The sequence below is a fragment of the Trachypithecus francoisi genome, unplaced genomic scaffold (assembly GCF_009764315.1).
Source record: "Trachypithecus francoisi isolate TF-2019V2 unplaced genomic scaffold, Tfra_2.0 Lachesis_group4, whole genome shotgun sequence".
Taxonomy (NCBI): Eukaryota; Metazoa; Chordata; class Mammalia; order Primates; family Cercopithecidae; genus Trachypithecus; species Trachypithecus francoisi.
In genome coordinates, this window is record NW_022681469.1 from 3374371 (window position 1) to 3446459 (window position 72089).

The 72089-nt window shown below is 50.6% G+C and overlaps 1 long non-coding RNA gene across 1 annotated transcript; it reads right to left on the reverse strand.

Annotated features, from left to right (window-relative positions):
- Positions 1-274: 274 nt before the first annotated feature.
- Positions 275-38799, reverse strand: LOC117073033. The gene is made up of 2 exons (XR_004433072.1): positions 38714-38799; positions 275-862 (listed from the first exon to the last, which is right to left on the reverse strand). It is a non-coding gene; the product is annotated as an uncharacterized LOC117073033 (long non-coding RNA).
- Between the last annotated feature and the right edge of the window lie 33290 nt (positions 38800-72089).

Consider the following 72089-nt stretch of genomic DNA (forward strand, 5'->3'; position numbering starts at 1 on the left):
ATCATGGTTTTGCCATCTTGGTGACTGCCGTTCTCTGTGTACATGTCTAGAAATGTGCTAGTCACACTATTTATTTAACTCCGAGAACTTTAACAAACTCCGTTGTCAAGTTAAAGTAACTGTTCATTTTCTAAGAGACTCACTCAGGGCTGGACAGAGACGCCTGAGGGGAAGGTCAGCTAGAACCCTGAGTCCTTGCAGGACATACTGTTACTGAGATGGAGACCCCTTCCCCAGCCCACAGCCAGTAATAAACCAAGCACGACTAGAAGACTATGGATGTCACTGTGTTTGGGGTGGAGGGAGGAGCATCCAGCTAGTGGTCCACAAGGAAACAGCATCTCTCCAAAACCAGGGGCACAGCAGTAGGTCCAACATGACCTCCACAACCTCGGCCACAGCAGGTGGTGGTCAGAGGCCTCTGCAGCGTGCTTAGCAACTTCGTGGTGGCAGGAAGACTGGACCCCCGATCGCTTTGCTTCTGGACATCCTGGTGGCTAATGAGTTCGGTAGCAGTTCCTCCACTGGTAAGCACCAGCAGCAGGGGCGCTGTTGAGAGGGTGATGGTCCTTCCACGCTGGCTTCATGCTCCCCTGTGGACTCCCTACACCTTCATCCACTGACAGCCTCAGAATGGTCATACGTGTGCATGCTAGACAAGCAAAAGCTACCTCACATGGGTAAGACGGCGGACGCTGACGTCGAATCCAGGTTCAAATCCCTGCCCACTGTGTCCCTGCTGTGACGGGGAAGTTGGTCTCTCCGTCTTTGCCATGAGAGCACTGTCATGCTGACCCCACTGTGCCGATGTGGTAAGTGCTAGGATAACACCGAGTGGAGGGCATGGCCGAGCATCTGGTGCCTGGAAGAGCCAGAAAGACAGTGGACATCATCATCATCACTATCATCGTCCTGCCCCCACCCCACCATCCATTTGCCCTTCCGACAGGCGCCCGCTCCTCTCCCGAGAGGTGCAGTCACTAAACAGCCCTGGCAGGAGGTGGAGGGCAGGAGGAAGGAGTGCCAAGGGCATTCTCCTCCCAGGCCACCCCCAACTCAGGGGCACAGCCAGTCCCAACATGGGACACCTCCTCTGGCTGAGCTCCCGTGGGACAGCCTCACAGTCCTGCTCCGACCAGGGACATCTCTGCACCCCACTGTAGCACTTGCTGGTCTCTATGTGATCACCCCACCCGCTTCGAGTTCTTAGTTCTTCCACTCACGTGAGAAAATGCTCCGGATTAATCTCTTCCTGCTGTGAGCACTCAGAATGGCTTTCTGATTGGACCCAAATCAGTACTGGGCGTAGTCTTCTCTCTAGAAAACAAAGGTCCTGCAGCCTTGAAGGTCTCCGTCCTCCCCTGAGAGTGAGGTGAGGCTCAGTGATAGAAGGTGCCCTAGGAGGGGTGGCCATGGTAGGTCTGCAGTCTCTGCCAAAGTACAGGGTCGGCAATCAGGCCTCGGAGCCCTGGGAGTCCTCAGGGCCCTTGGCCACCAGGAGGCCCTGACCAGGCAGATGGAGTCTTTGTTACAGAGCTGGGCCCAAGGGGAGGGGCAGATGTGTGCCGGGGACTGAGGGCTGCGGAACCACCCTGGAAGCAAATATTTGTTTCTGCAACAATCTCCATTCCCCAGAGTGCAGATAAGATTAGTGTGGCACTGCAGATAAAGAAAAATCGAATTTCACCTGTTGCCCTTGGCCCCACCTAGGCTCAGCACCTACCCGTCTCAGCCGCAGGAGCAGCCCTTGTGCAGGTGAGCCCAATCGCCTCCCCCACTGCCCCAACAGAGCTGCTCGTGCAGCCATCAGCAACGCAGCTCCCACCTCTGAGAACAGCCGCCTGCTAAGACCTCGGACAAACCAGAGGAAAAATGCAGGCAGACAGGAGCCAAGGCAGCCGGGCAGCTGGGCAGACCTGGGCAGGGTGGGCAACGATGCTGCAGTGGCACAGGAGGGCTGCTTGTGTGTCCCCCCCAACCATCCACCGTGCTCTGCTGGTTGCCCCTGTGGACAGGACAGGACCTTCTTGGGCCCCACTCATGCACAGCAGGCTCTTCCTTGGAGCCATCCTCCCCCGGCTCTCGGGAGCTCCTCCCAGCCTTCCTGGGAGCTCCTTCCAGCTCCTTGGTGGCTTCTCTGTCACACTGGCAAGCACCGCATCCCCCAGCCCTGGCCGGGCTCCCTTTTCTCCTCTCTCCCTGACACCTACCTACCAGCCACTACCATGGCTTCAGTCTCCACTCATTGCCTTCTTCTCCCAAACTTATGTCCTTTTCTTTACTTTTCTTTCTTTTTTTTTTTTTTGACAGAGTTTCGCTCTTGTCACCGAGGCTGGAGAACAGTAGCGTGATCTCGGCTCTCTGCAACCTCCCACTCCCAGATTCAAGCGATTCTCCTGCCTCTGTGGCCTGTGTAGCTGGGATTACAGGTGCCCACCACCACTCCCAGCTAATTTTTGTATTTTTGGTAGAGAAGGCGTTTCACCATGTTGGCCAGACTGGTCTCAAACTCCTGACCTCAGGTGATTCACCTGTCTTGGCCTCCCAAAGTGCTGGGATTATAGGCATGAGCCACCGCACCCAGCCTAAACTTATTTTCAACCCAAATCTTTCCCCCGGGCCCCACTGTGTATTCCCAGGTATCTTCCTATTGAATATCTCCAACGAGTTACCCCTTAGACTCATCCAACTTAGTCTACCCGAGATGGAGCTCACCTGCTCTATGTACCCTCACCTGACATGGCTCTCTCTCCGCTGCCTTCCACAGGTGACGCCTGCCCATCCCAAGCCGCTCATGCAGACAGGGTGTCCTCTCACCACTTTCTCTCACATGGCCTCACATCCAAGCCCTGTCCCACTCCCACCAGCCCACATCTGCAGCAAACCTACTTCTCTGCAACATGGTGTTCCAGCCCCAGCCATATCCTGGCTTCCTGCCAGGCCACACCTGCTGCCTCCCCACTGTCTTGCCACTGCCGGACTCCCCTGCACCCATGTTATAATTAATACATGAGCTGGGTGTTCTTTCAAAAACCCAAACCAGGTGAGTTTACTGGATGAGCCCTTCCTGGTCTGTCAAAGACGTGGTCCAGGGCCCCCTCCCCACTGTGTTTCTCTCCTCCTGGGCCCCTTACTCACTAAGCACCCCCACCTGGCCCAGGGCAGGCACCATTAGCAGAGCTGAAGGCTCAACTTGTGGGCTTGGGGGCTGACTCAGAAAAGGCAACGTGAGCACACCCGCATCTTCGCCTATTTCAGAAGAGGAATTCAGGGATCTGCAGCCTAAAGCCATCAGACCCAAGGGGACATCCGTGGCCATTCTCATCCTTGAAGACACAGAAGCCCCCACCCCACCACTCGAGGCAGCGACGAGGAAACCCACCTGCCAGGCACCTGCAGGCCTCCGCTGGCCCCTCACTCCCCTCTCTATCCAGTAGTCTTGAGTTCTAAGGACCGTCACAGGTCATAGTCCCAAGCACTCAAGAGAATGGAGGTGTGGGGGTCCCAGGCAAAGAAACCACCTGGTGTCACCGAGAGAAGCGGAGGAGAAGATCAGGGGCCCGGAGTCCTAGACGAACAGACAACCATGAGGATGTGGGGTCTGAATGCTCTCCTCATGACCAAACACACTAAACTGTCACCAGAAGACTCCATTCCTAGGCCTGGCTGTGTCACCAACCAGCCAGGTCACTAGACAGGTCTCCCTGCCCCTCTGGACACAGCTGCCTCTCCTGGCAGAGCCGTGGGTCGAGTTGGAAGCTCACGTGGCCCCTTTTGGCTCTGACACTCCACTGTCTGTGAGTCACTCCGGCTTCCGGTGGTTTGTCACTGAGGCTCACAGGGAAACCAAAGAAAGAACAACCGCAGCCCAGGGTAGCGAGTTCATGGGCGCCGGGTCCAGGACTTGCGTAAGGAGGCCCGGCGACCTTCAGCACCGCGGTGACTCAAGGTGGTACTTTTCCACCGACGGTGGGCACAAGCCCTCTGACGCGTGGCACCGGCACCTGCATTAAAACGATGTTTTGATGATGTTGCAGGACTTAGATCCACCCTCAAACATGAAAACAAATAAGAGCCCTGGCCTGGTGTTGCTGGAGCAATTCCCTGGATTCCGTGTCGAGTCAAGTCCTGCACGGAGGGATAGTCAGGGCTCGCTGGTTACCTGGCCTTGAGTCACCACCAGCCTTCTCCCAGAGCCTCTGACTCACGGGCATGTTATTTGGGGAAAGAGTCACAAAACCATCACCAGCTCCTTCCTCTCGCTCCTTCCAGCTCCACACTTGGCCATCACGGAGTGATTTTGTTTCACTGCAGTAATCCAGATGAGCCCTAATTGTGTTTGTATATCCCAAATGGGAGGCGTCACACAATCAGAATTCTCTGCATCCGATTTGTAGGACTAAATGGCAATTCCTTACAGAATGGGTTTAGGTTCCAGATTCATCTGAAAGCAAAACACTTCTAGCTCTGACCTCTGCGGAACAATAAATTCATGTTTTCAGTGTTCCCCTAAGGCCTGGCCAGATCCTCAGGAATCCTCAGTGAATCCATCCTCCACATCATTTCTGCTCCCGAAGTCAGGACAGACGGGTTCACCAGCAAACATCCTCTACCGAATCCTGGTTGACCAGCACCTTTTCCTCCCAGTGTTTGTAGGTGGAATTTTCCTAAGCCACACGCACCCTGCCGGCCATGGGCCGTGCTCTGATGGGAAGGGCAGTCTCGTGGGAGTGACGCACGGGGCCTCTGCCATCAGACACCCCTGTTCCAATCCTGGTGCCCCCACTCGGCCTGAGGTCAGCAAAATGGGGCACTCACAAATCCTACTTTAGAGGGTTTTCTTCTGAGTACTCAGTGAGTATTCATGTAGAGAAATTAGCCCAGCTCCTTCCCCACAAGGACTTCAACAATCCTGTCCATGTCCTGGATTGTCATCCAGGATGAACTGCTGCTTACTTATAACCAGAAGAGTTAGAACTCGTTCTGAACCTCCTGAGGCCAAACTGCCACAAAATTCCAAACAAATAAAATGTGAATGAATATTTGAAGACAGGGTCTTGGAAGCCTGACTCTTTAAGAGCTTGCTTTTAAGTGAAATATGTACACACACACACACACACAAAGCAGAGAGAGGGGGCAAAGCAAAGATGTCCTTGAAACTTAAATCATGCGGCTTTTCCGTCCAAGAAAAACACAGGTCTTCCCTTGATATTTGGAGGCAATTCCTTGTCTCTATTCCCCCACCCTCTTCTCTGGCATTTCTTTGAGAACAGGCTGAAGAAAGGGGCTGTAATGCAGCTAAAAATCCAGGCTGCATGCATTAGTAGTATTTGGGGTAGGGGGAACTTGAGAGAAAGAATCCTGCAGAACCACGAGTCCAGACGAATCAAAATGTCTTTCTAACTATTTGGCTACCAAACCAAACAGAAATTAAATGTTCACCCTCCCAGATCTTCCACTTCAAGAAGCTCTTTGTTGCTTCTGTTTTGGAGCCCACCACATTACATACAAATGGTACACAAGGGGGTCCCACTCATCGAATACCGTGACCCCCTGTGTTCGCTGAAGGTCAGCTTCACGTAACTCCGAAATAGCAACACCGAAAATCTGAAATTACAGCATCTGAGACATTTTATATCAAAAGTTACACTTCTTCTTGGAATTGAAGGGGAAAACGTCAATAGATTCAACATAAAAGCATAACATTTGGTACATCAACCAAACGTAACATTTTAAAAAATTAAATAGGAATCTTGAGAAGTGCTTGTAATACATGTCATAAAGAAAGGTGATATGCCAAACTACAAAAGTTACAGAAAAAAACCACTAAGATGCAGACAGAAAAATAGAAAAGGCAGTTAAATGGACAGAAAAGGAAATAAAAATCGCTAATAAAAAATTAACTGCATTAGTATAAAAGAAGTATAGTTAAAATAGCAAGGTGGTGTTTTTGCCTATCAAATTAGCCAGGGCATGTTAGGGATGTGTACACAGCCCTACAGAGGGTTGGTAAGGTATGCTGGCGGGAACATAAATTTATTTAACCTTTCTGCAAAATAATGGACTCACATTAATCATACACCTTGAAACAACACCCTTGCACTTTGGTACACTAGCTGTAGTGCGAGTAATCTATCTGAATGAACCAATGAAAAATTGCTAACAAAAACATAGTATTTTGTTGACAAAGACAGGTATCAAAACCTCATTTGTAATAGCAAGCATGTTAAATCAAAAACGCATACCCAAATCATGAAATATTATTCAACCGCTTTAAAACCCTGCTTACAAAGAATCTTTAAGAGTGGAGGAAAATTATATGACAATACCAGAAGTAAAAATAAAAAGGAAGAATATTAAATTTTAATAGTCCATAAGCTCAACCATTTAAAAATGGGAATAGGGAAAAGTCTGAGGGGATACACTCATATTTTGGAGTAGTCATTGCTATGATCCTCCTTTTATTTCTTTGTCTCATTTAAAAAGGTTGCTGTATTTTTTAAACGTTCAATTATAAGCATAGATTCTTTTCCAAATAACTAAAAGGCTTTTGAAGCTATTCTATTCTACAGGAATTCTGAATGTAGTAAAACACCGGTGTTAGGTGCATCCAAAGAGTTGCAAGAAACAAGCGCTGCTTCCAGAGGCGCACAGGTGAATCCAACATGCGTGCACTTCTAACCTCGCGCACGATTCAGCAGCTGCCTGTCACCGTGGGGCCTGCCAGCCTTCACCTCGCACACCTCCGTGACACGGTGCACTCAACCACATGCATCTGTCTCCTGCACTAGACACATGGCTCTCAGGGAATATGCCTTATCTCTCCTTGTATCTCCAGTGCCGAGCAGGGTTTGTGCAATGCAGTAAACACTCAATAAATATTTATTGAATAAATCAATGGCATACACCAGGCATTAAATAACTTCTTGTTGAATAACTCGAAACAAGAACTGTCAGGACCATGACCAGAGCAGCTCCACGGAGCTGATGGAGAATTGTGATCTTCGGCTGGGCCATTTCTGAGTCAGGGGTTCAGAACACACCCCATGGACTGGACACACCCCATGGACTGGACAGGTGTCCGGTGGGCACCTCCCTCCCAGCCTACTCCTCCCTCTTGACTCCACACTTGCTCACGGAGCCAGTGGGCCCCCCAGCCAATCACAGGGCAGACTTCATGCCAGCCAGAAAGTTAAAGACTTCCCACAGGATGACGTCTCCGGCCTCCCTGGGATGACAGAGGATGACTAGCCCCACAGCATGCCCCAGGCTGCTCCACAAAGCTGGTTTGGAGAGAGGCTTGTGAGGAAGAAGCACAGTTTGGTGACTGCAGCTGTACAGCAGTGTTCTCCAGCATGCCACATCCCCATGGTCCCTTGCTGGCTCAGGAAACCCCTGCACCTCCCTTTCTGAGGCAACACGATGCCAAGAGTCCAGGAACATCAGCCTTAGCTGTGAATTTCCGCAGTTTGAGTGAGTTTCCAAAAATATCACTGACAAGAGCTCGAGTGCTTGAGAAAGTTGGATCATGAAAGATGGGGAAAAGCCTTTATTTTCTCCCTTTGGTGATTCCCGAATCCTCCTTTGAATCTTTGGAAAATAGTTTTGCAGATGACCTGAGGAACATGATGCGGATACTTTTCTAAACAATCTCTGGGCAACTTTATGCCGATAAAAGAAGGAAACCACCAGCTCTTACAAAGGAACATTGCTGGCATCACCAGCAGCCGCGCGAGCTTATGCGCTGTATATGAACTAGCTGGTTCCACAGAACAGACAAGAACAGAAAATGACACAGTACTCATGCCCTCAGAAATCTGACCACAGGCCGGGCGCAGTGGCTCATGCCTGTAATCCCAGCACTTTGGGAGGCCAAGGCAGGTGAATCATTTGAGGTCAGGAGCTTGAGACCAGCCTGGCCAACATGGTGAAACCCCATCTCTACTGCAAATACAAAAAATATATATATAGTTTAGCGTGGTGGCATGTGTCTGTAGTCCCAGCTACTTGGGAGGCTGATGCAGGAGAATTGTTTGAACCCGACAGGCAGAGGTTGTAGTAAGCAGAGATCGCACCACTGTACTCCAGCCTGGATGACAGAGCAAGACTCTGTCTCAAGAAAAAAAAAGAAATAAAAGAAAAGAAAGAAATTTGCCCAGAGTATAGAATAACTGGAATAGAGAATTTTAGGAAGGACTTAGTCCTTATGAAGGATCAAGGAGGTGATTGGACTCGTCAAGTTCTATACAACGAACAGCTCTGCCTCCTCCTGCCGCCAAGTGGCACCCAGCACTGAGATACCCAAAAGCACCCCTTTCCTCGTCCTGCTCAGCATCCTTCCTACAGCACCAAGATGCGCCTCGACCTACAACACAATATTTATAGCTGACAGGGGCTTTGCAGGAAACGATACAATTTGGAGTAATCTTTTCAGGAAGATCAAAGTTGCCCACTTTAGCAGAAGAGCATTTCGATCAGAACCACGAGTTTGGAATCATGTTGGCAACTAGCATTCTTGCTGTGCGTCAGCTGATGCTGAAAAACAGAGGGAGGTTTATCAACGGTAGCCAGGTAGAGTGGGGACATGTAAGGGCTTTAGGGAGAGACCTCCTTGGAGTCCTGGCATCACTAAGGATATGGCAAACTGCGTCATCTTAGACCAGTGCCTTGAACCCTTGAGCTTCTGTCTCTGCATCCGATGATGAGGTTAATAATGATAATCCACCTCTCAGAGTTGTGAGGATTAAACAAAGCAGTGTGTGGGGAAAGCCTTGTTAACATGTCCTCAGGATGTCCCCATGGTGAATGGCTTCGTCTTAACACCTAGGGCAGCAGTAGAACTGAGTGAATCACAGCGGCCGAAACGCACAGGGAAAAGTCCCTGCTCAGGCTCCTGGGTGACCCAAAGGGATGAGAGTACAGAAGGGAACCTGGAGACACGCCTTCTGAATGAAGCAGAATAAAAGTTGTTGACAGCGGCATCGCGGAGCCAGCACTCCACTCCCCCTGGAAAGAGTCAAGGCTGAAGTGTCACTGGTAGAGGGTTGTGACTGGTACTTGTCCAGTTTCTTGGTGTTCTGAACAAAGAATTGGACAAGGCCAGGTGCGGTGGCTCACTCCTGTAATCCCAGCACTTTGGGAGGCTGAGGTGGGTGGATCACCTGAGATCAGGAGTTCAAGACCAGCCTGGCCAATATGGTAAAACCCTATCTCTACTAAAAACACTAAAATTAGCCGGGCGTGGTGGCAGGCGCCTGTAGTCCCAGCTAGTCGGGAGGCTGAGACACGAGAATCACCTGAACCCAGGAGGCAGAGGTTGCAGTGAGCTGCGATCACACCACTGCACTCCAGCCGGGACGACAGAGTGAGACTCTGTCTTAAAAAAAAAAAGTCGACAAAACACCCAGCAAAGCAAAGAAAGAATGAGGCAACAAAAGAACAAAAGCAAGGGATTTGTTGAAAACGACAGTATGCTCCACAGTGCAGTGGCTCCAGAGCCCAGACACAGAATCTTCCTGGGTCCAAATACCCTCTAGAGATTTCCCATTGGCCCCTTCCTGCTCCCCTCATGTAAATGAGGTGGTAACCAGCCATCAGTCTGACAGGCTGTGGATAGCAACCATTCAGAGGCTAGAGTGAAGTTACAGAGTTGCAAACAAAGACTGGACCAGCAATCCGCCTGATTTGTTGTGGACAGCCAGTTTCCCATCTGCCCCACAGAAAAGGTCAAAGGGAGTAGCCTCTGGTCCTTTTGTTACTTAGCATGCAGTTAGGCTTTTCCTTTCAGTTTAGTTCTAGGAAGTTGCTGTGAAACAGCCTCAGGTCCCCTGCCTCCAGACCCTATTCTCCTGCCCCAGAAGGACTGTTCCCACACCATCTTGATAGGTTTTCACCTACTGCAGGTTCCTGCAGAAGCGGCCCTGGATGGAAGTAAACACTAGCAGCACCCAGTTCTCAAGCTCCATGAAGACCACACCTGGGCCCCTTCTGCTCCGACAAGCTCTTACCAGTAAAATGGCACCATCCAGCACCCCAGGCTCAGATGGGATGCTGGTGTCCAGGGAGAGGTGAGCACACATCTACTTTACTTTAGGAGAAAGAACAAGAATAATCTACTAAGCAAAACTGCTTCACCTGATGTCAGGCCTCACATGGCCCTTGCATGTTCTGTGATCCCACACGTCTCTCTAAAACACCTGCTGTGTGCCCAGGGCTACACCGGGTGCTGGATACCACAATGAAACCCAAAACACGGCCCCTGCATCCCAGGCAGACGGACAAGAATGGCAGCGTGGTAACAGGAGGGGCGTGTTCACAGCCTTGGAAATACTGCAGCTACTTCCACAGCAGAACCGTGGGCTTACTGCCTACTGGCATGTCAACTCCATGAGGGAGGGATTCTTTTACTGATGGATCTCAGAGTGTAGACGAGTATCTCGCGCACAGTAGGATCTTTGCAAATGTGTGTTGAGTGGATACCTGTATCGTCTTTTGCAAATTATCAAGCTACCTGGGAAATATTTTGGACCAGGAGTTCATGATCATAACAAAGAAATTTCTAAAACACTTCTGTGCTTAAATGGGGGGAAACAAGTAAAAATTATCAACATATATTCTATTGAATGTAGGGTCATTATTACATACATTTTAGGTGAGAATGTCCACAGCCTCTTGCACCCTAATTCCACCACCATCACCGTGATAACTTTCGATAGCCTTTTTGCATTTATCCTGATTGAAAGGACCCATACCTGGTATCAGACTGAACCGCTGAGGTATCTTCACTCTATGTATTAACTCATAAAGGAAACCTCCCCTGCTCCCTGCCCATCGTCATTTAATAAATCAACAGGTCTGTTTCAGTGGCCTGATGTGTAATGGCATTTATGAGCACTGGCGAAGTTATGAACACTTAACTGAAGCAATTAAGCCGTGCCTTGCTCTTATGATTGTAAGAGATTGACTGGTGGTAATTTATTTTTTCCAGTGCAGCTGACAAAAAGAGGTAATATTCATACTTACAGGTCATGCGGGATATGGGCATCAAAAAACCGCTTCCTGTCATTGCTCATCACTGCGTTCTCTTTTTCCTCTGAAAGGGATGGTGAAATATTCTCTTAATACAGATTTGGGTATATTTAGTGAGGCTTTCCTCGGGACCAGGTGCTGCCACAGAATCTCAGAATTCTTCTAGAAACCAGAGCTGGGGCTTTAGGGCCAGTCTCAGCTGAGCCTGTCACTTACGGAGGAGAACACCAAGACCCACATAAAGGAAGTGGCTATCCCAGTTCACCCAGAGCCAGCAAAACAACCCAATTAGACAGTCACTTCCCTCCAGCCTTCCCAGGGATTCCCCTGGGTGGGTGAGGATGAGTGCAACCCTACGCTTCCCAGGTGGAAGGAGGCAAATTGAGCGGAGCCATAATATGCCTTCTGGAGTTGGGGTTGCCAGATCAAAAGCCATAAGCATTTTTAAAATAAGTAATTTAAATACATTAAATATTATACGTTGTTTTAAATTAAAACGTTAACGTTTTAAAATAAATATACAGACCATCCCCCAAAGGGGTGAACTGATTTATATTCCCCTCTACTAATATGCCCTTATTAAAATAACGTGTTAGCATTAAAAAATCTCTGCTGGTTTAATGGGCAAAAATTATCTCGTTATTACTTTGAGTGGTGTTTGTTTACTAGTGAAGTTGAGCATTTTCTTACGTTCCAATAGCTTATTGCATTTTTCATTTTGTAAATTGCTAATTTATGTGCCAAGTATAGTTTTAATACACATCATGAATGGGCTGTGTGGCCTTGGAAAAGTTGCTCAAGATCTGTGAGTCTCAGCTTCGGAACCTGTCTCTCAGGGTGGCCGTGCGACCTGAACATAGCACGATAGAGACCAGAGTGGGTGCTGAACTCCTGAGCCCCACTCTCTCCCCCAGCATTTCTGTCCATCCAGCTCCGCTGACACCATTGAGAAGAGGAAAGAGAGGACCGAGCCCCTGTGATGGCCCCTCCCCATGGCAGGGGCAGCCACCAGGGCACTGGGGCTCCGGGCAGAGGACACATGCCTGCTGGGTGTTCCTTCATCCCGAGTCTCCAGAAGTGAGTCCCTTTTCTGACCCCCTTGTCCCTCAATGATGCATGAACAACACAGCATCTTTCCTTTTGTGCTATTCGGGGGGAAACCCAAAGTCTACATCAGGGAGATGGCACCCTCCCTATTTCACAGCCTTCTCTCTTACGTCTCAGAGGGGGCTTGAAAGATGGCACAAGGAAGAGGAGCAGAATGGGGCACATACACCGTGAGCAATTGGTTGAATCAGTTTCTTGCCTGGGCGACACTGTTCTTTCCTTGGTGAGTGTGAGTTGCATGTGTGCACATGAGTGTGCCCGTGTGCATATGTGAGTGTGTGAGGATGCATGTGTGGCCATGTGTGCATGTGTGAGCTTGTGTGTGAGTGAGTGTGTGTGTGTGAGTGTGAGTGTGCATGCATGAGTATGTGTGCGTGAGACAGTGTTTAATCTAAATACTTGTAAATGCTGCCGAGTGGTTTCCTTACAGACGCAAACAAATGCCATTTCCTCAGGAGCCAAGCATGAGGTTCTTTTTTTTTTTTGAGACGGAGTCTCGCTCTGTCGCCCAGGCTGGAGTGCAGTGGCCGGATCTCAGCTCACTGCAAGCTCCGCCTCCCGGGTTTACGCCATTCTCCCGCCTCAGCCTCCCGAGTAGCTGGGACTACAGGCGCCCGCCACCACGCCCGGCTAGTTTTTTGTATTTTTTTTAGTAGAGACGGGGTTTCACCGTGTTAGCCAGGATGGTCTCGATCTCCTGACCTCGTGATCCGCCCGTCTCGGCCTCCCAAAGTGCTGGGATTACAGGCTTGAGCCACCGCACCCGGCCGAGGTTCTCTTTTCAAACTTTCTGTGCTCCAAAGAGCTGTGCTTAGATGCACGATGCTGCTTCAAAGTTCTCAGGCAAGATCGTAAGATCCTGCAGCCCCACAAGCTCACTTACAAAGCATCACTGTAATGCATCCCAGCAAGAAGCTCTGTTTCATTGTAGCTTGTAGCACAAGATTGCCCACAAGATTGCCTTGTAAGTAGGAAACGATGATGGATGGAAGACAGCAGAGGCTTGTGGAATTTCAACCCTGATGGTAAGGCTGCAGCTAAGAATAACCCGCTGTGCTTCAGACCAGGGCAGCTGAGCAGAAAACCCTCTTTTTTCATTGCCCCACCTGCCTCTTCTGGACACAGTCAGCCAAGGAGTGAACAGACTTGTGGATCCCTTGTCTGCATAGCCTCAGTGCACTCTTGAGCCTGCCTTTTCATCTTTCCCAGGCCTCCCAGATGAAACTGAGCAGCCCTTGATGCCTGCAGACAGTCTCCGCTGAGCTTTCCCAGTTCATCTTTAGGTCCTGTCCCAAGAGATTTGTCAATCTCTGTCAAATAAGACACGTTGCTCACACTGAGACCTTGTTCTTCTCCAGGTACAAATAAACTGCTATTTTCCATGATGCTTGGACTTCACTCTTGTTAACTTATTAAAGGCCCTAAAGGCCCAGAGGGACAGGTGCTATTGTCATCTGTATTTAGTGAATGGAGTGTGTGGATGTCACATGGCAGAGCCAAGACCCATTGCCATCTTCAGGCTACATCACCCTGCTCACCACATGGCTCATGGCAGGTGGCAGGTGGCAGGTGAGGGTGACAGTGGAGGCACACTTTCCCTAGGATGCTGTTAACAGAGCTCGGGGGATGTGGAAAGGCATCACTTTGGAAGTGTTCCCCACACATTAAAGTTACCTGTTCCTGAAGGTTCTTACAGATGTTCAACCACTTTGGAGGGATGTATGCATTGCCTCTTATAAAGTAGGTTTTTAAATTTTCCTAAATCCCCTTCCTCTCAAGTCTTCTCTTTAGAGAACTCCAGGATTTGAGCAGACATAGCCACATGTTCGTTTTCAAGGTCCTTCATGATATCAGAGACCTGGAGTCATATTCACTGACTGTCACCAGCCACACCCATCTCACCTGCAGCCTCTCCAGAAGCAAGAAAGGCAAAGCTTCACCTGCCCATGCGTTGAAGCTGCCTTTACCCTTCTTGATTTGCATTCTAGTGTTTCATTCACAAAGTCTTCTCCTACCAGGGATCTTTTTTTAAATGTATACTTTCTTTTTAAAGTCTTAAAGTTTTGCTTCACATAATGAGAAATGCCCCTGAAAGTTTTTCTAGTCAATGTGAGGTCGGTATGTAATTTTGTTGTTTTTCTTTTGGAAAGCAAATTGTCCCAGCTCTATTGTTTGGCTACTCCATCTTTTTTCCCACTTCCCCGCTAGTTTTTAATGGTCACTCTTTCATATAATCACTTATTTATTTAATCTTTTGGATGCCTCTAGTATGGCAGGCACTGTTCTAAATGCTGCTGCTATGACACAAAGCCAGAAAACAGCCTTGCCCTCATGGAGCACAGATTTTAATGGACCTGGAGGATTTTCCAGGCTGAGAAAACACCAAGTATAGGGACAAGAAGCAGAAGTTGTGTGTTTGAGGCACACTTGAAAAGGCAGGGTGCTGGGAAAATAAATAAGGTAGGACAAGGGTAGAAGACAAGACCAGAAAGGTAGCAGCTAGAGCCCAAGCTAAAAAGTTCGGGATGCATTTAAGTGTGATGAAAATCCACCAAGAGTGAAATCAGGGAGGCCGATAGAAAGCTGTTTACACAGTTTAGACAGCAGATGACGATAGTGGCTTCGATGCATGTGCAAAGTATGTTGTGCCCTAGGAAGAATGATTGGATTTTAGATATAACCTGAAGGTCAAGCTGATGAATTTGTGTATAGTCAGAGGGAAAGGGAGAGGGTTTTTTTTTTTTTTATCGGAGCAATTATGTAAAATAGTGGTTCCGTTTTGTTGAAATAGAAATCTTGCAGAAGCAGGTTCAAGGGCAGCAGTAGAAAGTGAAGACAAGAGTTCCATTTCTAAAATGTAAGCTTTACACGCTTGTTAGACATGGAGATGTCTTGCAGACAGTTACGAATGCATTCCAGCAGCCCTGGAGTTAGGGTTGTAGATATAAATGTGGTTGTCTACACTGAATTTATAAATTAATTCAAAACAAATTGACATGACATTGTGCTTGTTTTTCTATGAATAAGGTTTACCTTTACTTTCTCTTTTTCTTATCTTATTGCATTGGCTAGAAATGTCAGTGTCTTTTTGGGGGCTTTGCTGAGGGTATTTGGTGGAGATATGCTCATTAAGTTTAATGTTTGTTACAAATTTCAGGTTAGGAAAATTCATTCTATTCTTGGTTTGCTAAGAACTTTTTATAATGTGTTAACATTGAATTGTAATAAATGCTTTTCTTCATTTAATGACATGGTCATATTTTCCCCTTTACTCTATAATCTTTTCATAGGAATATATTTTCTGATCCTGAACTGTGTTTGTCTCCCAAAAATAACCTCTACTTAGGCATTGCAATATTATTACTTTTATAAATTGCTAAGTTTATTTTATTAACATTTTATACTTAATTTTTGCATCTATGTTTATAAGTGAGGTTGAAATTTTAACCTATAGATTTATTTTGAGTTGAAGATTCTCTCTCTGTCTCTCTCTCCCCTTCTTTTTCTCTCTCTCCAGTACCCCTCTCTGTGTGACAATAATACAGCTGCTTCTGCCCAGCTCCCCACTCTCATATTCTGTAGCCAAGTTTTCTAATGATGTTGGGGGGGCTTCTATTCATCACTACTACAGAGGAGATATCAGTTATAGCCAATAAAGAGCTTGGCTCAGTTAACAAGTTTGAGGCTGTGTATTCGCCATTTCGCTTCCTTAGTCACACATACTTTCATAAAAGACATACCTGGGTCAACAGCACTTCTTGTTTCCAGCCTCCCTCATTGAGCTAACTGGGCTCATGCCCTTCCCTGACTCCACACAGCAGGCTTGGCTGGTGCTCCCAGCCCCAGCTCAGTCCAGCAGGAGGGACACCCTCCTCCACTGCCTGCGGGAGGTGGGTTCCTAGCCTTCACTGGCTTCTGCACCTGGACTCAGCAGGCCAGCTCACCACAAGAGTGTCAAGTCCATTGCTGATCCATAAAGATGTCTGTCTTGCTTTTCAGCCAGACTATTTCTTTTTAACTTCCTCTTCTTTGTGTTTTATATATCATTGCTCTGTGTAATGCAGAAAGGATGTATCAAAGTGTAAACTCGTAGCACTCTCTTTGCCTAAATGGCACAACACACTCTTTAGAGGGAAAACTATGTAAAGCTTTGTTCAAGACAAAGCTTGCCTGAATTCATTAGTCAATGCATTCATTGCCTACTCTATCCACAGTATAACTGTAGGATGTGAACAGGAAATGTTTCATCTTTAACTTGCCTAATATCTTCCCAAGAGAAATTTCTTAGTGTCTTACATTTCTATATTGGGTGGAAACTTTTCTGTGAAGTTCAGTCTCATTGGCAAGTCATGATTACAGAAATTTGTAGACAACCCATAATTTCAGATAAACATGGAAAATCCCAGAAAGTTAAGTGACTTACCCACGGTGTATCAATGAGTTAATGGCAAAGATCAACCTAGATGAAGGCTCCCTGGCTGTGCTTGCAGCTTCCATGAACCCTGGTTTGTAGACCTTAGCTTGGAGAAGAAAAGGCTGGGGAGGACCAATGAAACTAGAAAGTGAAGGACCTGTTGCAGAAACCCACCTGGTTGTCACACCTCCATCGTATCAGCCCTCATCACACCCCTGTCCTTCAGATTTGCCCTTGACCCCACTTGGCCCTGGAGCTCTGGTCCCTGTTAAGCTCTCCCACCTGGACTGACCCCAGTCTTGACCACATGCACCTCTGGACCCATGTTTCATTGAACTCTCAACCTTGGCTCCTAGGGCACAGTCCTACTTTCTCATCACACAGTTTATACCACAAAATCTTTGTTGCAACTTTAGCAACAAAAGGAGGGGGATTTTCTTCCTTCTCCCTAGAAGGGAGATTTTCTCTTATGCTCCAGTTTGGTTTCAATACATATTTATCCAAATTTGATAACCATTTATCTAGAAAGCTAGAAATAATCACAGCAGATTTCCACCCAGCCCCTTACCCCTGACTTCCTTTCCCTGGGGTTATCCTGCCTTCCAGCTGCTGACTTTTCACTTATTGCTTTTGACTTATCCTCTGATAACTCTGTGATAAGCTGTTCAGAGTCAGCACCCCACTGTCTCTGATCTTAAACCATCCCCATCCCTACATCTTCTGAAACCCCAGTCTAAATAAAATTCTAAAAACAAATGGAAATCCAGCAGTGTAGTGTGACTATGCATAGGAGCTCTCACCCCCTAACACTTTCCTGACAGCTCTAACCTCAGACCTCATGGTTATTTTTCCCTCCAGAAGATGGTGAGACTCACTGCACGTGGACCTGTGTTCAGATCTTTTTCCGTTCCCCCCGGGAAGGATGAGAGGAAGGAACGAACATTCCCGTGCATCTACCATATGCCCAGCACTGCTCTCCGAGCATAATGACTGCAGTCTGTTTGTTGGCCTCATTGCATAGATCAGGCACATCAATCTTTGAGGAGCTGCCATTCAGCTACTGAGTGACAGACCCACGATCTGAACCCAGGTCTGTTGGATGCAAAGGCTAGGCTGTCTCAGAACAGAACAGGATGGTCTTCACTCTGTGTGAGAATATGTGTCTTGCTTGGAGACAGTAACAACAGAGAAACTGCAAAGCAATGCTCTATAGCGGCTCGACTGGCAAGTGCAAATGGGAGGGCTGTGGAGGAGTCCACTCAGCTCTCCCACTTCCCATCTGTGAACTCACAGCCACCTCCTGTCTTCTCCAGTCTGCAGTCTCCTAGTATCAGTTTCTGTTGCTCCCAAAGAAAAGGACAGGACCAGAGGGCAGAAATCACAGCATACCAGGCTGTGCTTCTCAGAGTGGAAGCTGCTGGCAGCCTAGTGGGCAAACTTTGGATGAGGTGATGCCCAAGTGGAGACAGGATGACCACTGGGCAGAGGGAGGTCGAGCATCCTTTCAGAGGTGGGACCAGCCCAGGCCTCCCAAAGCCTGGGCTCCACACTGGAGGCAGTCTACAGGGCCTAGGGTCACCATGGAGCCCTGCACAGACCTTGGATGGCTACCTCAGTCCACCTTCAGTCAGCTCATCCTAGCTCCAGTGCGATGTGCAAGTCTTGTTTTCTCTGCGTGCCATGATGTGAAAGAAACAAAGAAGCAGCAGGCCAGACACCATTGAGACTGTCCCCAAGCTAAGTGTTGATGGTTCTCTCACACTCACGGGTTGGGGCTCTTGTGAGACCCAGTGAGATGACTTACTCACAATTCCCCTGAAAAGCCTGGGAGAGGCAAATCCATCTCAGTTCCCATTCCATCTCCAAGCTATGCCAAGTGCTGTCTGGAGCTCTGCAAAACCTGCAGGTCAGCCAATCTCCACTCTCCTATGCTGACCCCACACATGCCCACATTAACTGCTGCCTGTGGCCTCAGGCCACCTCCCTTGCCGCCTAGGGTCCTCTCTTGTAACTACCCAAGGAGCATCCGGTATCTGTGGATTTCAGTCGACTTTTCTTGCCGTGGCCCTGCTCCACCACGGCCCCTCTCTCTGCAGCCCCTGGCCTGCTGTAATCGCTGGAGCACAGAGATGAAGCATCATCTGGCTCTGCCCCTCTCCGACAGCACTGGCACTTTGCTGTGGGCATTTCAGGCACCTCAGCCAGAGAGGGAGACTTTGCTAAGTCTGCCGGTGCCACTGCAGGCCCCGCAGAGCCCTGTCTACCAATCATTCTTCCAGGACTTGGGAATCCCTCACCTTAAGCCCAGCAGGCTCTTTCCTTCTGTATCTGAACCTCTATTTGCTTCAGGCTGACTTTGTGCCTGGCAGCCTCTCATCCATTATCTGCTCTAGTCCTCCAGTCCTCACACCACAGCTCTAGAGGAAAATATTATGCCCGTTTTACTGATGAGGGAATGGAGGACCACAGCATTCCATGGCTGGCGGCAGGCAGCCACTTCAGTCCTAGGGCAGGAGTGCTGGATGTGGCCCACATCCCAGTTCCACAGCTTCTGGATGGAGAGCTTGAGCACTCCTTCCTCACCTGTAACAGGATGATAATAATAACAGTGCCCTCCTTCCTGGGTAGCTGTGAGGATGAAATGAGTCAATACACACTAAGTGTTTAGAAAGCACTGCACACATGGTACTCAAGCGATGATGACAATGAGGGCAATGATGAGGATCACTCCATAAGTGAGGAAGAGGAGGAGAAGGGGTAGGACGCTGCTGCTGATGACAATGATTAATGATGATGATGAGCACTCCATAAGAGAGAAAGAGGAGGAGGAGTACCAGGCTGCTGCTGATGACAACAGCAGGGATGATGACGAGGAGAACTATGCAAGTCCTCATGATGAGGAGAAGGAGGAAGAGGTGTAGGAGCACTACACAACTGATGAGGAGGAGGAGGACTACACAGTGATTATGATGAGGAGGAGGAGGAGGACTACACAGTGATCATGAGGAGGAGGACTACACAGTGATGATGGTGAGGAGGAGGCAAAATGATGGTGATAGTGATGGATGATGGTGGTGATGATGGTGATGATGACAATGGCAATTAGCACTACACCAGTAGTCACAGCAATGATCATCACCATCATTTGCCTGGATCAAATAAAGAGGAAGTGGCAATACCAAGAGTTTAGCTCAACCCTTCTGGATTCTCATCCAAGGCATCACGGGAAAAGCTGCTGGGCATTTTAGTAAAAGGAAACCATCTGGTATTGGCTTGTTGCCTTTTATAATTGTCTGAAAATATTAAGGGTGGTAATTCATAGGCCTTGAACAGATTCTGACATGGGCCACTCACTTGAGTTCAGCTTCTAAAGCCAAATACACTGGATGTGGTGGCCTCATTTCCAATAAACTCTTCCAAAAGGGAAAGCCCAAAGTCATCGAGCCTGAATGATCTTGAAATCCACATGAAGAAAAGCCCCCTGAATGGAGATCTTGCCCTCCTTTTTCTCCCCTCCCCTGACAAGTCACTTTGCCATGTTGTTGGGAAAGTTCAAAGTGGCATTTTCCTGGCATTTTCCAGGACAGGCTGTAGCCCCTGACACCTAAGATGCCTAAGGGAGGACAAAGCCTTTTCCACACCACCCACAAGAGGTGGTGCTAAAGTGCAAACTCCAGAGACCCACATGCACACATGTGCACATTTGTGCACATGTACACACATACACACATGCACCCACATACACACACATACACATACATGCACAAACATACATGCACACATACACACACATACACACATGCACACACATACACATGCACACATACACACGCACGTACACGCATGCACACACGCACACATGTGTACATTCACACACACATGTGCACACGCGCACACACATACACATATACACGTGCACATATATACACACATGGACACATGCACACACATGCACACATATGCACGCATACACACATGCACACACGTACACACATGCACACACATACACACATGCACACACGTACACACATGCACACACATGCACACACATACACACACATGCACACATACACACATGTACACACATAAATGCATGCACACACATAAACGCATGCATGCACACACATGCACACACATACATGCACATGCACACACATGCACACACATACTCATATGCACACACATACGCATATGCATGCCCACACACACACATTCTTCCTAAAGATTCAATGATTGGCCGGGCACGGTGGCTCACGCCTGTAATCCCAGCACTCAGGGAGGCCAAGGCAGGCGGATTACCTGAGGTCAGGAGTTTGAGACCATCCTGGCTAACATGGTGAAACCCCATCTCTACTAAAAATACAAAAAATTAGCTGGGCAAGGTGGCAGACGCCTGTAATCCCAGCTACTCAGGAGACTGAGGCAGGAGAATTGCTTGGAACCCGGGGTCAGAGGTTGCAGTGAGCCTAGATAGTGCCATTGCACTCCAGCCTGGGTGACAGAGCAAGAGTCTGTCTCAAAAAATAAAAAAGACTCATTGACTCATCGACTGAATCCTCAGGCTTCCTGGGAATAGGGTTTAGGGTAGGAAGCATGCACTGAAGATGGAGAGGTCCCCTCAGGCAGGAGGCATGGAAAGAGGGTGCAGGGACACAACCCCAAAACTGAATGCTTTGCAGCTGACTACCACTTGCTGTGCTAGTAATGCACGCAGCATGACACTCACATTTGCTAAGCCTCTGAGGCAGATGGACCACGCCACCATTTCCTTCTAAGAGGATGTCTTCATTGTGGCAGGACAGGGGACACTGCTTCAGCACAGGAGCACCTGGGGGCGAAACCCTCAGTCCTGCTTTCCCACCTTGATCCTCTGATTTTCTTTGGCTGCCAGAGCACAGAGCATCAGGTGGTTTTCCAGCTCCACTGCTCCCTCTATATGTTCCGGGGCCGCAGTCACAGCCATCACATTCTGATCCAGCCCCTCAGACCCCAAAGACAAAATCGAGAGCTGGCAGAGGACTCCTGGCTGCCCTCCAAGGCTGACAGACGGGTCAGACTTCTGAAAAAAGTTTCAGGCTGCCATGTGTCCAGCCAGATTCTCCCCGGGATCTGCAACTCGCTTGGATCAGAAATTGGGGAAGGAAAAGCAGCCAAGGTCCAGCCAATGCGCAAGAGAAGGGGAGACAGAGTGTCAGTGTAGGCTGACCTGCGCTCAGCGGCAGTGTGACTGTGGTTTGTTTGAAGACTTCATTTTTCATTGCCCTGATTTACTCATCTGCAAAATGGGGTTATTAATAGCATGATCATCACAGGTTATTTATAATGATTAAGTGAAATAATACATGTAAGTAAAATGTGTTTTGTGGTGTTTGCTTGTAGGAGGAACTCCACAAGGGTCAGCTATTGTTATTATGGACTTTAATAATATTAAATAATTAATTGTAATCATTTTAACAAACCCTGCCCTTCTGACCATCTAATCTTTTCTGTATTAAGTACCGCATGCTAGCCGATCGTGCCACGGGAGCTCCAGACCATCTAATCTTTTCTGTTCTAGGAATGGATGAATTGTAGAGATGGAAGAATTCCAGAGATGACCACAGAAGTTTTAACAGGGGTACAGCAAAGAAACAGCACGGCGTGAGCCGGAAGGATGCTGGGCTCAGGGGTGCGTGTGAGACACAGATGGGGAGGACGAGGGGAGAGAGGCGGTCGGTGACAGTGCCAATGTTGGCTGGAGCCACCTGGCCTGGGAGGCAGGTCTTCATGGCTGGTGAGCAGGACCACAGGATCCTCAACTGTAAAGAGAGGGGCAGAGTAATTCCCACTTCACAGAGTCCCTGTGGGGATGGAAGGAGTTCTCGTGTGCATGGCATGTTGAGAAGAGTGAGGGACACGTGGCAGCTGTCCATCCAAGGCTGGCTCTCCTTCCAGCGGGGTTGACATGCCTGATGGACAGTTCTAGTCAGTTACTCAAAAGCACTCTGCATTTTTCTTTCAAATAAATCTTTCCTGTGACTACGGTAACCAGATAAAATTCAAGATGCCAGGTAATTTCAGAGAAACAACAAACATTTTTTAGTATAAGTAGTCCCATGCAATGTTTAAGAGGTGCTTATACCAAAAAAAAAAGTTGTATATCTGAAATTTGAATTTAACTGGGCATCTTGTATTTTTCATTTTTTGGTTTTGCCAAATATGGCAATCTTATCTATGATAGGAATTGGTGTGTGCTGTCAACAGTAGAAATGTGCCACAAGAAACGGAACCTGATGGAAACCAACAGCCAGCAGCAAGGACCTTTAATGGAAGTGGTCACTGCAACTTGTTCTGGTTCTCAGAAACTTCAGCTGTGTGAGGCAGATGTGCCATCCTCCTTCCTGAACGTGATTGCATGAAGCACACAAGCCTGCCGGCACTGTGACTGGGGGACACATCCGCTTTCAGAGGCAGAACCTAAGGAAATGATTGTGAGTATGTGCAAAGAGTTTGCCAAAATGTTAGTCCTAGTAATATTTTTATAACAATGAAGAAGCATAAACAATTTAATTATCCAATAATAGGAGACAGGTTCCATTCACTGCTGGGCGTTCTACAAAGGAATGAGAGAGAGTCATTGACACCCACGGCAATCCTACTTAGTGGTAGAGAAAGATGCTCCTGATTAAAAAAAAAAAAAAAGAGGTTATAAAACAGAATGTCTTGTGTGGTTCAAGTGGTTGGCAGATTAGAAGAGTCTGGAAAGATTAAACCAAATGTTAGTGGTGATTTCTTAGGCAGGTACAATTATGAGTGTTTTTGTTTTCTTTTTCTGTCACTCTGTATTTTCTGATGTTTTTACATCAGGAAGGTTGAAAAGGCATCTATACTTAGTGTAACAAGGGGAAAGTGGATTGACAAATGAAGTCCTCCGCTCAGCTCTGCCTTCTCAGGTTAGAGCCCTGAGGCTGCTCCGTGCTGTGTGAAGCTCACCTTCCCCTCCCTCCCTCCTCATCCAGTGTTGTGGACATCAACAGCCTTCTGCAGCTTAACCCACTCCTGCTTCTCCAGGCTGTGTTTCTCATAGTTCCCAGCATGGCACTTCACAAAAGGAAAAAATCATGATAATATGTAAGTTCTCCAATTATTTTGCAGAAATAAAAGGGTGAATGCGTATGTGCCAGGCACTAAGCTCAGTGCTTTCATGTGCAATGTCTTGCTCTTTAGCCATGGAAAAGAATCCCGGCACAAAGCTTGTGGTCAGCTTGCAGGGATGGATCTTCGTAAGTTTTGCACGAGTTCACACGAAGCTTCTTGAAGATGGAGACCAAATCTCTTCTTGCGCAGTGATGTATTTAGTCACTCGCTACTTCAACAAGTGCCTACTGAGGCCGTCCTTCATGCCAAACCCGCACTGTGTCTTGGAGATCCAAGAAGCAGGGAACAGGAGCAAAAGGTCCTGTTCTCACTGAGGGTATCACTCCACGGGAGAGACAAGTAGGCAAGTCAGGAAATGTCGCAGTGGCAGAATTGTGGATGTGCAGACTCTCCACACCCCTGAGCACACAGGAGGCAGCCTTGGACGCCGTGCCCCCATGCCTTCACTGAGTCCTTATGTAGTAAGGATTGCCTGAAGCCAGGCTCCTCTCCAGGTCCAAGGCAAGCAAAAGTGACTATGCATGAGATGGCTAGGTGACAGCTCGGCTGAGAGGGGACACTGGAGCTGAGGCAATGACAACTGAGCTAAGACTTGGATGATGGAATGGAGTCTGTCCAGGTGAGAGCTGGAGGATGAAGGATGTGGACAAAGGTGAGCACATGTGCAAAGGCCCCCCAGGTGGGACTTGGGTGTGGCTTGCTTGTGAAACAGAAGGAAGACAACAGAGCAGGGGCAGAGCAAGACAAGAGCAGCGCAAGATGCAGAAACTGGATCCCCTGGAGCTCAGCAGGTCACGAACTCGCCTTGTAGCCTAAGCACAAGGAAATGCCAGGGGAAGGCTTGGCCAAGTGGGTGGCATGACTCCATTCGTGTTTTCACTGGGTCGCTCTCTCTGCTGGTGAGAAAAATACATCACGTGGGAAGAGGGACCAGAATGAAAACAAAAGACCAATCGGGAAGCATTAGAATAACCAGGAAGGGAAAACAGAGAATGTGGACTAGAGTAGTAGTGGTTGAGGGAGGGAGAGGTGTGACCAGCTTCAAGGTGTCATTTAGAAGTAGCCAGGCGAGACGGGTGGATCACGAGGTCAGGAGATCGAGACCATCCTGGCTAACATGGTGAAACCCCATCTCTACTAAAAAATACAAAAAACTAGCCAGGCGAGGTGGCGAGCGCCTGTAGTCCCAGCTGCTCGGGAGGCTGAGGCAGGAGAATGGCGTAAACCTGGGAGGCGGAGCTTGCAGTGAGCTGAGATCCGGCCACTGCACTCCAGCCTGGGCGACAGAGCGAGACTCCATCTCGGGCCGGGCGCGGTGGCTCAAGCCTGTAATCCCAGCACTTTGGGAGGCCGAGACGGGCGGATCACAAGGTCAGGAGATCGAGACCACCCTGGCTAATACGGTGAAACCCCGTCTCTACTAAAAAAAATACAAAAAACTAGCTGGGCGAGGTGGCGGGCGCCTGTAGTCCCAGCTACCCGGGAGGCTGAGGCAGGAGAATGGCGTGAACCCGGGAGGTGGAGCTTGCCATGAGCTGAGATCCGGCCACTGCACTCCAGCCTGGGTGACAGAGCCAGACTCCATCTCAAAAAAAAAAAAAAAAAAAAAGACTCCATCTCAGAAAAAAAAAAAAAAAAAAAAAAAGAAGTAGCCAGGAAGAGTGACAGACAGCTCCCGTGACGTGGAGCTCCCAGGGATCCCAATGCTTCATGCATGCTAACCCCATGGAAGCCGCATGACCCTGTGAGTCAGGCATACTTGCATCTCCATTCTACAGAGGACATGGAGGTCTGAGATTATGTTTGTGGTGCTCACTAACAAATTTGCTGTGAGAATTAAGAAAAATATTGGACAGGGAATGGGGAGATACTGGTCAAAGGGTACCAAGTTTTAGTTATACATGAGAAATAAGGTCTGGGGATCTATTGCATAGAATAATGACTGTAGTTAATAATAGTGTATCACACACTTGAAAATTGCTAAGATAGTAGATTTTAAATGTTCTCACCACAAAAAATGATAAGGACATGAGGCAATAGATATGCTAATTAGCTTAATGTAATCATTCCACAATAAATACATGTATCAACATGTCACATTGCACACCATAAATGTATATGCTTTTCCACTTTTCAATTTTAAAACAAATACATTACAAAATAAAATGATAAAAATAAATCAATAAACATTTTTAAAAAAAGAAAAAGGCTTGATATTACAGGTTGACCATCACATCAGTCAGGATGGTCCAGATTGTGCTGCATAACAAACAGGCCCCACATCTCACTGACTTAAGACATTTCATTTCCTCCTTGCACTATGTCCGTCATAGGTCCGTGTGGCCACAGGGAGCAGGAGTAAGAGTCAGCCAGGTCATAATGCTGCCCAGATAGTCACCACCTCAAATGTCAAGGGCCCTGGACCAGAGGGAGAGAGAACTTTTGATTTTCCTAAATTTGCAAGTAAATGATTTGGCCCCCAAATGACACCAGTGATATCCACTTACGACACATCAGCCAGAGCTAATTTCATGAGAAAGGGGTCTGGAAAGCATAACCTAGCAATGAGTATGGCACTAGCAAATGTCACTGCTGCATCAGTTAAAGATATTTGGTTGCAAGCAACTGAAATTAGCTCTTCTTGATATAAAACATCAAAGGAGGGGAGAGTTCAGAGGAACACAAGCTAACATCTGTGCCTCAGAGAGGACAAGAATCTAGGCAGCTCCCAGGGTCCCCGCAGGAGGAACCAACAGACAGCTCAGGACAAGTACCACCAGGAAAAACAGCTCCATGGCCTTCATCCTTGACTAGCTCTTCCCATGGAGAGAAAGCATAGTCAGCTCAGCTCAGATCACACACTACCTCTGCGGCCAGAGAGGGCATGGCACCTTGACGAACCCACCGATGGCAGCGCTAAAGGAAATGCACAAAAAAGGGAGTGTAGTGCTGAGATGCAGAAACAACAAATATGCCCCCTTGGTGGCCTGAATGTCCTCGTCCGTCACATCTGTGTGGTCTGTGATCTTCATCAGGGCTGCCTTCGTTTATCAGTGGGTTTGATCAGCAAGCATTTAATGTGTGCCTCCAAAGCCACGCACACCCACAGCCACTCCGTGCACCCTCGGATCTTCCCACACATCACGTGTCCACCTTCATGATGCTGGGCGTTACTGTAGAGCACAGGTGCCCCACGTAAGATGCCACCTTTCTCATCTGTGTCCCAGAAGCCACATGCTTGCATGTGGAGGAGGCTGCTCTGGGAGGAATCCTGTCTGCATGCTTGAGTGAGAGAGTCCTCAGGTCAGAAGCTATCCAGCCAGGGCTGCCCACGACTGACCCCCAGACACAGAGGACTTGCCAGTGGGTGACTGAGGGCCCCACAGGATCGGCTGGGCCAGGGGTTCCCAAACAGTCGTCCTTGGACTAGGTCAGGATTTCACGGAGGAAATGGGCACAGTAAGTACAATAGAGGAGAATGTTTCCATAAACCCAAATTTATTAAAGGACTGCCTTCATTCTGAAGGTTTCCTTTTTGATACTAAAATGTTCTATTGTTTATAAAGCAACGAAGCTGTCCAGGCATGGTGCCTCATGCCTGTAATCCCAGGACTTTGGGGGGCCAAGGCAGGTGGATCACCTGAGATCAGGAGTTCAAGACCACCCTGGCCAAAATGGTGAAACCCTGTCTCTACTAAAAATGCAATAATTAGCTGGGTGTGGCGACAGGCACCTGTAATCCCAGCTACTCGGGAGGCTGAGGCATGAGAATCGCTTGAACCTGGGAGGCAGAGGTTGCAGTGACCTGAGATCATACCACTGCACTTCAGCGTGGGTGAAAAGAGTGAAACTCAGTCTCAAAAAAACAAACAAACAAACAACAACAAAAACAATTAAGCTAAAAAAAAAAAAAAAAAAAAACAGAAAACAACAGATCTTTCTAATGTCCTGGGCAATGAGAGAAAGAGCCCAGCTTGGTAGTCAGCAAGCTCATTTGTTCATTTGTTTTGAACATCCCGGTAGATGGTATCCAAGCCTCGGAATCACTAGCATAATCTAACTGCTTACTGATTCCACAAGGAAATCGAAGCCTAGTAGGTGCAGATGCCTAGGCTCACACACTCCCCACGGGCCTGGCTCTTCCACTCAGCGGGTATGTCGCCCTCTCCCAGGTCTCCTCCTGCCCACATCTTTGCCACCTCCTGTGGGTCCTTCTTTGACCCGAAACTCACAGGAGGAGCACTCCCAGCTGGCCCCTGCACGTTCCTGTCCCCAGACAGAAGAGAACAGACCACCACCTGCCACCTTGTCCGGTCATCCCAGCACAGGGAGCCGCTCTGCCCTGGCCACCAGATGCCTCCTTCTAATCCAACATGGTTTTCAGTGGAAGGTTGAATTATAGGTGCTGCCTTCTTAATGTTATCAAAAGTAACTATAGTCATTTAAAAAGCCAAGAAGTCAAACTTCCACCAATTAGTTAGGTAATTTGTTTCTTTAAGAGCCCCCACCATGAATTACCCATTAAATAAATATCTGATGCATTTACTGTTTCCTGCACCATCAAGCTGAAAAGGCAAATGAATGATAATTACACATAAATACACTCCAGTTCCATAGTACTCGTTCCCAGGATCGGATGCAATTTACAAATCCCACTGAGATTAACTCAGTAACGCAAGGCTCTCACCCATTTTCATGACAGGAAAGCTGAAGAAAATCAACAAGAAATATTTAGGTAGAAAACATGACTTTTGGACTACTAAGAATCCCCAGATATCTCATTTATTTATTTTGAATTGTTAATGCATGCTTACCATGCACCTGGGTTTAGGTTCGCAGCCCAGGGTTTTGACTTTCGATTACCATTTTTCCTGGGCTATTGGGTTTACAGAGGATGAGGCTGTTCACACAGGAAAATAACTTGGGAAATGCTTGGTTAGATACCAAAGACCCTTCTGAACTTCTATGACATGAGTGTTCACCAAGAGCCACTTTAGGATGTTGTATTAGGCCATTCTTGCATTGTTATAAAACAATACCTGGGCCAGGTGTGATGGCTCATGCCTGTAATTCCAGCACTTTGGGAAGCTGAGGCAGGTGGATCATGAGGTCAAGAGATCGAGACCATCCTGGACAATATGGAAACCACATCTCTACTAAAAATACAAATATTATCTGGGTGTGGTGGCGTGCCTGTAGTCCCAGCTACTTGGGAGGCTGAAGCAAGAGAATTGCTTGAACCCAGGAGGCGGAGGTTGCAGTGAGCAGAAATTGCACCACTGTACTCACTCCAGCCTAGTGACAGAGCGAGACTCCAGGGCGGGGGGGGAACCTGAGACTGAGTGATTTATAAGAAAAAAGGTTTAATTGTCTCACAATTCTGCAGGTTGTGTGGGAACCATGGAGGCTTCTGCTTCTAGACAGGCCTCAGGGAGCTCTTATTCATGGCAGAGGGGAAGGGGGAGCAGGCATCTTACGTGGCAAATGCAGGAGCAAGCGAGAAGCGGGGAGAGTGCTACGCACTTTTAAACAACCAGATCTCATGCAAACCCACTATCACAAGAACTGCACCAAGAAGGAAATCCATCCCCATGACCCACTCAGCCCCACCAGGCCCACCTCCAACACTGGAGATTACAATTTGACATGACACTTGGGGAGGGAACACAGATTCAAACCACATCAGTTGTGGAAAGTTGACGGTGTGTGTCTGTGGTCCCAGCCACTCAGGAGGTTGAGACAGGAGGATTGCTTGAGCCCAGGAGGTCAAGACTATAGTGAGCCATAATCATGCAGCTACACTCCAGCCTGGGCAACAAAGCAAAAAAAAAAAAAAAAAAAAAAGTGGAATAAATTCAAGAATATTGCCAAGAACAAAGATCCTAGTAATTTTTTTAACCAAGCTGGAATGTTTCATGAAAATGAAAACCTTTATTCTGCCTAGTATCCTATCTTATTAACTTGACAGAAAATGTTTCACTTTTTCAGAAGAAAAAGCTCTTTTCTACATGAGTCGATGTTTGCATGTTTTCTAGTGAATTTAAACCTCAGAGCCCTTCTCTTTTCAGAGGCTGCCTGGGACTTGGGTTCCGCCAGACGAGCATGGCCCTCATCGCTCCACTGCCTGCCCGTGGTGCGACTTTTTCAGCAAATCACCTCGTGTTTCCAGCCTGTGCTCTCTGATCTGTAGAATGGGGAACATTGCAGCTGCCCCGCGGGGCTTGTTATGAGGAATGAAGATGGTGAGTATGAAGCACACAAACCCTCAAGAAATCAGGCCCAAACCCTCCCAATGATACTCATCTCCAGGAGGAGCTCAGGGATCGGTCTCGATGTCCGTGAGCACCAGCCTGCCCGGGCATCACACCCGCAGCCGCCATCCACAAACACGAGCACAGCACAGACGCACAGCAAATGTGCTTGTGAGTGATCCAAGCCCACAGTGCCCATCTCCCACCACTAGATTAGGACATTTAAAGAATGGCTTCTGTTTGGAACTGTAGTTTTCTCTTAGAACTCAAATGCAAAGAAAAACCTCTCAGCATGGGGGCCACAAAAAATCTGCAACTCTGATTATTCTGCGATGTACAGTTTTATTTCTGCTGATGTTCATGTGAGCTTGGGAAACAAGCTTTTAGCTTCGGTTCTGGAATAATTAGAAGATGTCAGCCAGGCACGGTGGCTCACGCCTGTAATCCCAACACTTTGGGAGCCCAAGGCGGACGGATCACCTGAGGTCAGGAATTTAACACCAGTCTGGCCAACATGGCGAAGCCCCATCTCTACTAAAACTACAAAGATTTGCTGGGCATGGTGGTACCTGCTTGTAATCCCAGCTACTCCGGAGGCTGAGGCAGGAGAATCACTTGAACCCCTACGAGGCAGAGGTTGCAGTGAGTGGAGATCACTCCACCGCACTCCCGCCTGGGTGACAAGAGCAAGACTCCATCTCAAACAAGAAAAGGAAAACAGATGTCCTCTCCAAGTGGAAATGGCAATGAGCCTGCCTTCTTGCCTTTGTAGCATAGTGAAGAATGGGATGTTCAACTTGTCACTTAATCACTTCAGGTTGCGGCTTTTAATCTATTAAATAGGGATATTCACAAAACTGTTGCAAAGGATTAATGAGATAATATTTGTGAAGTGATTGGAGATAATATGATGAAAAGCACATATAAATACAGAGTATTACTATTAAGTCTCTAAGGAATAATAAAATGCGTAATGACACGTCTGTGGTAATCTATACTTAATTATGTAATTTTCTAATACCCAGAAGGTATGCACAAGCCTAGATGAGTAAATGGCATTGCATGGCATTCATTTCATGAGGTCACTGGCCATTAAAGTTTAATCATGTCCCATTAAAAAATAAAGACTTCTGTTTTTACTCTTTCCCAATACTTACTAATACGTGCATGTGGTGAGGTATGAAGTCATATCGATTTTTTAAAGAGAGAGAGGTTTCATATCAGGCTTAGCCAACTCTCTCCACCCATTCCCCATAAGCACCTGCCAGGCCATCACAAATGCCAGAGGTGTGGTCCCCGTCTTCCCTGGCTGGTGCTCTGGCTGGGCAGCGAAGACCAGCCTATGTGAAGGATGGTGACAGACAGGTGCTGCACGATGCCCTGCCGGGCTGCAGAGCACATCTTTCAGAGCTGGGATCAGGAAACAAGAGAAGCAGCCTCGTGAGGTCAGAGACTTGATTCCTGTCTTGTGCCCAGAGCCTCAACGCTGGTGCGTAGGGAGCACCCCACAGGCATTTTTGGTCACACAGCTGAGTGACCGGATGAATGAGGCCCCGCTGAACCCAGGAATGCTCCTGGAGGAAAGCGCCCTGGGAGCCCCTGCAGTAGGACTGAGCTGGCCAGGGAGGGCCCCGTCACCAGGAGCAAGGCCCAGAGGGAGTCAGAGTGGTGTGGCTAGGGAAGAAAACCGGTTTGGCTGCTTCACACAGGGCCAGGGAGACGCTGGTGAATCACAGAGGGGGGCCCACCCAGCGGCCTTGCAAGTCTGGCGGTTCTTAGCTCAAACACCTGGAAGAGTTCTTTTGCCCAAATTTCAGACCCAAGAAAGAACAAAACTGCGTAGACCCCACCTCACCGTATCTTCTGCTTCCATGGCTTCTGGCCACTGCAGTGCACACAGACACAAGGTGTCAGGTCCCAAAAACACCAAGTGCTTCCAAATGGAGCCCATGGGGCCTGCAGGACCCCAGATGGCAGCCGCGGCGACCACGGGCGCACTCACCATGAGACAAACAGCCCCAGGCAGCAAAACAACCGGAGGAGGCCTCCCTGAGCACTCCAATGACCACAGGCTTTCTGGATTTCTCCGGAGGACCTCTGGGTGCAGCTGAGGGTACCCGATGCCCCTTAGCTAGCTGGTGAATTCAACAGGTGGTGACCAGACCCTCTGGAGTCAGACCCTGAGTCTGACCCTCACCCACCGGGGACCTGAGACAAATCATGAAACGGGCAAGGCCTCTAAACACCAGCTTCATCTATTCAATGGCCTCCCGCAATGCCCAGGCCATGCACGTGGAAATTCAAAGCTGCCCCAAGCGGCACTGGCCACAGGGATTAAGGGGCAGTGGACAGAGCACACACAGGGCAGGCAGTATTTGGGGGCACAGCTTTGGACAAATCACTCAACTGCTCCAAGCCTCAGTTTCTCCACACATGAGATGAGATTGTTGGATGAGTTTCATGGCTCCTCAAGCCCCAGTCTGTGAACCAGCTGCATCACAATTGCCTGGGACTCCCGTTTCTAATGCTGATGGGCAGGCCCCACTTCAGACTGGCAGGGCTCAGAGTCAGCGGCTGGAATGCTGTTCCCAGTTCCTGGTGACAGATGCACAGGCAGCTGGGTTTGGAAGCCAATGGGCCAGGTCCTTCCCTGCTCTGAATCCAGGGCTTCATTCACCTTAGCAAGTGCAGCTGAGGTGTAGAGCTCACTGAGGGCTGGCTACAGGCAGGTACCCACTACCCTCAAAGCTGCAGCTGGCTCGGTGGGTCCCCATCACCCTAAAAACTGCCCCTTCCAGGGCTATCTATCTGTTAGCTTCTTCCTTGACACGATGGGCTGTTGTTACCATCCATGCTGTTCATGCCACGCTGCACACAGGGTCCCTCAGGGGCTGCAAGTCCAAGCTGCTGTGGGGCCACTGCAGCCTCAGATCCCAGGAAGAAGTGCGGGGCCTGCCCCCACTCAGCATCGGCTCCTTCTGTGCACCACTATCCTCTTGGGTTTGTGCTCTGGAAGGAAGTCCAGCGACCGGAATGAGGCCTGGTCTGTTCTCCGAGAACGTGCCCCTCTTCCCAGCCTCCTCAACTTCCCCCTACCCCCGCCCCACCAAAGCTCTGCTCACCCTTCTTTCCAGACCTCGTCGTTGATGCCCCACTGTATGCAAGGCCCAGGCAGGCATGGGGGCAGGTACCAAAGCTCCATGAAGCTGAGTGAATTGCATCTCCACATATCCTGGTTTCTAAAACGCTGATGTGATTGAAGCACGCAAATGTACATGCTTGGCTCTCCTAAAGAATACAGCAGAGCTTCTGGAGCTTCCCAGGTGGAGGGAGCACCTGCTGACATGACCAGGGCATCTTTCGACCATGGGGGCATCCTATGTGATATGACCTGGTGATAGGGGGCACCTGCTGACATGACCAGGGCATCTTTCCACCATGGGGTCATCCTATGTGATATGACCTGGTGATGGGGGGCACCTGCTGACATGACCAGGGCATCTTTCTACCACAGGGGCATCCTATGTGAACAATGCCCCTGGGGAGGGCAGCTTCTCCACATGCACTGAAGCAGGATCACACTGGGCCATCAGGGCACCGGGTCCCCCCCAGCAGCCCTGGCCCACACCGCAGCTCCCCCGGCTGAACCCCGATGGCCACACGTCTCTGTGGCCCCTCAGTCCTGAACAACCAAAGCATCCCTCAGCTCCGCCTGGGCGTTTGTCTTCTCTCAGGCAGGTGGAGCGCACCGCGGACAGCATAGTGCAGCCTTCACAAGATGAAGCGCAATTTTGAAGAGAAAGGAAAACTAGGTCTGGACGACAACCCACCAGGAAATGTTTCTCTCAAGGGTCTCAGATCCTCAGACAAAAATAAGCAATGTGACATCAAAGTTAGGGGAGTTCTTCCACCCCCACCTCAGGCCTGGATTCATGATGTTTTGTTACATTCAGGTTCATTTTTATTGCAATGCATCCCTGGAAAATCACCACTAAATAAAGAATGACGCAGACCCCACACCCACGGACGGAGCAGGATGGCAGGGGGAGGCCTGAGCAACGCTTCTGGGACCGTCTCAGGTTCCAGGAATCCTTTTCCAGGGGGTTTTAACCAAAGCCCTGATGCCCACCCGTGCCACCACCTCCTGGCTGGGAGCTGCTGCCCCCTCTACGGTGCTACCCCAGTCTGCAGGGGCGAGGCTGGCTCTCCCAGCCCCACTTGCCCTGAGCCTGCACCCAGGCCCTCCAGTTGCTGTGTGGGGCTGGCCACTGGGGACACAGGCAGGAAGCTGGGGGTGGAGAGGCCACAATCACGGTGGCCCCGTGGTGGTAGCTGCAGCCCTCAGCAGCACAGCCCCACGTCCATCGCTGCCCTCACCAGGCCCTATGACCCTGATAACCCCATCCAGGCTTGGCTCCTGCACTAGACCCTGCTGCTTCTGCATCCCACAGGGGCTTGGAGGGTCCCATGCTGGCCTCTGCAGGGACCCACTTCCTAAACTTTCAGCCCTGAGTGACACTCCATCTCCCATAGGACGCTGCCCAAGGCAGTCAGTGGTCACTGGTGCCTTTGACTCCCTCCCACAAAGCTTTCCTGGAACAGGCCAAGCCGTGGCGATCTTTCTCCTCTAAAGCCTCGTGTGTTTGTCTTGGAACTCAGAGCCACCACATGCTGCTGTCTGGTGCATGACTGCACACCCCAGGCCCAGTGATCTCACCAACTCCTCTGAGATCATGTTTGCATCCTCAATGCATAGTTCAGTATCCAGCATGGCCAGTGCTACACACAAACACACACATGCACACGCACACCAAAAAATCACACAATACACACACAAACACACACACCACACACAATGCATACACAAACACACACCACACACCATGCACACACAAACATACACACAAAGACACCACAAATACACATGCAAAATGCACACACAAACACACTACACGCTGACACATACAAAATGCACACACACACACTACACGCTGACACACACAAAATGCACACACAAACACACAAAATACACCACATATATACACACACCACGCACAAAAATGTACAAACACACACACCACACACAATGCATACACAAACACACACCACACACCATGCACACACAAACATACACACAAAGACACCACAAATACACATGCAAAATGCACACACAAACACACTACACGCTGACACATACAAAATGCACACACACACACACTACACGCTGACACACACAAAATGCACACACAAACACACAAAATACACCACATATATACACACACCACGCACAAAAATGTACAAACACACCACACACACATACACACATGCACACAAAATACACATATACAAACACACCACCCCAAAACATACCACATACACATATTCACAGACATCAAACATACATATACACACACAAACCACACACGTATACATACAACACATAGGTGCACAAAATGTGCACACAACACACCACACACACATACACAAACACAGATATAAGCTCCACACGCACAATTACACACACACACAAACACACGTGCTGGTCATATTTATTTAGTTCTGCAGTGGTTCTGAAAGATGTCCATGAACAATTCTCCATTGAGGAGGGGAAGCTTAGACCCTCCTGTTGAATGTGGGCACGACTTAATGGCTGCCCTCTAACAGACAGAAGCAATGGAAATCATCCTGGGCCACTTCCAAAGCCAGGTCACAAAGGCACTGCAGCTGTCTCCTCACCCTCTCTGATCCCTCACTCTGGGGAAGCCAGCTGCCTTATCAAGGGCACCGGGCATCCTGTCACGGACGCCTGCGGGGAGGAGCTGAGCCTTCCCCGACAACAGCCCTGACAGTGAGACTCAAAAATGGGTCTTCTGGCCTCGGTCAAGCCTTCAGGTGAGCACGGCCCTGGTCTGCGTTCTTGACTGCGATCTCCTGAGGCCCAGAACAAAACTACCAGCTAAGCTGTTTCTGAATTCCTGGCTCACAGAAATAGTGCGAGGTGTTAAACGTTTGTTGTTTTAAGCTGCTGGGTTTTGAGTTAATCTGTTACGCAGAAATTGATCACAATTACAGGTTCCGACACATCAAAGCTATACAGAAAATCCATATTTTCTCTGATAACTGGAAATAGCAAAAAAGAAATAACCTCTGATTGCAAAATCAGTTGCCTCCTGGAGCACCTCTCCCCACTGGTGCCACAGTTGTGTATGAGGGACGCTTTTTAGAGCAAAAGTTGAGATCCGCCTGCCTATCTGCCACTACCCATGTGCTGGGCTGGGAGAAAGTGATGTGACCCAAATTAGGAAAACTGGGGATATGAACAGAGATGAAGAGAAACGGAGAAGAGACTGTCTGCCTGGGGCCATGGAGAGTGGCCGTACTGCACCTCCTGCTTCTGCCTCTCTGGTACACAGAGATCTGCCCTCAAATAGGCATCTGTGCCTTCACCAAAGGCTGCACCCACAAGCACCTTCCACAAAGGCCTCACCAAACACACAATCAAGATAAGTGTTCACGACGGATCACTGAAGGCTCCTCACTTGGTCACCTTCCAGATCAGGGTGAGCAAATGCTTTCTGTAAACAATCAGAGAATAAATACTTCCAGCTTTGCAGGCTATGTGGCTTGGGCCTCAAACTACTCAACACTTGGAGGTATTGCAAAGTGATATTTAGGTGGCAAGCGGTATTGTGGTATTACTGGTAAAGAAAGAAGAAAAGGCATAGAAGACTACGGAGACAGAAGTGTCTCCCCTGAGCTGAGCCTGGAGGGCTGCAAGGAGCCAGGCAGATGGAGGGGGCAGTGAGAGAGGGGAAAGGACACTAGGAAGGTGGAGGTGAGAGCAGTGGCACTGACAGAGGATGGTGTTGAGGGGCCCCCAGAGTGGTGAGGAGATGGATCCAGTTGGAACCAGAGGTCCCACAGAGGAGCAGTGGGCACCAGGGTTCTGGAGCTGGGAGGACATCGGCTGCTGTGGGCCAGAGAGGGCAGGAGGAAGTGTGGAGTTAGCTCTTAAGAAAATGAGGGGCCCACTGAAGGTCTAAATGGAGGGACAGAATGTTCAAATCTGCACTGGATTGAGAAAGGAGATGAAAGGGACCTTGGCGGTCAGCAGAGAGTGGGATGAGCTGTTGACAGAGGATACTGCTGAAGGCTTTCCATGAGCCCCAAGAAAATGGAGTAGGTGACTACGGGCCAGAACTTCCTGTGGAGCTCCCGGGCAAGCTTTGTGGATATTAACGTCCAGAAGGCCACCGATCTCTGCCAGAAATGCCACAGCCTTGCATTCAGGGTCCCCAGCCTGCATCTTCCAGGGGAAGGTGGCATTCTTACAAGAAGACTGGTGATCTTGGCGTGCCATCCCACTTAATCCTCACAGCCACGAGGCTAAGTGAGCATCACTATCCCCACCAGATCTGTGGGTAATGGTGGGAGGACACAGCCAGGATCACATACCTCCCTGGGACAGTATCATCTTTCCATCCTTCATTGGACGAGCATTTGCTAAGCCTCTTAGGCCAGCCGGGCAGTGGGCTGGGCACCAGGCACTCCTCAATGAGCCAAGACCCTCTCCAAGGTCAGCCCCATTCTTGTGGGAGAAATCAATTGAATAAATAAGCAGATGGTGGTGGCCGCCATAGGGGAAGAGCAGGGAGAACTGATGGGATGGAGTGGGGACTCTGAGAAAAGACCGCAGGTAAGTGAAGGAATAGCCACTTGAAGGTGTCTGGGGAAGAACATTCCAAGCAGATGAGCCAGCCAGCCAATCCCACCTACATGTTCAAGGGAGATAAAGAATGTCAGCGGGGCTGGAGAAGGGTGGGAGGGTGGGGAGAGGGTAGTGGAAAGTGATAACAAGGCAACAAGCCAACGGGACCCTGTAATCTGTCAGCTCAGGCCCAGGATGGGAGGGATGGGGAGTGGGGCTTAAACAACAGAGGCTTATGTCTCCCAGATCTGGAAACTGGGCCTCTAAGATCAAGGTGCCAGCAGGGCTGCCTCCTCCCCAGCCCTCTCTCCGAGGGTCCTCGCATGGTCATCCTCTGTGTGTCTGTGTCTTCATCTCTTCTTCTTACGAGGATACCAGGCAAGTTGAATTAGAACCAACCCTACTGACTTCGGTTTGACTTAATGACCTCTTTTAAGACCCCATCTCTAAATAAAGTCACATTCTAAGGCACTGGGGGTGTAGAACTTCAACTTATGAATTTGGAAGAGACACAGTTCAGCCCATCATGGATTTATAAGCATCACAAGCCTTTTACCAGAAATGAGGCACCTGCAGGTCACTTTCCCTCACCGAGCTTCACATCATGCTCCTCACACTTCCATACAGGGAACGATGTCTGCTTGGCAGAGCCATTATCCCAGAAACCAGCTGCTACCAAGAACAGCCAAGAGCGGGACAGGGGTAGTGCCAGGAACACAAAGCCCTTTACCAGGTAAGACACCTCACGCGATCCATTTCAGTGGGTCCGTGCTGGAGGCTGGGACAGGCAGAATTCTTTGCACCATGGGGCAGGTGCATCTCTTCTTCATTGCTGTCTCCTGGTGTGGGACACAGTCGGGGCTCCAACATCTGCTGTGTAAATTGCACCTCTTACACACACACACACACACACACACACACACAGCAGCTTAGCCTTAGGAGCCAGAGGCAGACCCCTTCGCAGCCCTTCCTGTTGAACGATGGTATCTACAGCATCAATGAATATGCTAAAGATGCTCATTATAAATGAGCAAGTACTAGTCATCAGCCAGTTCATTAATAACTGACCTGCGACGGGTGACAACTCGCTGGGGCTTTTCGTGCAGTTTAGAAACTCCAGCCTGTTGAGGCAGACAGTAAGTTCAGAAGCCCCAGGGGCCTTCGTGCAGTTTAGAAACTCCAGCCTGTTGAGGCAGACAGTAAGTTCAGAAGCCTCAACAGGTAAGTGTGATGGCGACCTCCTCACACTTCCCTTTCACATACAGCGAGTGACGCAGGCTTCCTCCGGCGTAACCTGCTCCAAGATCCCACTTGGTAGGATTCCAGAAGCAGACGTGGTTCCCCATTTAAACCACTGGTTATTCATATATACCATGAGGCACGACTGACCAAAAATACCAGGTGGATCTCTGTTGGGGAAACTAGATGTTTTGGTTACTTGGAAGAGCCAGCAAATGTAATCTACTTGAACCAGCACAGTGGGTTTACAGATTACAGTCAGCCGCATGCGGTCACAACAGACCTCTCGATACGTATGGGGCCAAACACACTGGAAGCTCACTTCTTGCTCAAGCAGGAGTGCATGGAGGGCAGTTCCTGCCGCAGAAGGTGGCGACTCTGGGGCCTGAGTGAATCCCATCATCTGCGCCATGCGGTGGACTCACTCGTGTGCTTCCAGTGCAATAAAGGGGGAAAAGAGTGGGGAGGCCCAGTGCTTCTTAAGGATTTAGTCCCCAAAGCAAAACACGTCCACTCTGCCCATTTTCCATGATGCAGCACGTCTAACCATAAAGGAGCTGGGACATGTGGCCCAGCAGTGTGCCGGGGAGAGGGGTCCATGCGTGAGTGACCAGCTCCATGTAGCCAGCAGTGTGCCAGGGAGAGGGGTCCATGCGTGAGTGACCAGCTCACACCCCTGCACGCGAAGCTCCCTGGGCAATGTGGCCTCTCTCCAGCCTTCACCTGAAGGACCCAGAAGGGAAGTGATTTGTCGAACCTGAGTTATTATTGTCAGCGTTCCCCCAGCTCAGGACAGGAGGCAGAGGCAAAGGTGGAGGGACCGAAGCTGCCTCTATGCTGGCTCTAGGGAAGCCCCTCTCACTCACGTCATTCTGACTGGATGGGAAGCCCCATGCTCACAGAGCCCCCGCTCCAGGCCCTGCCCATGCATGACCAAGGCAGAGGCACCCCTCAAACTGCGGCCTCCCCTTCGTGGACCAGCCCTGCCCTCACAGGCACCTGCCCCAGTCAGACAGTGCAGACTCCGCATGTGGGCTGCAGGGCACCCTGCAGGTGTCGGGGCTCCCACCCTTTCAAGCATCACATGGGGAGGGAATCTACTGAGCTATGAAAAACAAACTTCTGAAAGACTTTGGTGCCCTTTTGGTAAGGTGTCCTCCTCTTGCAATTCACCACCTAAGTCCCCTCCAAATGTAAAAGCCCTGCTCAGGTGCCCCAGAGCCCTGTCAACATGGGCACTGTGGAAATAGGCCACTTTCTCTACCCTCTCTCCCAGATTCCTCCGCCCTCTTCCAATCCCCTTTCAAAGATGACAGTTACATAAGTGAATTCCTTCTAGCAAATAACAGCTGGTGTTGTGCTGCCAAGGAAAGTCCAGAAATAAAATTTCAGCTGAAAAGAATGCTGCGAAGTTCCAGCTGATGAGCCGGGAAAGGAAGTGTTTGGGATAAGAGGGACTGCCGATGTTACTGGCGCTGCTTCTTCTCCCCGTGAGGGTGCCCTTGGTGATTCTCCTGTCTCGGGCTGGGACTTGGCATCTCCTGCTCCTCCCCATCCCTCCCCATCAGATGCTAAGAGCTGGGGCTTGTTGAGCCCTGTCCCTGTGCCAGGCATAATGTTCAGTCGTTTGTACTCATTAGCTCATTTAATTCCGCACAATGACCATGTAAGCAAGGTGTGCCCATCCACAACTAAGAAGGGTGAGCACAGATAAATTGAGGAGCCTCCCCACAGGGAACGGGAAGTGTCACCTTGGTACTTGAACCCAGGCAACCTGGCTGCTGTGGGACACACAGCCAGTGAGCCCAATCCTGTACTGCTAGTCTGTGTCCTGTCAGTTCCCCAAATAGTAACTCACAGCTGAGCCTTCCTTTCTAGCCTCACCTCTCCACTCGCGGACTGTCATAAAGATCTCACAACTGAGGGTTCTGTCTCCAGCCTCCACGCACTGTCATCCATAGACCATGTGCTTGTCCAGCCACTGGAAAGATTGGAATAAGCACTCATGTAATTATCAGTGCAGAATGTGGAATGTCATAAAGAAAGCTGGTCCAAACCAAGCCCAGTACAAACCGAGCCCAGTCCAAATGCTCATCATCCACAGTAGTTATGCCATAAACAGAAAATCAGCAGCTGAACCTCAGTTCCTAGGAGAAATACAAGGCTAGGTTCCTATAGGCCTCTGGTCACATTCTCATCAACAATCAGTACATGACCTTGTTTCATCTGTGTTTCTTTTTAGAGATGCCTTGTTTAATACATACTATTAATTACATTATGTCTACTATTGATAACACTCATAGCCAGCAGCGCCAGAACAAGGCCTGCTTGAAGCTTCTCTGAGAAACATATTTTCTCTTTTTTTTTATTAATTTTTATTTTAAAATTGACATGACAATTATACATAGTTTGGGAATACAGTGTGATGTTTCTTTTTTTATAATTTTTTTTATTATTATTATACTTTAAGTTCTAGGGTACATGTGTATAATGTGCAGGTTTGTTACATATGTGTACTTGTGCCATGTTGGTGTGCTGCACCCATCAACTCGTCAGCACCCATCAACTCGTCATTTACATCAGGTATAACTAACTCCCAATGCAATCCCTCCCCCCTCTCTCCTCCCCCCTCCCCATAATAGGCCTTGGTGTATGATGTTCCCCTTCCCGAGTCCAAGTGATCTCATTGTTCAGTTCCCACCTATGAGTGAGAACATGCGGTGTTTGGTTTCCTGTTCTTGCAATAGTTTGCTGAGAATGATGCATCCATGTCCATTGGTGTTTTAGACATGAAGTCCTTGCCCATGCCTATGTCCTGAATGGTATTACCTAGGTTGCCTTCTAGGGTTTTTATGGTATTAGGTCTAACATTTAAGACTCTAATCCATCTTGAATTAATTTTCGTATAAGGAGTAAGGAAAGGATCCAGTTTCAGCTTTCTACTTATGGCTAGCCAATTTTCCCAGCACCATTTATTAAATAGGGAATCCTTTCCCCATTTCTTGTTTTTATCAGGTTTGTCAAAGATCAGATGGCTGTAGATGTGTGGTATTATTTCTGAGGGCTCTGTTCTGTTCCATTGGTCTATATCTCTGTTTTGGTACCAGTACCATGCTGTTTTGGTTACTGTAGCCTTGTAGTATAGTTTGAAGTCAGGTAGTGTGACGCCTCCAGCTTTGTTCTTTTGACTTAGGATTGTCTTGGCAATGTGGGCTCTTTTTTGGTTCCATATGAACTTTAAAGCAGTTTTTTCCAATTCTGTGAGGAAATTCATTGGTAGCTTGATGGGGATGGCATTGAATCTATAAATTACCTTGGGCAGTATGACCATTTTCACAATATTGATTCTTCCTATCCAAGAGCATGGTGTGTTCTTCCATTTGTTTGTGTCCTCTTTTATTTCACTGAGCAGTGGTTTGTCGTTCTCCTTGAAGAGGTCCTTTACATCCCTTGTAAGTTGGATTCCTAGGTATTTTATTCTCTTTGAAGCAATTGTGAATGGAAGTTCATTCATGATTTGGCTCTCTGTTTGTCTGTTACTGGTGTATAAGAAAGTTTGTGATTTTTGCACATTAATTTTGTATTCTGAGACTTTGCTGAAGTTGCTTATCAGCTTAAGGAGATTTTGGGCTGAGATGATGGGGTTTTCTAAATATACAATCATGTCATCTGCAAACAGGGACAGTTTGACTTCTTCTTTTCCTAACTGAATATGCTTGATTTCTTTCTCTTGCCTGATTGCCCTAACCAGAACTTCCAACACTATGTTGAATAGGAGTAGTGAGAGAAGGCATCCCTGTCTTATACCAGTTTTCAAAGGGAATGCTTCCAGTTTTTGCCCATTCAGTATGATATTGGCTGTGGGTCTGTCATAAATAGCTCTTGTTATTTTGAGATACGTTCCATCAATACCGAGTTTATTGAGAGTTTTTAGCATGAAGGGCTGTTGAATTTTGTCAAAGGCCTTTTCTGCATCTATTGAGATAATCATGTGGTTTTTGTGTTTGGTTCTGTTTATATACTGGATTACATTTATTGATTTGTGTATGTTGAACCAGTCTTGCATCCCATGGATGCATATTTTCTCTTAAGGCACATCATGGCCTTCCTGCACTTGGGAACACAGCACACCAGCACTGAGCTTGTGGGCCATTCTAAACAGCCAAATTACTCACAAAAAGCATTAAAATATGGAAAAAGTAGCACTAAACAGACCTTAAAACAACACATTTGTTTACAGCGTGGGCTGGCGTAATAAGGCAGGCAGAGCTTTGCTCCACCTGAGCTGGGAGCTCAAATCTCTCACCCCTATGCATGTCTGCAGATGACTGAGAGTGCTGCCAGGGTTGATTTGGGAGTTAGAAGTGGATTTTCAAGAGTAGGTGAATTCACAACTGTGGAATCCATGAATGATAGGGATCAACAGTGCTTTGTTCTAAGCAGGACAGTGGGGGAAAGTAAGGACTCACAACGGGAGTTAAAGGTAGAAGGAGGGCGTGGTGCTGGAGCAGAAGTGGAGGTGCTGGTGCAGGAGGACATGGAGATGGTGTAGGAGGGCGTGGTGCTGGTGCAGGAGGGCATGGTGCTGGAGCAGGAGGAGGTGGTGCTAGAGCAGGAGGGTATGGTGCTGGTGCAGGTAGATGTGGTTCTGTAGCAGGAGGATGTGGTGCTGGTTCAGGAAGACATGGTGCTTGTACAGGAGGACTGGAGATGGTGCAGGAGGGCATGATGCTGGTGCAGGAGGAGGTGGTGTTGGAGGAGGAAGACGTGGTGCTAGAGCAGGAGGGTGTGGTGCTGGAGAAGGAAGACATAGTGCTGTAGCAGGAAGACGTGGTTCTGGAGCAGGAGGATGTGGTGCTGGTGCAGGAAGATGTGGTGCTTGTGCAGGAGGACGTGGAGATGGTGCAGGAGGGTGTGGTGCTGGAGAAGGAGGGTGTGGTGCTAAAACAGGAGGGTGTGGTGCTAGAGCAGGAGGGTGTGGTGCTAGAGCAGGAGGGTGTGGTGCTAGAGCAGGAGGGTGTGTAGCTAGAGCAGGAGGGCGTGGTGCTGGAGCAGGAAGATGTGGTTCTGGAGCAGGAAGATGTGGTTCTGGAGCAGGAGGATGTGGTGCTGGTGCAGGAAGACATGGAGATGCAGCAGGAGGATGTGGTGCTGGTGCAGGAAGACATGGAGATGGTGCAGGAGGGTGTGGTGCTAGAGCAGGAGGGTGTGGTGCTAAAACAGGAGGGTGTGGTGCTAGAGCAGGAGGGTGTGGTGCTAGAGCAGGAGGGTGTGTAGCTAGAGCAGGAGGGCGTGGTGCTGGAGCAGGAGGGTGTGGTGCTGGAGCAGGAGGGTGTGGTGCTGGAGCAGGAGGGTGTGGTGCTAGAGCAGGAGGGCATGGTGCTGGAGCAGGAGGGTGTGGTGCTAGAGCAGGAGGGTGTGGTGCTAGAGCAGGAGGGTGTGGTGCTAGAGCAGGAGGGCATGGTGCTGGAGCAGGAAGACGTGGTTCTGGAGCAGGAGGATGTGGTCCTTGTGCAGGAGGACGTGGAGATGGTGCAGGAGGGCGTGGTGCTGGTGCAGGAGGAGGTGGTGCTGGAGAAGTAGGGCATGGTGCTAGAGCAGGAGGGTGTGGTGCTAGAGCAGGAGGGCGAAGTGCTGGCGCAGGAGGGTGTGGTGCTGGAGCAGAAAGATGTGGTTCTGTAGCAGGAGGAAGTGGAGATGGTGTAGAAGGGTGCGGTGCTTGTCCAGGAGGACATGGTGCTTGCGCAGCAGGGCGTGGTGTTGGTGCAGGAGGAGGTGGTGCTGGAGAAGGAGAGCATGGTGCTGGAGCAGGAAGATGTTGTTCTATAGCAGGAGGATGTAGGGATGGTGGGGGAGGGTGTGGTGCTTGTGCAGGAGGACATGGTGCTCGTGCAGGAGGGCGTGGTGCTTGTGCGGGAGGGTGTGATGCTGGTGGCAGGTTAAGTGCACTCAGAGCTTCTGCTGAGTGAGTGTATGGAGCACACGGAGACACCCTGAGTCCAAATCACTCACCTCCCAAAACCTGCACTCTGTGACTTAGCCTAAGTATTCCCAGCATGGTCCACACCTGCCACTCCTGCCTCCACGTTTATTCTCGGCTCCTCCGCTCCAATCCCAGGTTCCTCTGCCTCCCTCCTTTGCTCCATTGCCTATCTCAGAGCTCAGCCCCTGCCTTCCTGTGGTGATCCAGGCCCTACTCACAGCTGGGCTAGAGGCTTCAGAGGTCATTGCCCCAGCCCTTCTGCCAGGCCACACCCAAACTACCCTTCACTTCTGGGGCTGCGGCCTGTCAGGTGGCAGACACTTGAGAAATTAGCCACTGACCCCCTCCCTTGAAGCACAAATCCCTTCCACCACACACGTCCCCCTGTACTGGAAAGCTCTATGGTGGAGAGCTAACTACTTCATAACACACCCCTTCTACTTCCACGTCCCTTAGGATTGCCTTAGTCAGTCCAGGCTGTCACAAAATGCCTTAGATTGAGTGGCTCGTAAACAACAGGAACTCATTTCTCACAGTTCTGCAGCCTGGGGAGTCCAAGATCAAGGTGCTGGCAGTTCAGTGTGGTGAGGGCCACATCCTTCTCCCTATAACCCTATGCCCTGGAAGAGAGGCAGAGCCTCTCTCAAGTCTCTTTCATTAGGGCACTGACAAGGTCTGGCTGTGTCCCCACCCAAGTCTCACCTTGAATTGTAGCTCCCATAATTCCCAGATGTCATGGGAGGGACGTGGTGAGGGATAACTGAATCATGGCGGGTGGCCTTTCCTGTGTTGTTCTCATGACAGTGAATAAGTCTCATGAGATCTGATGGTTTTATAAAGGGCTGTTCCCCTGCACACACTCTCTTGCCTGTCGCCATGGAAGACGTGCCTTTGCTTCTCCTTGGCCTTCCACTATGATTGTGAGGCCTCCCCAGCCATGTGGAACTGTGGGTCCATTAAACCTGTTTCCTTTAGAAATTACCTAGTCTTGGGTATGTCTTTATTAGCAGCCTAAGAACAGACGAATACAGGCACTAATCCTATTCATGAGGCTTCTCCCTCGTGACCTAATCACCTCCCAGAGGCCACACCTCCTAACACCATCCCATCAGGTGTTGGCATTTTAACACAGAATTATGAGTGGGCTGCAACATTTGGTTCCCGCCCCCCATAATAGCATTGATATTTAAGGAAGAGAGAGAATCAATTTCCCTCTAACTTCCACCCATTGATCCTGATGGCTCTCTCAGTGGACACCCAGAAATGGGATTTGGGAACAGCCACCGTGTTCCTTCACAGCTCTCACACCTCCCACCACACAGAGCACTTCTGCACCGTCCCTACCTTCCCTGCTCCGGTTTTGAGTCCAGATCTTTAACCATTCTTGCCACGTTTCTCTGCTAGGCCCAGAACAGAACCACAACGAATCGAGTGGTCAGCACAAAACAAAAACATGGCCTCCCCAGGTCTGGGTCCAAGTCTTCCTTCTTCCCCAGTGTGTACTCAGGAAGCCGAAGTTGGGACCCACGCTCGCACCTTACATTCATGACCTTAAAATTTGGTCCTTGTCATGGAGTGAAGTACCAGAGGAAGCATCGCCTACATAATCGGCTGGACCCAGGCAGGCAGAGGAGGAGGAGCAGGGACTCAGCCTGGGGCAGACAGGAGGGCAAAAGCTCAGCAGGGGGAAGATTCAGGAATCGCAGAGTCCGACTGGACCATTAGGAAGATTCCCTAATGTTCCTTGTGGTACATTAGGAAACTTCTAAAGAGCTTTTCTCCGTAAAGAAAAGATGGGAGAGAAATAAATAAGGAGCAAGCCTTGAGCATGAGCCCAACAATCTGGGATCATGAGTATCATCAATGTCTCTTGGCAGATGGTCCAGAACTCATCATCTCCACAGCCGATAACATCCTTACTTCGGGTTTACTCCATAAAGAGGAGTGGGATCTCAGCAGCACGGCTGATTCCTGGAGCAGCTCCTGGACAGACCTACTCGAGTGAGCCACTGAAGGTGTCAGCCCTGAGTGCTAACGGAATGGGCTCAGTGTCCCTGCACCCACCAAGAGGCAACACACCATCCCACCCCAAAGGCCCGCAGGATGGCCTTCTGCGAGCAGCCCAGACGGGAACACAGCAGACACGAGGCCCCGGGACAGGGAGTGCTGCTGCCGACACCTGTGCCCTAGCCCCACATGCACCCAACTCAAAAGGTGTTGTGCTCTGTTAACACCCTCCCCCTCTGAATGTGCTCCTGTCCATTCCACATTCTGCCCCACAACCTGGAAAGAGATCTTGGACCAATATGATTGTTAAACTGAGGCCCAGAGAGCTGGAGCAGCTGCCCGATATCACCCAGCTAATGACTGATGCTTGGGGCTGCAATAGTTTGGATGGGGCTTGCTCGTCCCACTGCAGCGTGGGGTGTTGAAAGGTGGGCCAGTAGGAGGGATTTGGTTGTGGAGGCAGATTCTTCCCAAATGGCTTAGTGCGGTTCTCCTGTAGTGCCTGAGTTCCTCCTCTCTAGAGGCTGGATTCACTCTGGCCAACTTAGATTCATTTGTTACAAAGCCAGGACACCCCTTGAGTTTCCCCTCGCAGAAGGCATCTGCTTCCCCTTTGGCCTCCTCTGCCATGCTATGAGGAAGCACAGGAGGCCTCCCCAGAAGCCTGGGTCATGCCCTTGAACTTCCCAACCTGGAGAACTGTGAGCAAAATACACCTTTATATATATATATATATATATAAATTACCCAGTCTGAGGTATTATTTTATAGCAACACAGAGTGGACTGATACAGGGGCTACAGCATAAGGCCCCCAGAGCCTGGCCTGGCCCCCTGTGTGCAATGCCAGCTGACCAGGTGGCCTCATCAGCCAAGCTAACAGCATAGAGCCCAGCGCTTTCTCCCACTCAAAATGTGATCCTATTTGGCATCTTTGAGCCTCACACACACCCTGAAAAGCAGCCTGGGCAGGCCTGTTTTTCTCATTGGACAAATGAGGAAACTGAGGTCGAGGGAAGGTAAGTGGCATTCCCAAGATCACACAGCAAGTAGTGTCAGACCCAGGAGTGGCCCCAGGTCCCTCTGTGGCAGCCCAAGGAGCCAGCGTGGCCTCCTGTTCCCACCCCAGAGTCCTCTTTTCCTCCCACCCTCTGCACTCAGCCTCTGCTGTCACATGGGATTGGGAGCCCAGTCACTCCGCCGTGGCCAGGTAAACCGCGATGCAGCTGAGAGGGTGGCCAGGCTGACATGCACAGTTACAAAAAGGCCCCTTCGTCATCAGTCCTCCCCGCTGACTCGCTACACTGCCCTCCTACCCAGGGACCCTGCCTCGGGGCTGGAGTAATCTGGGGCTCCTGGATTCATCTTGAACAAGGCAGTCTAGGCTGGAAACAAAGGCCAGGACAACACCAGATTCCCACACGTGGGAGGGAGAGAGAAGCAGAGGAAGTTAGCAAAGGGTAGAAGGAAAGGAGGAGAGGAGAACTGAGGGCAGCGATGAGAAAGGGACTCCTGAGGGTGAAGTGGGAAGGATGCCTACACTCACTGCCAGGGCCGGAGGCTCCAGAGGGCCAGGCGGAGCACACGTGAGGCTGGGCTCAGAGAAGGGGCTTCACCAGGTACCCGGCAGGCCGTTGAAGACTTGGAGACAAGCAGGAAGTCTGAATAGAAAGATCTCTTCCCCCACCCCTCCCCCATCGCCCTTCTCCCTACCTCTCCCTGCCCTTCCTTCCGACCTTCCTTCCTCTCCTCCCACCTCTCCATCTCCCCTCTCCCTTTCTCTATGTCCCTCCTCCCTCTCCCTCTCTCTCTAAAACACTTTAGCTCAAGGTAAACAGAGCAAGTGAACACCTTAGGCGAACTGTTCAGATGAGAGCAAGGAGTTAATTTTTCAAAATCCAGGAGCTGCAAAGCAGAGGGGAGGAAATGTGCTCTCAAAACACACCACACACTTCAAGGTCAAAGTCAGCAATGGTCATTAAAGAAAGTATTAATCTTGGTGCTGCTGCTTGACATCTTGTGGCACATTAGGAAACTTCTAAAGAGCTATAATTGTACAATCCAATACTGCAAGAACAGGGCAAGAGCAAGCTTCGGTTCCTGAATCCGCCCCATGCCAATTCTGGATATTTTTATAACTGACCAAATCCTGGGGCGGGTGGGAGCGTTCACGATTCATGTCTCCAGACCCAAGGGCACTGAGTGATGCCCCCACACCCCCCTGTGCCAGGACGGACCCTGCAGAAACAGGTGCCTCGGCCAGCAGAGCCCAGCACACGCACGTCAGGACACTCCAGACCGAGACACGGATAGTGACCTGTGGGTGGCAGGAGTAGGGCTGGGATGTCACCCTCCCTGCAGAGAGCCACATCCCAACACAGGTCTTCAACACCTGGAGCAGAAAGTGTGTGAGGCTGGTCCCCAGGCAGGAGGCAAAGAATCTGCCATCCACCCACAGATGGACCTGGCTCCAGCCCAGCTTTGTCACTGTTTTCATTTCATTGTTGTTACTGTTACCTTATCCTTAGTTTCCCCCTCTGTAGAACAGAGGCAAACACACCTACTCCCAGTGTTATGAGAAAGAAGCGACCCACACGTGTCCAGCCTGCTGTCTGGCACTGACCACGTGCCCAGTGGATCAGAGCTCCTGTGGATAATCCTCCTGGGATCATTTGCCTTATAGGGTCATTCACCTGGACCCATCCTCAACACGCATTGTCACTGGCATTTTGGATCTCCAGGCAGCATGATGGCTTGCCCCCCACACCTTACCACATCTTCGGCCATTCACTGCCCCTGTGTGCACCCACACAGGGTGCCCATTGCTCCAACAGCGCATCCCACAGCCTGTGCTTCACAGTCCACTGGCCCTAGACACACAAAACATCTTACCTGAGGCACAAAATCTCTTCTAATTCAAGCCCCAGGCCACCATTCTCTTCCCCTAGTCTTACCCGTGGTCTTCCTTTCTTGGACCGATGACTTCTTTCTTCCTTGGACTCAGACAATGACTCAGCCTTGCCTCCACCTTGAAGCCTTTCCCAGGCCCCACTGCTCCATCCTTCCCTGGGATCCCAGGGAGAACCAGAGTCCAGGGTGCAAGGAGTGACTGCTTCCCATAAGACGTGCACCATTGCTGCGTGGATCGCTGTGCCATCTGCCACCAGCAGGTCCAGACTCCAGGCTTCATCCACAACCACTCCTCCACCCACCTGCTAAAGCTGTCTCTAAAACACACCCGTATCATGTCTCCTCCCCTGCCACCAGCCCCAGGACAGTGTTCAAAGCCTCAGTGTGGCATCTAGGGCTGACCCAGGAGGACCATCACCCATCGCCCATGGGCTCAGTGTCCCGCTGTTCCAGACCACATGCCACATCCTCACACACTCTGTTTTTGTGCCTCCACCTCCTGGCTCAGGCAAAACCCTTTTCTGCCTCCCGTTTCCTGCCAGACTGCCCCTTAGGGTTGCTCACCTGGACCTACCCTCAACACCCATCCCCTTTGCCTGCCTGTACTGGAGATATCTTGACATAACTGCGTACTCTCTCGCCTGCCAAGGCAGCTAAAGGTGGCCTGGTGGCACCATTCCAGCAATGAGACTGAAGTAGAAGTCTGCAGGTGTGCCCCCTCCCCTGCCTCTCTTTAACATAACTTAATCCTGGCGCTGTGGCAGCCATCCTGTGACCATGAGGAGATGAAGAAAGGAAAGTCCAAGCTGTGACCCTGAGGAGATGAAGAAAGGAAAGTCCAAGCAAACCACAGAGACATGGGTCCCAGCATCCTGAAACCTCTGAGCCAACATCAGAAGTCAGCGCCTCCAAGCTTCTTAAGGGAAGAGAAACCTCCCTTTCTGCCTGGCACACCTGGTGGGCTTAGGGTAAACGCTTTTCTTTCTAAGCATTTTCTGAGTCTTCCAGCCCTGACTGTAACACAGCGTATTGTTCCATCCTCAGCAGTCCTATACATGTAGCATTTCACTGTTGACTATATGACGCTGGGCTGTTTGACCCGACTGTCCTCCAGTCAGATTCCAAGCACTGCTGTGTACCTAGAACCAGGCTGGGTGCTGGATAGACGGTGAGGAACCAAACCTATGTGGTCCCTTCTCTAAAAGCTGAATTCCAGACACTTTGCAAGCACAAGTGATGGCAGAATAAGGGGCCCTCCAGTGATGTCTGCATCCCATTGCCTGAAACCTGTGAATATTCGGGGTGACAGGGCAAAGGGAGCCAAGGTTTCAAGTGGATTTAGGGTTGTAATCAGACAATCTTGGGATGGGGGATTGTTCTAGTTTATCTGGGTGAACCAACATCCAATGTCACAAGGGTGGCTTCACGTATAAGCCAGAGGGGCATGCCAAAGAATGAGTCGGTGTCAGAAAGACATTGCAAGAGGCCAGGCTGCTGTCTTTGAAAAGGAGGAAGAGCTATGATGTGCAGAATCAGGCAGTCTCAAGGAGTGAGGGCAGGAAGGTCACAAAACAGATCATCTCCCAGAGGCCCCTGGAGGACTGTGGCCTTTGCAATGCCCTCATTTTAGTCCATGCAGGATTTATAATTATGGAATGGTGAGATCACATAGTTGCATTGTTTTAGGCCACTAAGTTTGTGGGAATTTATTACAGCAGCAATAAGACACTGATACATCCACAGATCACATCTAATGATAAGTGGACTTGGTGAAGGTGGGCCTGCTGGGTCTCAGTGTCACCTTCCCTACTGCACTTAGCTTCTTTGTCAAATAAGGGGAGGATATGGTTTGGCTGTGTCCCCGCCCGAAACTCATCTTGAATTGTAATCCCCATAATCCCCACCTTGGATGGAGGGTCCTGGTGGGAGGTGATTGGATCATGGGGACAGTTTCTCCCATGCTGTTCTCGTGATAGTGAGTGAGTTTTCATGAGATCAAGATGGTTTTATAAGTGTTTGACAGTTTCTCCTTCACACGCTCACACTCTCTCCTACCACCTAGTGAAGAAGGACGTGTTTTCTTCCCCTTCCACCGTGATTGTAAGTTCCCTGAGGTCTCCCCAGCCATGAGGAACTGTGAGTCAATTAAATCTCTTTCCTTACCCAGCCTCAGTTGTTTCTTTATAGCAGTGTGAGAACAGACTAACACAGGGTAATAATAACAGACTTGCAAGATTGCTGTGAGGACTAAATTATGTCTCTGAATCATAATGCTCTTAGGATAGTACGTAAAACACAATAACTCCAAAAAAGGTGGATAACACTTCTGGCATTAATAGCATTCGTGTTGTTTTTATTAATGCATGTAAGTAATGTCTCCCTGTCTTTACGGACTGGAGTACCGTCCAAGCTTCTATAGCAAAAGGATCCCAAATACCATGGTTTAAACAAGCTTGGAGTTTGCTTTTTCTTGTGTAACAATTTAGATGTAGGTTATCGAGGACCCTAAGGACAGCTGTGCCAACCTCAACATGGACCTTCCATTCTAGGCTGAAGGTGGCTAATTCAGCCTAAAACCCAGCGGCGACAGATAAAAGCAAGGAAAGTGAACAGCCATTCCTTGTAAGAACGCAACCCAGAATGGATACACACGGCACCCCATGGGCCAGGACGTGGCAGCGGAGCTGTACCCAGCTGCAAGGGGAGCGACAGACGCTGCGGTGACAGCAAAGCAGCAGAGGAAGCAGGGAGCAGGTGCGTTCATGAGCCACCGGCTGAGTCTGCCGCATGGTATCCACTGCCCGTCTCTAAACGTCCCGTGACTGATGGACTCCAGGAGGCCCAGCGCTTGTGATGGGGAAGACACTGGAGCCCTGTTCCACTCTGTCCCTTCTCAGCCTCCATGGGGTGTGGGGCCCCGCCCATTCCTCTGTGCCATCCCTGCAGGCCTCCCCTGGCATCCTGTGGCATTCCTCATCCCTCCCCTGGCGTCCCTGCAGGCCTCAGCACACATCATGGCCGAGGTTCTGTTTCCCTCTTTACGTCACTGGTGAGAGAGGACCCTGGGTTTCTGAGGACACTCAAACCCATGACACCTGGCACTGGACAAATGCAATCAGTTTCTCAGCTACATAGACGGGCAGTTGGGAAGCCACATGAGGCTCCACTAGGGGACAGAGTGCACAGGGCTGTGGGAGGTAAGCTTGGTGGTGACGTAGTGAAGGCGGAGGGGCGGGGGACTTGTTCCCGTGGGATTTGGTGAATGGCTTAGGTAAGTGATTCCAGGGTCGGACAGGAAGGTGGAACCAGGCTGTGGGCAGGGCAGGATGTAACACATGCAGCCAATAGGAGGGAGCCTTCCCCAATTGGTCAAGGGGAGGGAGTTGGGGAGGCATCTCTGGGGAGAGCAGGGGAGCTCAAAGGTTGGAGTTTGGGGACCTGGAGGCTCCAAGATGCCGAGGCAGCACTGGGCGTTGTGTGCCCTCTGATTCAGCGTGTACCCAGTGGTCTACACAAGGCCCATCCCTGTGCAGAGCCAGCCCCCTCCAGGATTGGGCAGCCTGGCTGAGAGACGGCCGGCCTGGGGCTCCCGCACTCAGAACCACTGTGTTCTCTTCAGAGCTACATTCCCTGTTCCACCCTTTGGGCACACTCAGGCTCTCCTTGCTGTCTTCTTTGTGCTCAGGTTTCCGACCAATGCGGATGGTTTCAATGGCCCCTTTCACTCTGCTCCAGCATCCCTGGTCCCCAGCCTGCTTTTTATTTCCACAGTAGCATCAACCTCAACATGACATGTTTTTGTTTATGGCTGTTTACCGTTTCTCTCCCTTCACCACACATAAGCTCCTTGACGGAAAGACTTTTTGTCTCCTTTACCTGTGTCCCGATCCCCCAACCTGGAACCGTGCCTAGAACATGGAAGGTGCTCATGAATACCCCACAGATGAATGAGCAGATCCATCAACCATCAAAAAGATCAACCAAAGTCCACTTCCCCATCACTCTATCTGAAACAAGAGGCTTCTGACCGTCCTAGCTGCCAGGCTAACACCCAGTAACCTACTCACCGCTTCTTGCCACCAGATACCAGCCTCAGCCCCATCTACCTTGCAGTGGGCTCAAGTCTAGTGCTGGTCGGGCCCAGGTGTGGGTCCTCAGCCAGCCCTCCCCAGCCACTACTGGTCACCATAGCCTTGTGGCTGCTCTGCATCTGCCTCCCTGCGGGCCAGGCCTCCTGCCCACTTCCCAAGGCACCCAGTCCTCCCTTCCCTCCCTAGAACCTGGACTCAGAACTGAGCTCACAGCAGGAGCCTTGCTCAGACTTGGGACAGCCGGGGCTTTACCTCCACTCTGCCACTAACAAGCTGTGTGGAAAGTCACATTTTCTCCATTTCTTTCTCAGGAAAATGGGATGCCAACACCTGCCATGACTCACAGGGTGGTGCCGGGAGCAAATGGAATTGCGACCATCTGTCCAAGAGGGTCTCCAGCTTGTCACAGTCATCACCCCCATTGCTCCTCTCCCTAGAGTCATGGACAGGTCACACGAGAGTTTTATCAGTGCAAATACCTGGAAAGGGGGCCCTCTTGATGCCAACCTTTCCAAGGAATTCTAAATCTGATCCAAGCTCAAACCTCTTGGGAGGAAGCAGCAATTTTGCAGGGGTGGCCTGGGGGCCGCTGAGCACTGAGAGGGAAACAGCAACAGCCGCCTGCATGGAGCTCACAGCTCTGTGAGGTTGGCCGTGTTCACTCCACTCTACAGACAAGGAAACACGCTCAGAAGCTGAAGTAACAGCTCCTGAAATCATGGCAGTGCTGGGATTTCAATCCAAGTGTCCACATACTGTTTTGTCCCGGAACCCTGGAAATGACAGTAGGTGTCTCAGTAACCCATGAGTGGAGACCCTGTTTGGAGCCGTCACCTTCCTGGTGGTCACTGAGGACACAGGTGGGAAGCGCTTGCTTTGGTGTCATGGAAGCAGAGTTTTTTTTTTTTGAGACGGAGTCTCGCTCTGTCCCCCAGGCTGGAGTGCAGTGGCGCGATCTCAGCTCACTACAAGCTCCACCTCCCGGGTTCACGCCATTCTCCTGCCTCAGCCTCCCAAGTAGCTGGGACTACAGGCGCCCACCACCACACCTGGCTAATTTTTTATATTTTTAGTAGAAACAGGGTTTCACCGTGTTAGCCAAGAAGGTCTCTATCTCCTGACCTCGTGATCCTCCTGCCTCGGCCTCCCAAAGGGAAGCAGAGCATTTTATTACTTCTTTATAAGGCAATGGAGCCCTTGTTATCACCTGGTGCAGTTCCGCTGTCCCTTGGAGGGGCCCGTGCTGCCTGGTCTGTGGCCACAGTGCTTCCGGTCTGTGTGTGTGAGGAATCTGCCACATTCTCCCCAACCTTGTGACATTCCACCAGCCTCAGCACTGCCCTCAGCATTGTGTCATTGCACAGGGGTGACATTTTACTCACCCTCCTGCCACTGACTTAGGGACTTCCGCAAACAGCAGCAGGAGCCGCCACAGCCAGGAAAGGTCAGACGCTGACATCCTCCAGGGCTCCCAGAAACTCTGCTGCGAGCTGCTGGGGCACTGTCATCCGGGGGCAGGAGTGGGATTAAGCCCAGCAGCCACCCCTCCCCAAGTCCCCATACCCTCACCCTCTCCCTTCTTGACACATCAGTGAGAAAGCTGGGCCGGGGCCGGGCGGGGTCGCAGAGCCAGCCCGGCCAGTAGCCTGAGCCCCTGCCATTAGCTGTGGGCTGGGGCCATTCACTGCTTTATGCGCAATCTCATCACAACACAGGCGTTTTCAGTAGCGGTTTAAAGGCCCACTTGTTACCATACATTGTATTTCAGACTCCTACAGGTTCTGAACGAGACAGATAGCAAAGCCGGGTATTGAGAAAAGCTGGCACTTGGGGTTTCCATTGTCCTGGATAAAAGTAGGCTTTCGTGCCCAGACCTTCCAAACAGTCCCCAGCCTGAAGGTCACAAAGCAATGTGACTGAGCCAAGGCAAGCATGGGGTGAACAGTAAGTCTCTGGGAAATCAAAATCCTTTTGTTGTCCAGCTGGAAGGTCAAAAATTGCCATTTGAGATTGCCTAGACAAGCAGGGAGTCCACCCCCATGAAGGTGACTGCATCTGGGACAGAAGTCAGCATCGCCACCATTGGCCGGTAATGTCACATTGAGCAAAGGCCCCATGATCCACTCGCAAACAAATGCCATTGTCATCTAGAAATTGCCTGAAATAAAGAGGTGCTTGTTCGAAAGGCCACCAACTCAGCCGGGCCTGGAGGGAGAGGTGGCCCTGGGGCAGCACCAGGCACCCCTACCTCCACCATATTCACTGTCATCACCACCTCTACCTCCACAAAAGATTGTTTCATCTACACTTAAAACCTGTTGTTTAGTGTAGACATCTTCATCACTGATCTCAGCTGGATCTTCTGGAGAACTGGCTTCTTCACCTGGCACTTTCATGTTATGAAGACGGCTTCTTTCCCTATGGCTCACGAAGAAACCTCTGCCAGCTTCAAGCTTTTCTTCTGCATCTTCCTCACCTTTCTCAGCCTTCATAGAATTGAAGAGAATTAGGGCCTTCTCTGTGGCTGTGGCATCAGGGAATGTTGTGACTGGTTTGATCTTCCATCCAGATCACTCAAACATTTTTCATATCAGCAATAAGGCTGTGTCACTTTTTTATCATTTGGAAAAGGCCCAGCTTTTGAACTACCTTGGCTTTTGAAATGGCGTCCTCACTGAGCTTAATCACTTCTAGATTTTGATTAAAAATGAGAGATGTAGCTGGGCACAGTGCCTCATGCCTGTAATCCCAGCACTTTAGGAGGCCGAGGCGGGAGGATCTCTTGAGCCTAGGTGTTCAAGGCTGCATTGAGCTACAATCGTGCCACTGCATTTTATTTTATTTTATTTTATTTTATTTTATTTTTTTGAGACGGAGTCTCGCTCTGTCGCCCAGGCTGGAGTGCAGTGGCTGGATCTCAGCTCACTGCAAGCTCCACCTCCGGGGTTTTACGCCATTCTCCTGCCTCAGCCTCCCAAGTAGCTGGGACTACAGGCACCTGCCACCTCGCCCGGCTAGTTTTTTGTATTTTTTTTTAGTAGAGACGGGGTTTCACCATGTTAGCCAGGATGGTCTCGACCTCCTGACCTAGTGATCCGCCCATCTTGGCCTCCCAAAGTGCTGGGATTACAGGCTTGAGCCACCGCGCCCGGCCGCCACTGCATTTTAGCCTTGGTGACAGAGTACGACCTCTATCTCTTAAAATTAATAAGAAATGAAAGTGAGAGATACGAGATTCTTCCTTTCACTCGAACACTTACAGGCCATTGTAGAGTTATTTACTGGCCTAGTTTCAATATTGTTGTATCTCATGGACTAGCAAGGCCTGAGGAGATGGAGAGGGACAAGGAGTGACAAGTTGGTGGAGAAGTCAGAACACACACAATTATCGATTAAGTTTGCTGTCTTCACATGGGTGAGGTCGTGGCACCCCAAAACAATTACAATAGGAACATCAAGAATCACTGACCACAGAGCACCAAAACAGATACAATAATGAAAACATTTGAAACATTGTGAGAATTACCAAAATGTGATGTAGAGACACAAAATGAGTACATGCTGTTGGGGAAATGGCACCAGTAGTCTTGCTCGGTGCAGGGTTGCCACAAACCTTCAGTTTATAAAAAACATAGTATCTGCAGAGCCCATAAAGCAAAGTGCAATAAAGCCAGTTATGCCTGTATTTTGTGTTGTCTTTTGCAATCATATATATTCACACTCATATTAAGAAAGGGGAAACATAGTTCTTTAAAAACAAAATGTCTTCCAATTGACATTTGGGAATCTCTAATGAAGGTCCTTTTCCACAAAGAATTAAATACTGAATTCCCTCATCAAGAGGTGGGATCTCTTAGTGGGCAGCATACTGGCTTTTTAACTACCAAATAAAAAAGAAGACCTGGTAGATAACAATGGTAGTAATGATGGCTACCAAGGCTCCTGAGCCCCTGCCGTGATCCAGCCACTGGAGAACCATTTGCCAGCATCATCTCACATGGACAGTGTTTGGTAAGCGATCGTTCCATTTTATTAGGAAACAAGACAAGACAAGGACCTCACTTTAATGACTACATCTCTGCAATTTCTCATTAAGTAGCACGGCTGGGATTGTATCTGGCCCTGGGAGAGTGGTGTGGCCAGATGCAGAGGGAAGGAGGCGGCAGCGGGAGCTGGACCAGGCGTGGACCGTGGATCTCGCAGGACACTGGGCTCAGGGTGACGAGGCCTTCAGACGCGGCTCAGCCACAAACTACTTATGTGGCTTCCAACAAGTCTTCAAGCCTCACAGTGATTAGATTTGTTCCTCTCTAAATTGGAGAGGTCAAGGGTTGCTAGACTGCGAGAATTTTACAGCCTCTGCCAATTCTGTGAATAAGTTGACAAACTGAAAAAATGCCTCTCAATGACAGCAGAGAGGGTTTCAGATGACTGACTGCTCCCTTTTAACACCCTGGTGACAGCTTGACCCTGGAGCAGATTCTCCTGCAGAAACAGAGAAGCCCCACAGTCACACAGTGCTGCCTCCCCTCCAGCGCACAGTGTCTGCCCTGTCTGCAGCCTTCCCAGGCGATGGCCAGGGGACAGCCTGACAGTAACTCATGGCAACGTCACCTCCCCGCACCCAGGGAAGAGCCCCTGCCTGCTGAGCACGCCTGCCAGCTCCCCTTCCTGTTCCCTCACCTTGCCCAGCCTTATTCTCTTCCCCACCTGCGCCTGGGTGGGAAAGGACCGTGAGTGTCGAGGGAGCCAGGCCAGCAGCTCCACACTTCCGTGTGAGGTCCTGAAGAGAAGCAGCTGTGGGGGCTCATTCAGGCGGTTATTCAGGGGCTCATGTTCCCGCAAAACACCGTGGGGGACTTGGGTGCTCTAGAGAAGTAGCTGCAGGGGCTCATGTGGCAAAACGCCACAGAGGACTCAGGTGCTCTGGAATCCAGCATGGATTTTCTCCCTCGTCATTCATGGAGCTCTGGGCAGGCTGCTTAATGTCACCAGGTGGGGTGGGATAAGGGATTCCTGAGGTTCCTTCAAGCTCTCCTGACCTGACACAGGGCAGGCTGTCCCATTTGCTTGACAATAACCACTTCTCTCTCTTTCTGGCTGCTCACCTCCCTTACCCTCTCCATCACCACACATCCACCATCTCCAGCACCTCCATCAGCCCACCACCACCTCTACCTCCACCACCTTCATCACCTCCATCACCACAACCACCTTGATCATCTCCATCAACTCCACCACAACAGCCACCATCTCCACCTCCACAATCACCACCTCCACACCACAACCACCACAACAGCCATCACCTCCACCTCCACCACCTCCATCACCACCCTTACCACCTCCATCACCACCACCTCCACCACCACCTTCACCATCATCACCTCCACCTCCACCACCTCCACAACCATCTTTACCATCATCACCTCCACCTCCACCACCTCCACAACCACCTTCACAACCACAATCACCTCTATCACCTCCATCAGTTCCACCACAACAGCCACCACCTGCATCACCTCCACCACCACCTTCACACCTCCACCACCACAACCAACTCTGCCACCTCCATCAACTCCACCCACTGCAACAGCCACCACCTCCAACATCATCTTCACCACCTCCACCTCCACCGCCACAGCCACCTCTATCACCTCCATCACCCCCACCACCACAGCAGCCACCACCTCCACCTCCACCTCCTTCACCATCACCTTCACAACCATAACCACCTCTACCACTTCCATCAACTCCACCACAACAACCACCACCTGTACCACCTCCACCACCAACTTCACCACCTCCACCACCACAACCACCTCTGTTACCGCCATCAACTCCACCACAACAGCCATCATCTCCATCTCCACCACCATCTCCATCACCTCCACCTCCACCACCACCGTCACCACTTTCACCACCACTACCTCCACTACCACAGCCATCACAACCATCTCTATCACTTCCATCACCCCATCCCACAAGAGCCACCACCTCCACCTCCATCACCTCCACCACCATAACCTCCTCTATCACCTCTACCACCACCCAGCACCTCCACCACCTCGTCCACCACTACCTTCATCACCACCCCATCTCTGGCCCCCCTACCCCTATCCCCTTCACCATCACCTCTATCATCACCAACATCACCACATCCACCACCAACTCACCTCCATCACCTCTACTGCCTCCATCATCTCCACCACTTCCACCACCATCACCACCTCCACCACCACCACCTTTACCACTTTCACCGCCATCAGCACCTCACCACCACAACCACCACCACCACCACCACCTCCACACCTCTACTACCTCCACCACTTCCACCACCATTACCACCTCTGCCACTACCACCACTACCTGCACCACCTCCATCACCTCCACCAACATCATCATCTCCACGACCTTTACCACCTGCAGTACTTCTACTATATTTATCTCCTCCACCACCAACATCACCAGGTGCATTGTCTTTCCCATTCCCACCACAGCCACCATCACCACCACCATTACCTCTACCACCCTCACCACCTCCATCACCTCCATCAAATCCACCACCTCCACCAGTGTCACCACTTTTACCTCCATCACCACCTCCACCACACCCACTACCACCAGCTCTATCACCTCCTAATCTCCAGCAAAATTACCTCCACCACCTGCAGCACCCACAGCGCCACCACTTCCATCACCTCCAGCACTTCCATGACCATTACCACCTCTAGCACTTCCACCACCCACAGCTCCATCACCTCCCACATCACCACAACAACCATGACTTTCATCACCTCCAATCATGACCTCCATCACCTCCACCACCTGCACCACCTCACCTCCACCACCTCCACCAATATCATCACCTCCTCCACCATTCCCTCTACCAACTCCACAGCCTCCATCACCTCCACCAACATCACCACCTCCATCACCTCCACCACCTGCACCACCTCACCTCCACCACCTCCATCACCTCCACCACCTCCATCACCTCCACCACCGCCAACTTCATCGCCTCCTCCATCTCCACCACAACCACCTCCACAACTTCCACTTCCACCAACATCACTGTCTCCATCACCAACAATACATCTACCACCACCACCTCCACCAACATCACCGCCTCCATCACCAACAATACCTCCACCACCACCACCTCCACCAACATCACCACCTCCATCACCTTTATCATTTTCATCGCCTTCACCACTTCCACCACCACCACCACCAGCTCCATCACCTCCGGGATGTCCACCAAAACTACTCTACCATCTCCAGCAAATCCAACACTACCACTTCCATTACCTCCACCACCATCACCACCTCCAGCCCTTCCAACACCATCCCCACCAGGTCCACCATCTCCCCTATTGCCATCACAACCATGACCACCTCTATCACCTCCACCACCTGCACCACCCCTACCTCCACCACATTCACTGTCATCACCACCTCTACCTCCACAACCACTACCTCCACCACCTCCATCACCTCCACCAACATCATCATCTCCACGACCTTTACCACCTGCAGTACTTCTACTATATTTATCTCCTCCACCACCAACATCACCAGGTGCATTGTCTTTCCCATTCCACCACAGCCACCATCACCACCACCATTACCTCTACCACCCTCACCACCTCCATCACCTCCATCAAATCCACCACCTCCACCAGTGTCACCACTTTTACCTCCATCACCACCTCCACCACACCCACTACCACCAGCTCTATCACCTTCCTAATCTCCAGCAAAATTACCTCCACCACCTGCAGCACCCACAGCGCCACCACTTCCATCACCTCCAGCACTTCCATGACCATTACCACCTCTAGCACTTCCACCACCCACAGCTCCATCACCTCCCACATCACCACAACAACCATGACTTTCATCACCTCCAATCATGACCTCCATCACCTCCACCACCTGCACCACCTCACCTCCACCACCTCCACCAATATCATCACCTCCTCCACCATTCCCTCTACCAACTCCACAGCCTCCATCACCTCCACCACTATCACCACTTCCACCATCTCCACACTGTCACCACCTTCACCACCTCCATGACCTCCAGCACCTCCACCACCGCCAACTTCATCGCCTCCTCCATCTCCACCACAACCACCTCCACAACTTCCACTTCCACCAACATCACTGTCTCCATCACCAACAATACATCTACCACCACCACCTCCACCAACATCACCGCCTCCATCACCAACAATACCTCCACCACCACCACCTCCACCAACATCACCACCTCCATCACCTTTATCATTTTCATCGCCTTCACCACTTCCACCACCACCACCACCAGCTCCATCACCTCCGGGATGTCCACCAAAACTACTCTACCATCTCCAGCAAATCCAACACTACCACTTCCATTACCTCCACCACCATCACCACCTCCAGCCCTTCCAACACCATCCCCACCAGGTCCACCATCTCCCCTATTGCCATCACAACCATGACCACCTCTATCACCTCCACCACCTGCACCACCCCTACCTCCACCACATTCACTGTCATCACCACCTCTACCTCCACAACCACTACCTCCACCACCTCCATCACCTCCACCACTTTCACCAACTCCATCACCATTACCACCTCCACCATATCCACCACCACCTCCATCACCTCCTCCACTTTTACAACCTCCATGATCTCCAGCACTTCCATCACCACCAGCTCCATCAGCTCCCCAATTCTAACACAACCAAGACCACCTCCACCACTGTCACCACCTCCACCACAATCACCACCTCCACGACCTTCACCACCTTCACCACCTTTACCACCACCTCTGTCTCCATCACCTCCCCCATCCCCATGCCACTCTACCACCTCCAGCACCTCCAGCACCAACACTTCCAATGCCTCCACCACTGTTACCACCTCCATCTCCACCACCACCACCACCAGCTCCATCAGCTTCCTCATCTCCACCAAAACCACAATCACCTTCATCACCTCCACTATCTGCACCACCACCACCTCCACCACCATCACCATATCCCCCACCTCTACCACCTGCACCACCTCCACCACCTCCAGCAATTCCACTCCAGCATTACTACCATCTTCTTCACCTCCATCACCACCTTCTCCACCTCCATCACCACTACCTCCATTGCCTCCCCCATCCCCACTACCTCCTTCACCTCCATCACCTCCCCCACCACCTCCACCACCATTTCTACCATCTCACCACATTCACCACCTCTACCACCACCATCACCTCCATCACCCCTACCACCTCCCTAACAGCTGTATCCCTTCCGGTGAGGCAGGGCCAAATGCCACTGTCTTCTGGCCTCTCTGGAGAAAGCTTTATGGGAGAGGAAAGGCTTCAGCAATCCAAAACGCTCTATTCAGAGGCCACAGATGGTTTTTAGATCTCTCTGCTTATGATCCCATTTTGGGGGGGCTCCAACAAAGCCGGCTGGAGGAGAGTCCAGGGCCAGCACCCCTCTCTTGAGGAAACCATTTAGAAGAGCCTTGCCATGTCCCAGGACACAGGATGCCACTCAGGTCTCAGGGCCCTGGGCAACTCTCGTCTAGAGAGGCTGGTCTTGGAATGTGTCAAGAGCTCCATCTTGGAATCTGTCCTTTCTGAGGGTTATCCTCATGGCCAGCGCCCCTCTCAGCCCAGCTGGAGTCTCTCAGACCTTGCCCTGTGCACTCTGCCCTGTCTGCCTTGGTATCAAGACCCTCCTCACCCCTTGGCTGTGTCTTAAGTGTCTGTAGAAGTTTTGGCTTCCCAAGGCCGCTCCTCCTCCTCCACCTCTCAGAAGGCAGTGGAAGGTAGAAGGAAAACTTTCCATTTACTGAGCAGTAGGTGTTGGTAAACCCCCTTCTGTGCTAGAACAGCTGCAAAGGCAAATAATGGGGGGCGCTGTCCCCCAAACACAGTTGCTACGAGTGAGCAGACCTGGGGAAGGGTGTTCCGACGTTGGCTTCCCTTGTAGTTGCTTAGGGAGAAGTTGAGATTGAGCTGAGTGAGGCCCAGGCTGCAGCCAGCACTCTTTGCACCACACAGAGTTTGTCTGTGTCTGGCTACCAGGCCCTAGGACATCCCCTGTAGAAGGTGGGGCTGGGAAAAATGTCCTTCAGCCAAAAAGTAAACCATTAGTGAGTGCCCAGGCTTTGGTAATTTCATAAGAAGTGGATTTATTTCCTTCTTATCTCCAAAGAGGGCAGGGAATAGAGTATGTGGGTGCAGCAGGCAGGTGCTGAGCACCTGACTCCACGGAGAAGGCCTCGCCAGGCAAATTCACGGGGGCTGAATGCAGACCAAGAATGAAGGAGCAAGTCAAGTGAGAAGGGACATCTGTCCCCCAACCTGGCACATTCAGCTGCACAACATCCTGGTGAGGGGTGTGACCTGGATGCCAGGGGGCTGAAGCTGGGGCGCTGGGGGTTGTTGAGTCCCCCAGAGGTCGTGGCCAGCCCTGGGCAGCCTGGGCAGCCTGTTTCATGCCTCTGAGGAGAGACTTGAGCACCGGAATTGATGAAGGTGTTCAGGTTCATTCAGACCCACTCCTAGGACAGGGGCCAATGCAGGACACATGACGTGGGGACGTGGTGATGACGGCAGGCACTGGTTTTCCATTCACTTCCCCATTGCCCTGGATTGGTTCAGGGCAAGAGCGGCCCTGAGCTGCCGTCCTCCACTTCCCTCCTGCAATCAGAGTGGTGAAGGCCACGTGCATTCAAGCCAGAGTTTTGGAGTCAGGGCTGAGCTCAAACCTTGCCTCTCCTGGCTGCATGAGTGAGTTACCCATTGATTACAAGCCTCGGGTCCTCTTCCATTAAATGCATATGGCAAGACTTCCTTCTCCTAGGGACGTGGTAAGGGTTGCAAATGTGATTACAAACTTTAAAAAAGGGGGTTAGCACCTAAAGGGGCTCCCAGGCAGCCCTCAGCGAACAGTTCCAAGTACCTGAAGAGGCGGAGGTGCTAGAGTGAAAAGGTCTGCAGTACAAGGCCCAGCCTACCACTAAATAGTCTGTAACCCGTGAGCCGGGACTGAGAGGATTCCCAGTATGCAAGACGTTCCGTGCTAAAACCCAGGAAGTCCAGGCAAACTGGGGTGAGTTGGTCACTCTAGTTGGGAAAGTCATTTCACCCCTGTAAAGTCATGATGATGCCATCCAGTTCAGAGGGCCCTCGGCAAGACGTGCGTGAAAGTCCTCCCTGTTCACCAAGTGCTGCACTAAGGAGGGGCACTCTGTCTTCGTCACTGTTGTCATTGACATTCCCCTGATCAAGTCCCTTTGCCTGTATAGCCCACGCACCCCAGGGCCTGCAGCGATGATGCCCTGGGGCAGCAAGCATGCCACCATCTGTGCTTTCCCCTCACCACCATCAAATGTGCCCACACTTCAGCCTGAAAGGACCTGACAAAGAAAATCCTTCCACCACTTGCACTGTCTGGGTCCCAAACAGAAGAAACAAGATCGGAGTTGCTGGTTGCCAATCAATAAATAACAATGACCAGGAATGTGACATGGGTTTATTATGTGCTGGAAATTCAGTTTCACATAGTTGAAAGTCATCCTCAAAGAATAAAGCAAAACGTAGGCTCTTCTTGGTAGTCTCTGGCAAAGTGAGGTTCCTAAACTTCCAGCTTAACTAAGTTAGCTGAATGGCAGGTCTGATTTTATACAACAAAGAAAACAAAAGCTCCATGTACTTCTAAGGTTTGGGGGGCTGGGGTTGGTATAGAAAGCTAGATTCATAAGCTGACTAGGCATTGACTGATGAGACCCACAGGAGACAGAGATGACCCTAAGGGAGGGGACGAGGCCATCATGTGGATGGGGCCACCAGCCAACACACTGGACACTGCCAGGCTGGCACAGTTTGAGATACACTAAGGGTGAGGTTTCCCAGGCTCACATGTGTAATCCCAGCACTTTGGGAGGCCAAGGCAGGTGGATCACCTGAGGTTGGGAGTTCGAGACCAACCTGACCAACATGGAGAAATCCTGTCTCTACCAAAAATACAAAATTAGCCGGGCATGGTGGTGTGTGCCTATAATCCCAGCTACTCGGGAGGCTGAGGCAGGAGAATTGCTTGAACCTGGGAGTTGGAAGTTGCAGTGAGCTGAGATCGTGCCACTGCACTCCAGCCTGGGCAACAAGAGCAAAACTCTGTCTCAAAAAAATAAAATAAAATAAAATAAAACAAAACAAAATAATTAACCATAACGTTACCACATGACCCAGCAATTCCACTCCCAGCAATGCATCCAGGAGACATGAAACTGACATTCGTACAAACAACCCGTACATGAATGTTCACAGCAGCATTACCTACAATCCACAAAACAGGAATGCAGCCCAAATGTCCACCCACAGATAAGTGCATCAATAAAACAGGGTCTATTCACACACTGGACTATTACTCCACCATGGGAAGGAATAAGGTCCGATGCTACCACATAGATGAACCGTGAGGACACACTAAGTGAAAGAGGCTGGTCATGTTGTGTGATCCCACCTGAAAATATGAAGTATTCAGAATCAGGGCCCCTCAGAGACAGAAACCTGATTTGTGGGTGCCATGGCCAGGGGAAGGGCAGATAGAGGAGTGACAGCTACTGCACACAAGGTTTCTTTCAGGGTGATAAAAATGTTTGGGAATTACTAATGATGATGGCTGTACAACTCTGAAATACGCTAAAACACATGAATTGCACACTTCAAAATGGTTAATTTTATAATAAGTGAATCATAGCTCAATTTTTAAAATTAAATTAAAAAATAATGAAACAGCAAGGGCCAAAGCAGCCCAGCCCTGGCAGTGCAGTTGGTAGGTTGCCCTGGCCCCCAGTCCTCATACCGCACCACAGACGCCTCTGCCCGGCCCCCTCAAGAACAAGCACCCACGCCGACACCCCTCCACACTGGGGGAGCCACAGCCAAGCGCAGAAGCCCCAGCCCTGGCTCCGCACGGCCTCCTGTCCGACCTGGCCACGCAGCTGTCTCCTGCACAGTCAGAATTCCTTCCACCCCCAAGCTGTGGCTGGACAGGGGAAGACCGGGGTGAACCATCTGGGCCGTCCTTGAGGGAGAAGAGACCCAGAGAGAGGGCAAAAGAACGGTCTCAGAAAGAAACCAAGTAGCGTCCTGGGCCTGGGGACTCCGGTCCCTGGAGGAGAGGCCAGGCCAGGGACGAGGACCGCGTGCTTGACTGTGCGAGCTGTCTGAGCGATTATGTAGGCCCTGAGCAGGTTTAGCAGCTCCAAAGTGCTTCTCAAAATCAGGATGCCGGGGATGCTAGAGCCACACTCAGCGCTCTCTGCCAAGCTGGGTTAAGCCCTTTCCAGTCCCTGCAGGAGCACAGCCAGTCGGCAGGTCTCAGCTCCCATGTCTCACAGGGAAGAAACAGAGGCAGAGATGAGTCCAGGGAGGCTCCCTGCGGCCTCCCTTGGCTGTGCGTGGTGGCAGGGCACCCACACCAGGCACACCCCTCAGCGGAGCTGCACGGGTCTGCCTGTGGGTGGAGCCTGGAAGAAGCTGACGTTCTGCAAGTCTTGCATGGGAGAATCATGAAGAAGGCAGGTGTCCCTCTGAGCCCCCTCACTCCCCCAGCCCCACCCCAGACTCCCAGCCTGCCCTCCGAATCGGCCTTGTCAGGGAAAGGAGCCAGCAGACACCCTCTCGCTCAGGTAAACAGGACCACCTCCAGGCTGAGCCTTCCATCGCAGTCTGTCCTCCCTGTGATCGCACCTGTGAAGCTACATTCTGCTCCCCCACGCCTTCTCCACGTCTGCACACGCTTACCCATGTTTCTCACGCACAGGGGTGCGCTTCCCTCACCAGGCTGCGCGCTCCGTGACACAGGGCAGTGTTGCCCACTCTACATCCTGTGCCCAGCACAGGGCCTGGTAAATATCGACTGAGTGAACGAATGAGTGAATGAATGAATGGGGACTCATGGATTTCCACTACTCACCTCCCTCAGAGCATCTTCACCACGAAAGGAACGAAGCCACACCACTCCCCAGGACCCTCAGTGTCTGAGGAAGGGAAGGAGGCTTTAAGGCCACTCAATCCAACCTCCTTCCCAGAACTGATACCCCCAAGCCTGCTTCCCAGGACGTCTGTCCCTTCCGCCCAGTGTGCACTCACAGGCCCCACTCTGATTCTGCAGGATCGGGGGGCTGTTGTCAGGGTGTCTTGCTCACTTCCCTAACACCTCATTCTCCCCCGCCCCCACCAACACCAAACGAAGAAGGAAAAGGACGGGGGAGGAGGAGAGAAAAGAAGAGAATCAAAAGAGAAACACAAGTCTAATCATCGAATAGCCCAGTATGTGCAGAGAGGAAACGGGAGGCGGGATGAGCTCACAGCCCTGGGAAGGGAAGGGCAGGAGGCCTGGCCGGGCAGTGATGACTCAGGGCTGTGCTTTTGTGACTTATCCACAATGGTGGGGTGGTGCACGGGCTCCATGCGGAACAAAGCAGTTCTATGGAGCAGCCACCAAAGCCAGGGCAGAGCCAGGAGCAAACACTCGGGGAAGAAAGGCAGCTCCTGGGTGTGGGCTGGGGGCCGCAGGAAGTGCAGGCTCATTCATGGGTCTTCCAGGAAGCAGCATGCTCACAGGGCAGCCAGGACGGAGGAGGGGGCACAGAGGCCCACGCTGAGAAGACTCAGCCACAGGATGAACTGCTAGACTAGGCTGGAAAATATGTGAGGCCAAGGAGCAACCTCACCCTACGACTTTCCAGGACTCCAGGCAGCGCCCACAGGCTCTGTGTCCGGCCCAGTTCCTCAGGCTCCGGCCAGAGCCTGTGGCACCAGCCTGGCACTGTCAGGCGTCCCTAGGCCTGCCTGGCCCCTCTGGTTTGTACCAACTTTAAGCATGAGAATGGCTGCTGCCTCCATCTGCATCCTTCCTGGGACACCCCCTCCTTGCACAAGCTTCGAGGCACCTGAAGGTCCACAGCATCTCCCCGTCACTGTACTGCCCGTGTGACACTCCTGCCACCGCTGGTACACCCAGCAACAAGGCATTCGCAGGAATCAAGGGCGGGCACAGGCAGAGCGGGCGCCCAATAGCTGTGTGGCCGCTGAAGCCCCAAGCGGTCCAGAGCTGAAGTCAACCCAAGAGAATGCCACCAGCCTCTATGGCAGGCTGCAGGGGCCCGATGAGGGGCCTGCCCCTTCCTGACCCACAGCAACCCCTGGGGCTCAGCCCAGTGTCCCGTTGCTCTAGCTGTGTGGCGTGACCTCTGCACCTCACTTCCCGTGCCATACAGTGCCGCTACATCAGGGGTCTTCACACCGGTGCATAAAGGGCACAAGCCCATTTAGAAACCCTCCCCCAGCAAGTGTGCTCTTTGCTACTGGGCCCCCAGCTCCAGGGAACAGGCCTGAAGGGGCCAGGCCTTAGGACAGCCCCTCTTGATAGAGCCAGAGTTGTACTTATTCCTTGTCGAAAGTGTCTCTGGCACCGGTTCACCCACGAGGGTTGAGAAGGTGGTGAATGGGCGCAGGCACAGGTGTCTGGGAAGGGCTGTCCCCCGCACTCTCCCACAAAACAACATCACAGCAAGGGCAGAACCAGGAGCCACCGTGTGGGTGGCCAAGAGTCCCATGTGCTGAGCAAGCTGACATTTTCCCGTCTGTCCTTGCTGTTAGCCACTCACTCCCCTGCTGAATGCCAGCTCTGCTTCCAGGTGCCCGGAGTGGATGGCCAGGCCTCTGCTCCAGCAGCAGAGGGTCACAGCGGGGGGCTGGGGGGCTGGAAAGCGATCTTCCTTAAATACAAAACCCCCTGAGTAAGCTTCCCAGACCACTCAAACCAAACCCACCCACCCCTGGCAAACAAAACCCCCTGAGTAAGCTTCCCAGACCACTCAAACCAAACCCACCCACCCCTGGCAAACCCCTCTCCCTCACGGCACCTTCAGGGCTACCCAGCCTCTAAGAACCTGCTGTTGATGTCTAATTCTTTAGACCTTTACCTAATCAGATAGAATTTCCAGCAGGAACAGAAATGAAAGGGGCACCGCATGAAGTCAGGTGAGCCCCGCGGGGACGGACGGGCTGTCCTCCTCCAGGCCCAGCAGAAAGCTCTGTCACTCCCTCTCTTGAAAGCACCTTCCCTGCACCCTCCAGCCTATGTCTCAGATCACACTGGTCTTTCCTCAGACGGATGGGCTACCCATGGCATCACCTGGAATACAGCCCGGGGCACCACCATGAGGAGTCCGGGGCAGGAAAGCAAAACGCAAATAGGAAAGGAAGCAAAAAGGAAAGAGAGACACCAACAGGACACCCCAGCCCACTGTCTTGGGGGAGCTCATACCAAGAATAGGAAGAGGAGCTGCAGAGACCTTCCAGGAGCCTGGAAACCACGTGGGAAGTAGCATCGAGGGAACACCTGTGCCCTGGCCTAGGCATGCGGGTGGGTCAGGGCAGGAACGGTCCGTCAGCCCCTTCTGTCCCAGCTTACTCTGCCTGGCCACCATGGCAGACGAGAGCTCTGCTCAGGGACCCCGGCCGGCGGCCTGCCCACCTCTGCGCACGCTTTCAGGATCACGGGGTTGAGGAAGAGTGTGGGATGTGCTGGCTCTTGGAGCTTCTGCCCCAACATGACACAGACCTCTGCCGTACATATTTCATTGACTCGGGCAAGTCACACAGCCGCTCTCGGGTCCAACAAGGTAGACATGTGTCATCCTTTCACAAGAGGGGCACCAGGTATTTTTACACAATAATGCAGACCGTGGCAGAGGGAAAATGGGTACAAGCATCTTGGAGAACAGTTGACTGTCTGGGGGAGCTGAGGAAATACACATGCTGGGCCCAGCAATCCCACTGCTGAGAACACAGCCTAGAGACACGCAGGCCCGTACACAGGCCACGCAGACCAGTGATGCTCCTAAGAGCTGGAAACGACTCGAACAGCCATCAAACGCAGGATGAGTGCAGATTATGGCACATTTAGAAAGACAGGCCCTTATACAGCAATCGAATGAACACGTTAGAACTGCAGGCAGCAACGTGGACTAATCTTAAAACATCATGTTTAGCAAAATCAGTGACTCAAAAGAACATCAACAGTGGAATTCCACTTTACAATCCTTTTAAAACAGCAACACTAAATCCTATTTTAAAGACACACGCATAGTTCCAAACTACAGGGCCGAACAAGGAAGCGTTCCACACAGAAGTCAGTCCTGGAGCTCCTCATGAGGAGGGAGGAGAACTTCTGGGGAGACAGCAGGGTCCTGCTTCCTGAGTCAATGAGAGAATCACACTATTGTTTACAATTATTCATCACGCCATCTGTAAATTTTATGCATTTTTCTGTATGCTTTCTATTTCACAATTCAAGGTTTTCATAAGTGGAAGCATGATGAAGAATGCGTTCGGTAGTACTACACATGCAGCGAAGTCAGTGTGGGACAGGGGGCAGGAGCAAGGAGACCTGCTGTGTTCCCTACATCCCCGAGGGGCCCAGGTAGAGACGCTCAGCCTCCTGGGCCCTGAGTTTCCTGAGTTTCCTGGGTGATTACAGAAGTGTGCCAGAACAATTGGGTTTTAAGCCTCTCCCCTATGCTTTTTATTTTATTTTATTTTATTTTGTGAGGGAGGGTATCAGGGTCTTGCTCTGTCACCCAGGCTGGAGTGCAGTGGTGCTATAGCAGCTCACTGCAGCCTTGACCTCTTGGGCTCAGGTGACCGTCCCGCCTCAGCCTCCTGAGTACCTGGGACCGCAGGCACACTCCCCAAGCCCAGCTGTCTCCTGCCTTTCTATTATAGATTCCGATTCATATTAGGACAGCAAATCCTCTCGCTGTGATCCTGTGAAGTCTTTCATCTGAGACGCCATGGGCTTTCCAAACAGAAACACCTCCATTCCAACCCAGAGGCGAGAGGACGCGAAGAAAGCCGTTCCTTCAGGGCCTGCGTGGCTGCGGTAGGCTCCGCCTCTGCCCCGCCTCCGGAGGGACCCCTGTCATGGGAAAGCTGTTTCCGGTCAGCAGACTGTCTCCAGGAGGCTGGAGGGAGCCCATCACCGTGGCCTGCCCTGGAATCACCGATTTGGCAGAATCCTTGGAGGCAGCCTCATCTGACACCTCCAATTTTTTTTTTTTTTTTGAGATGGAGTCTCGCTCTGTCCCCCAGGCTGGAGTGCAGTGGCCGGATCTCAGCTCACTGCAAGCTCTGCCTCCCA